Below are 72,089 nucleotides of genomic sequence, written 5' to 3'. Positions count from 1 at the left end.
ATATCCAGAATAGCCAATAAAACTATTTAAAAATCTAATAGCAATGGGAGATGTACTGTAATAAGCCACTATAATAAAATCATTATGGTATTGACATGAAAATAGACTTAAAATAATAAATCAATGGAATAAAACAGACAATTCATAAATAGATCCCAGTGTATATGTCACAAAGGGATACATTAATTTCATGAGTAATGAACTGATTCATTTTAAAAGCCTGATAATATAGTGCTCCATAAGGAGAAAGTGAGAGTGGATGGGCCCTTATGTACACTGTGTATAAAACCATCCCCAGAGGTATACAAAAATTATCTGTGTAAGTAAATAAAATGTTAGAAGAAAATGTAAGAGACTGTATATATACTCTAAGTATGGAAGAAAATTTATTAACCAAGTGAGAAAAACTGAAAACTGAAAGAAACAAAAAACTAGGAAAGGAATGAGGAAGAAAGAAAAAGACAGATTTGACAAAGCAGTTTTTTTTCATTAGGGTGAAAGTGTCGCAAACAAAATCAATAGATAATACAGATAAACAGCGCTTTGGGGGAAAAGAAGTCACAAGTTGAAAGATCGACAAAGAGTTATCATTTGAAATGTGTAAAAAGTTCCTCCAAAACAACGTGCGAAAGCATGGGAAAGGATATGAAAACAGGCAACTCGCAGAAAAGCAAATCTGAGTGACCAGCACACACACGAAAAGATTTCAGATTCATTAGTACTCAATGCAAAAAAAAAAAAAAAAAAAAAAAAACATTTAAAAAGCAGCAATGAGGTATCACATCCGGCAAAAATTCAAGTGCAATAAATGCCTGCTACTGACAAGAACTCAGGGGAAAGAGACTCAAACTACTGGGTGAAGTGTCAGCTTTACAGTCTCTCTGGAAAAGCATCTAGCAACATCTAATGAAATGTAATAGAATTACCTCCTTTGATGGGGCCATTCTATTGGTAATCTATCATATAAAAATAAAGGCACCTAAAAATATCTACAACTCTGCTTTTTTCACAGGACTGTTGATATGCAGTACTATCAATTTGGGGAATAGTTGAATATATTAAGATAATTTTACATCATGAAATAATTTGCATCACTTAAAACAATGAGTTAGAATGATACTATATACTTAAGAGAGTTCCTTGAAGTTTTAAGTGACAAAAAGAAAACACATAATAGTAGGAATAATATAATGCCATTTTAAGGGAATTCCCTGGTTGTCCATTGGTTAAGACTCTGAGCTTCTACTTCAGGGTGCCCAGGTTTGATCTCTGGTCAGGGAACTAAGATCCCACAAGCCACTAGGCCAGAAATAATAATGCCATTTTTAATAAGAACTAAAAAGGGCCTTCTATTTCTATACCTGTGTGTATAGGAGTGTATCTATATGTAGTTTGTTTATAATTATAATTATAGCACATGGAGTAAACACTTTCAGAAGGGTTAGGGAGGGTCTGCCTGATTTGGGGAAGAGCAAAGGAGAGAAGAAAGAAAAAGCAAAAAAGGAGAAAAAAGATATTATAGCTTCTCCTCCAAGATTATTGTATGATGCCATTTAAGCATTTATATTAAATTACATGTATTGGACTGCAAGGAGATCCAACCAGTCCATCCTAAAGGAAATCAGTCCTGAATGTTCATTGGAAGGACTGATGTTAAAGCTGAAACTCCAATACTTTGGCCACCTGATGCAAAGAGCTGACTCATTTGAAAAGCTTCTGCTGCTGAGAAAGATTGAGGGCAGGAGGAGAAGGGACGACAGAAGATGAGATGGTTGGATGGCATCACCAACTCAATGGACGTGAATTTGAGTAAACTCTGGGAGCTGGTGATGGACAGGGAGGCCTGGCATGCTGCAGTCCATGGGGTCGCAGAGTCGGACACAACTGAGCAAATTAACTGAACTGAACTGATACATATATGTGTATGCATGCATATAAAGAAAAATTTAATTAAAAAAATAAGAACTGAGAAAGGGAAGGAAGAAGTGAGGAGAAGATGGAAGGGGTTGGGGGAGGAAAGAGGGATCGATGAACCCCCTTTTCAGACTTGCATTACATCAACTCCTTCACTTACTAGTGACTTAAGACTCAACCTTGACAGCCTTCCACGATATTAGATATTTCAACAATTTCAGTCCAAAATGAGAAGGAATTTTTAGTTTTTGTAATTTTTCTTTTCTTTATCCTTCTCTTCCCACTTCATGCCTTTTTAAAAACAAGAACAACCCATTGCCAATGCTGAACATCACCTACATGGCTCAGATTCTTACCTGACTTCACGGAAATCTTTTAAACTGATATGCCTACAGAGTGGTTTTCTATGCTTTTTGTTGTCTGTGTGAAATCTCAGATAATCTACTGATGAGGAGCTTCTTCTAAAAGCAAAACACCCACCTCCAAGAAAAGCTTGCTTTTGCAAAACAACAACAAAGTCTTCCTCCACAACTTCTGAGTTATAAAAGACAAGAGACTGTGTTTTCGACACAAAAGAAACAATTTCTGAAACGCCTTAATAAATCTCAGTAATTGTTAGAACACCATCAAGTCAAGCAGAAAACAGAGAAGGATATCAATTTCTCAAAAGATCAAGGTCAATAAAATTGGTTCCAGCAACCACTCAACAATTTATAATGAGATCAAACTTGTCACCAAATGTCTTGGGAAAGTAATTACAATGGACATACTTTGAGGCTATGGGTTAGCATAAAGTGTCACCAAGGAATTAAGAATGATGACAGTATTAAGCATTTAGAGAACAATGGATGAGGAATACAAATACGAGGGAAAGAGGTTTTAACACAGACACTGAGTTCGCAAACTAAAATTAACTTGAATTCAAGTCAGTATCATTTAGATAATCTATGTCCATTAAACTTTTATATTCAACCCTCATCTAATCATTCATTAAAGTGGCCTCCCTCATCTTTTCTCTGTTTGGCAAGAGTAGAGGACTCGACTAATGCTCACCCCAGCTTCTTTCTTTGAGCCTCCATTCTAATAGAATCACACTTTGTATCATATCTCATTTAAGCACAATTAAGAGTTTATGAAACAGGTCTTCATTTCACCATTTTAAGGTGAGGAAACTGATGCTTGGAGAGATACAATGAATATTATCAAGGACAAAGAGCTAGTGGGTGTCACAGCAGGGCTTCACAGCCATGGCCAGTTTCAAACTGTGCTTTTTCTGCTCCACTGCCTGTATCTCTGGTTAAGTCAATGCAGTCCTGAAGACAGCCAAACGTGGAGAAGTCACCAGATCCACAGTCATCTGGCATGGAGTCACTGACTCCGTATTACGCATACTAGGCTATTGTGGTTGCTAACTCGACAGCTGTGGGGTGGATCAGAAGACCCAAGGGCTCACCCCCACCAGCTCATCTTCTTTAGAAGCTCACCTAGTGAGAGGACACTCGGTCCACCTCCCCAGTCAGTGTATGGCATGCCACCCTGTCCCCACCAGCCGCTTAGACTTCTAGGAGTCGTGGGCAAGTGACCTAAGGGAGTTAGTCATGACCCAACTCCCCATTATCTTTTCTTAGGACAAGATACACATTTTCTCCTCCTAAGCTCAGAAAATCTCATAGGAAGAAGAATATTAAATGCTGCTGCTGCTAAGTCACTTCAGTCATGTCCAACTCTGTGTGACCCCATAGACGGCAGCCCACCAGGCTCTCCCATCCCTGGGATTCTCCAGGCAAGAACACTGGAGTGGGTTGCCATTTCCTTCTCCAATGCATGAAAGTGAAAAGTGAAAGTAAAGTCGCTCAGTCGTGTCCGACTCTTAGTGACCCCATGGACTAGCCCACCAGGCTCCTCCATCCATGGAATTTTCCAGGCAAGAGTACTGGAGTAGGGTGCCATTGCCTTCTCCATTAAATGCTAATGGGCAATTAAGTTTACAGAATCTTACCCTAGAGAATATGGTGGATTGGAGCACTCAGATTCCATGAGCTAGAGGTCTCTAGGCCAGCTCTTTCACTCTGCAGCTGAGGAAGCTGGGCTCAAGAGGTGACAGCAAGCAGATTCTTGTGATGGAGCCCTGCTTGCCTTTTTGACCCTACCCTGTGCGCCTCGGCCATCCTCCATGCTTCTCATACAGCAGAGCAGCTAAGTACAATGGACAGATCGCATGTTTCGGTACCTCTGTTTCCTCATTTTAAAAACAGGTCCTTAAACACATTTTTTTTTTAAGTCTTTATTTTGTGTTGGGGTATAACCAATTAATAATGTTGCGATAGTTCCAGGTGGACAGCAAAGGGCCCCAGCCACACATATACGTATAATACCCATTCTCCCTCAAACTCCCCTCCCATCCAGGCTGTCACATAATGTGGAGTAGTTCCCTGTGCTACACAGTAGGTCCTTGTTGACTCTCATTTTGAATATAGCAGTTTGTACATCTCCATCACACTCCCTAACTATCCCTTCCCCTTGGCAAACAAAAGTTAAGTCTGTAAGTCTCTTTCCACTTAAACACATTCTTATTGATATTTAACAATATTAGGAGTTTTTTGGAGAAGGCAATGGCACCGCACTCCAGTACTCTTGCCTGGAAAATCCCATGGATGGAGGAGTCTGGTGGGCTGCAGTCCATGAGGTCGTGAAGAGTCGGACACGACTGAACGACTTCACTTTCACTTTTCACTTTCATGCATTGGAGAAGGAAATGGCAACCCACTCCGGTGTTCTTGCCTGGAGAATCCCAGGGACGGGGGAGCCTGGTGGGCTGCCGTCTATGGCGTCGCAGAGTCAGACACGACTGAAGCGACTTAGCATCAGTAGCAGTAGCAGCAGGAGTTTTTTAGCCAACTGCATAGGTTTAACAGGGCTTCCCTGGTGGCTCAGATGGTAAAGCGTCTGCCTGCACTGCAGGAGACCTACATTTGATCCCGGGTTGGGAAGATCCCCTGGAGAAGGAAATGGCAACGCACTCCAGTACTCTTGCCTGGAAAATTCCATGGATGGAGGAACCTGGTGGGCTACAGTCCATGGGGCTGCAAAGAGTCAGACATGACTGAATGACTTTACTTTCTTTCTATAGGCTTAATAAGAGGATTACTTCATTAGAATTGATCAATGAGGCTTACGTCCCATGTAAAATTCTTATCCTGGTCAGTGCTCCATAGTAAGTTCTCTGTAAATTATTAGTATTATTTCCTTATCTCACCTCTACATTTTTGTACACTCCACCCTGTCTGATTGAAATGCCCTTCCCCAGCTTATTCATTCTTCAGGACTCAAAAGTATCACCTCCTCTGCAAAGCCCTTCTTTTTATTCCAGAACAGTTCCTGACTTCCTTTTCCTCCTCTGGTTCTTTTTGTGCATGTATCAATTATAAAAATATTAAATATTAATAATACTTTGCCCCATATCTGTCTTCCCTCATCACCACTAGACACTGAGTTCCATGAAGGCAAATGGAAGGTGGTGTCTTATTCATAGTAGAAGCCCTCGCATTTAGTGCAACAGCAGGACAAAATTGATACTCTGTGTACAGATGCTGAAAAGGTGAGCTGCCTGCCTGAGCTTTTTTCTTTCTTTTTTTATTTTTGCCACGAGGCATGTGGGATCTTCGTTACTCAATCAGGGATTGAACCCTCACCCTCCATTGGGAGGCTCAAAGTCCTAACTTCTGGACCACCAGGGAAGTCCCTTGCCTGAGCTTTTAGAGTCAATTGGTCATAGAACCAGAAACCTGAGGTCCCCTGATCCTGCCTCTGGTGTTTCTCTCTCCATTCACACTGCTTCTCTGAATCCCTGGGGACATGGGCCACAAGGCACTCAAGAGCAGCCAGAGCTTCTCAGGAGACCTAGGTCAGTCTGGGTCCAATCAGGAGACCGAATCTACACAGTGACTTAAACAGGGTGCGTTTAACATTAAGAATTACTATACTGCAACTTAAGGGTAATTTTAACATGTAAGAAAACTTTATAAGAGTATGTCCTCAAGGAAAACCAAGCATAAGAGGAGATCCCCTCCCCAGGGCTGGGGTTCAGATCTCAGTAGAGAAGCGATCGTTTCAGACCACTACTTGGTAGATAAATTTGCCAGTCCACAGTAGCAGGGCAAAGAAGAAGCGATCTCTGTGACACAAGCAAGCTGTGGCTGATGAGCTGGCCCACAAGGTGCTGAGGGATGGGGACACTTGCATGTCTGGAGGGCCTAATGTTTATATTGCTAGAGCAGGAGATGAAGTTGGGATGGAGGGAGCAGGCAAGACGGATGGGGGAGGGAGTGGGGTGCCAGTGGGGGCACAGAGCCCACAGGGCAGTGTCTTGATCATCAGCTCAGGCCAGGGTTGCAAATCATCAAAGGACCATGGTTCTGGGGCAAAGTACCACTGAAGTGCTCACATCCACACCACTGACAGACGGTGCAGGCACCAGAACCAGCACAAATGCCCCTTCCTTCGGTGGCATCCTTCCAGTACCCTCTATGAGAAAGCTTAATATCATGCTCACTATAAAGGAAAAATGTTTAATGCTAGCCTGTCCATTATGACATAGTAGATATTGAAAGATGAATTAGGAGTTGACGAGGAATCAACTGACAACTGGCATAAAGCCTAAATGGAAATTTCAGACTGTAATAAATGTCTATGCTAATTTTTTCAAGTCTGTGAAACTGCCAATCAAAAGTGAACAACAGGGGCTTCTCTAGTGGTCCAGGGGTTAAGAATCAGCCTTGCAATGCAAGGGACACTGGTTCAGTCCCTGGTCTGGGAAGATCCCACAGGCCACAGAACAATAATCCCCTTGAGTCCCTTCCAGATTGTACCCACCCCAAAGTCAAATCCTAAGTCATAAATTTTTGTGATAGATTGAATGAGAAATGAAATATTTCCTGCCATATCCATAAACAAGAATGTCACGGTTGTCAGCAGTTGCTGCCACCACGGATGGTGAGCTGGTGAGCCTTGAAGGCACTTAGGAAGGAGAATACCAGCCATCAGACTGCAGTCACTCCCTAAGGTGAGCCCCAAGGGCGCTCAGGGTGTGGAAAAAACCACAGGATACTGGCCCAGAACAGCTGAAACGCCTATGAAAGGAATGATTTCAGTGAGCCCTGACTCTTACATTTTCCCATACATCAGTTCAGTTCAGTCGCTCAGTCGTGTCCGACTCTTTGTGACTCCATGAATCGCAGCACACCAGGCCTCCTTGTCCATCACCAACTCCCAGAGTTCACTCAGACTCATGTCCATCGAGTCAGTAATGCCATCCAGCCATCTCATCCTCTGTTGTCCCCTTCTCCTCCTGACCCCAATCCCTCCCAGCATCAGAGTCTTTTCCAATGAGTCAACTCTTCGAATGAGGTGGCCAAAGTACTGGAGTTTCAGCTTTAGCATCATTCCTTCCAAAGAAATCCCAGGGCTGAGCTCCTTCAGAATGGACTGGGTGGATCTCCTTGCAGTCCAAGGGACGCTCAAGAGTCTTCTCCAACACCACAGTTCAAAAGCATCAATTCTTCGGCACTCAGCCTTCTTTACAGTCCAACTCTCACATCCATACATGAGCACTGGAAAAACCATAGCCTTGACTAGATGGGCCTTTGTTGGCAAAGTAATGTCTCTGCTTTTCAATATGCTATCTAGGTTGGTCATAACCTTCCTTCCAAGGAGTAAGTGTCTTTTAATTTCATGGCTGCAGTCACCATCTACAGTGATTTTGGAGCCCAAAAAAATAAAGTCTGACATGTTTCCACTGTTTCCCCATCTATTTCCCATGAAGTGATGGGACCGGATGCCATGATCTTCGTTTTCTGAATGTTGAGCTTCTAGCCAACTTTTTCACTCTCCACTTTCACTTTCATCAAGAGACTTTTTAGTTCCTCTTCACTTTCTGCCATAAGGGTGGTGTCATCTGCATATCTGAGGTGATTGATATTTCTCCCGGCAATCTTGATTCCAGCTTGTGTTCCTTCCAGCCCAGCGTTTCTCATGATGTACTCTGCATATAAGTTAAATACACAGGGTGACAATACATCCTCGACGTACTCCTTTTCGTATTTGGAACCAGTCTGTTGTTCCATGTCCAGTTCTAACTGTTGCTTCCTGACCTGCATACAGATTTCTCAAGAGGCAGGTCAGGTGGTCTAGTATTCCCATCTTTTTCAGAATTTTCCACAGTTTCTTGTGATCCACACAGTCAAAGGCTTTGCCATAGTCAATCAAACAGAAATAGATATTTTTCTGGAACTCTCTTGCTTTTTCCATGATCCAGCAGATGTTGGCTATTTGATCTCTCGTTCCTCTGCCTTTTCTAAAACCAGCTTGAACATCAGGAAGTTCACGGTTCACGTATTGCTGAAGCCTGGCTTGGAGAATTTTGAGCATTACTTTACTAGCATGTGAGATGAGTGCAATTGTGCGGTAGTTTGAGCATTCTTTAGCATTGCCTTTCTTTGGGATTGGAATGAAAACTGACCTTTTCCAGTCCTGTGGCCACTGCTGAGTTTTCCAAATTTGCTGGCATATTGAGTGCAGCACTTTCACAGCATCATCTTTCAGGATTTGGAATAGCTCAGCTGGAATTCCATCACCTCCACTAGCTTTGTTCATAGTGATGCTTTCTAAGGCCCACTTGACTTCACATTCCAGGATGTCTGGCTCTAGGTCATTGATCCCACCATCGTGGTTATCTGGGTCATGAAGATCTTTTTTGTACAGTTCTTCTGTGTATTCTTGCCACCCCTTCTTGATATCTTCTGCTTCTGTTAGGTCCATACCATTTCTGTCCTTTATCAAGCCCATCTTTGCATGAAACATTCCCTTGGTATCTCTAATTTTCTTGAAGAGATCTCTAGTCTTTCCCATTCTGTTGTTTTCCTCTATTTCCTTGCATTGATCGCTGAGGAAGGCTTTCTTATCTCTCTTGCTATTCTTTGGAACTCTGCATTCAGATCCTTTTCTCCTTTTCTTTTTGCTTCTCTTTTTTTCACAGCTATTTGTAAGGCCTCCTCAGACAGCCATTTTGCTTTTTTGCATTTCTTTTCCATGGGGATGGTCTTGATCCCTGTCTCCTGTACAATGTCATGAACCTCATTCCATAGCTCATCAGGCACTCTATCTATCAGATCTAGGCCCTTAAATCTATTTCTCACTTCCACTGTATAATCATAAGGGATTTGATTTACGTTGTACCTGAATGGTCTAGTGGTTTTCCCTAGTTTCTTCAATTTAAGTCTGAATTTGGCAATAAGGAGTTCATGGTCTGAGCCAGAGTCAGCTCCTGGTCTTGTTTTTGCTGACTGTATAGAGCTTCTCCATCTTTGGCTGCAAAGAATATAATCAATCTGATTTCAGTGTTGACCATCTGGTGATGTCCATGTGTAGAGTCTTCTTTTGTGTTGTTGTAAGAGGGTGTTTGCTATGACCAGTGCATTTTCTTGGCAAAGCTCTATTAGTCTTTGCCCTGCTTCATTCCATATTCCAAGGCCAAATTTTCCTGTTACTCCAGGTGCTTCTTGACTTCCTACTTTTGCATTCCAGTCCCCTATAATGAAAAGGATATCTTTTGGGGGTGTTAGTTCTAAAAGGTCTTGTAGGTCTTTATAGAACCGTTCAACTTCAGCTTCTTCAGCGTTACTGGTTGGGGCATAGACTTGGATTACTGTGATATTGAATGGTTTGCCTTGGAAACGAACAGAGATCTTTCTGTCGTTTTTGAGATTGCATCCAAGTACTGCATTTCGGACTCTCTTGTTGACCATGATGGCTACTTCATTTCTTCTGAGGGATTCCTGCCTGCAGTAGTAGATGTAACGGTCATCTGAGTTAAATTCACCCATTCCAGTCCATTCCAGTTTGCTGATTCCTAGAATGTCGACATTCACTCTTGCCATCTCTTGTTTGACCACTTCCAATTTGCCTTGATTCATGGACCTGACATTTCAGGTTTCTATGCAATATTGCTCTTTACAGCATCGGACCTTGCTTCTATCACCAGTCACATCCACAGCTGGGTATTGTTTTTGCTTTGGCTCCATCCCTTCATTCTTTCTGGAGTTATTTCTCCATTGATCTCCAGTAGCATATTGGGCACCTGCTGACCTGGGGAGTTCCTCTTTCAGTATCCTATCATTTTGCCTTTTCATACTGTTCATTCCCATACATAGAAAAACATTAAAAATTCCATGACTTGGGATATCTGGTTTTCTTTAATTAACGATAATCTTTTGATGTTTAGACTACCTGACCTTTGTTACAAAACTTCTATATAAAACATAACTCTCAAGTTTTAGGTTGTGAATATTTTTTAAGTCAACAGTAATCAGGAGTGGAGGGCTTCCCAGGTGGCACAGTGGTAAAGAATCCGCCTGCCAGTGCCTGAGGCCCAAGAGATATGGGTTCAATACTTGGGTCAGGAAGATCCCCTAGAGTAGGGCAACCCACTCCAGTATTCTTGCCTGGGAAATCCCATGGACAGAGAAGCCTGGGGGGCTACATAGCCCATGGGGTTGCAAAAGAGTCAGACATAACTGAGTGACTGAGCATGCACACAATCAGGAGGGGAACAAGACTGAAATTACTTAGAGGTTTCCCATGGATATTTGGATGGATTGGACTTTCTCTCCATGTACTGTTATGTGGTCTCTCCAGCAGGGTGGCCAGATTTTTTATATGGCAACCAGGGCTTAAAGAAATGTGAAACTGGAAGCTTCCAGACCTTAATGCTTGGATCCACATGGGCAAGTGTCACTTGCATTGCCTTCTGCTGATTAAGCCAATGCAAGAGATGCAGGTTTGATCCCTGGGTCAGGAAGATCCCCTGGAGAAGGGAATGGCAACCCACTCCAGTATTCTTGCCTGGAGAATTCCATGGACAGAGGAGCCTGGCAGGTCCCAAGAGTCAGACACGACTTAGTGACTAAAGGACCACCACCAACTCCTAATGAGGGGCATGATGAAGGAACTGTGGTCATTTTTTTTCTCCCCAAATAGGCTCACTGAAGAGGAGCTTTAGTAAGTATCTCCTTCCAGGTATGTGACCTGGCATCTTGACTTGATTGGAAAAAGTTTCGGCCACGGTGCTCTGGGAAAATCTGACCTCTTTGTCAAGCTGCTGGATCTTGCTAGAACAATGCATTTCATTAAGAATAGATTTTGCTACTGCTATTTTATGCAGAGACATTTTCACCGACTCATTTCCTGGAATAACAATCTTAGCTATTAAGAAAAAAGAGACCTTAATTTGTTCTTGGTGTGGGGGATGGGAGGGTAAGTTTAAAACAGATTAAAAACAGAAGTTAAAACAACACATCTCTTGTTGCTGATAAAAAACAAAGTGTCAAAAGAAACAAAGCTCAAACCAAGCACACTTCCAGCTCCTTGCTGAAAGGAACTAAAGGAGCCAGCCGCACTGAATTTTTATCAGATCTATTTCTGACACATATTTCACTCACCTGCATGCATCCCTCATCACATTCATGCAGGACCAGTTTCCAGAAACATCTCTTAAGTAAGTGAACTCTGCCAGTAGCATTTACATCTTTATGGAAAAATTGAGTTGATCCGTGGTTCTTGCATTCCAAATGCTACCCAAGAAGCAGGAGACAGTATTTGATTATACCTCATTAAACAAAATGACATAAAAGCAGATGTTTGGGGAAGTCATCAGACGGGCAAAACTCATGGATTCATTCATTCATTCAAAAATTTTCATTGAGAAGGTGCTGCCATAGGACAAATGCAACTTACCATTTCAAAATAAAGTATCATAAAAAGCAGTAAGGGGAAGTGGCTTTAAAGAGAGGTCATGCATAAGAGGGGGTGACATTGTTAAAGTTGTGGGACTACCCACAATCTCTGAAGCATGCCAGTGCTGCAACATCAGCTTAAATTGCTCTTCTCTGCTCCATGCTGGCCAGACAAAACCCACACCATCAGCAGTAGAAACCACCAAGAAGCCAAATTTTCAGTCTGAATTTCTTATAACTGTGTTCTTCCTAATACAGTGCCTGGATTTCACCACTGGATTCGCCTTGGAGGAAGGCCACTAAAGAACCACTGGACTTATGGCAGCAAGCTTTGATATTAAGCCACACTCAAGACTCTTCATCCACATAGCTAGCTGGCAGCACAGCTTGAAGTGAATGAGACATAGCACAGGTAAAATTCGATACAGAAGTCTAAAGAATGACGCCATGCCAGCAGAAGATCCTGTATAAAAACCATTACTACATTTATTCCACAAAGCATCAAGGCTATGAGAATGGACAAAATAGTTTCCATTCTTTAAAAAAATACCTGTGACCTCTTATTGACCACAGATATCTGCCTGTCATTGGATGAGTCTTGGCAGAAATTCACTCTGCCCCTCACAACAGTCTTGCAAAATGGCATCAGGGTCCCCACTTTCATGGTGAAGAAACTCAGGCTAAAGGGGGCTACATATCTTGCCCAATATCACATGGCAGGTAAAGTCCAGGTCTTGATTTTACCCAGTCCTAAGATCAAAGCCCTTTCTGCTTCATAGTACAAAAGCTGCCTCAAGCAGAGAGGAGGATTTCAGTTCAGTGACCACAAAGAAACACCATCCAACTCAGACCCGGCGGTGCCTGAAAGGCTTCAGGAGACACTGAGGCTGTGATTCACTCTTGGAAGATCAATAGATTCATTTATTTAAATTATTTTGTCAATTATAACTAGAAGCTCTCAGTAGGCAGTTCAAAGCAAAGATAACACTCAGCCATTAAAAAAAAAAAAAAAGAACAAAATAATGCCATTTGCAGCAACATGGATGGACCTAGAGACTGTCATACTGAGTGAAGTAAGTCAAAGAAAGACAAATATCATATGATATCACTTATATGTGGAATCTAAAATATGACACAAGTGAACTTATTTACAAAACAGGAATAGAGTCATAAATGGAGAAAACAAACATGATTACCGAGGGGAAAGTGGGGGATAAATTGGGAGATTATGATTGACGTACACACATTACTATATTCTCTGGTGGCTCAGTGGTAAAGAATCTGACTGCAATGCGGGACACCCAGGTTCGATCCCTGGGTTGGGAATATCCCCTGGAGAAGGGCAAGGGCATGGCAGCCCACTCCAGTATTCTTGCCTGGGAAATCCCATGGACAAGAGGAGCCTGGTGGGCTATAGTCCATGGCGGTCGCAAAATGTCAAACACAATTGAAATGACTGAGCCCACATGCACGTATAGCACAGGGAACTCTACTCAGTACTCTGTAATGACCTTGGGAAAGGACTCTTAAGAAGAGTGGATATAAGTATAGCTGATTCACTTTGCTGTACATCTGAAACTAACACATTTTAAAAGCAATTCTACTCCAATAATAATAATAAAATAAAGACACAACAAAATTGCATTTTAGAAAAACAAAGAAAGATGTAAGACAAAAAGCAAAACCTCTCCTCTTTCCTCCCCCTCAGCCAGCAAGGTTAACATCATACTTTAGAAGTAGTCATTGTTATGAATGCCTTATGTATACTTCCAAAATCTTTAGCTATAAAACCCTTTTTAAAATGCTTAAATTATGTATTAAAATTATATGTGGATCTCTTATTCCAGTTGTGTAAATTTTAAAACTCCTGGTACAGATCATATATGCCATGAAGTTTTTGTTTTTTTTTTTTAATTTAAGAAAATATATCACCACCTTCTTGCATCAGCATCTACAGCTACCTAATGTTTCATTGTAAGGAATTCCACCATTTACTTTTTAGACCAACAGGCTTGTCTCCATTCTTTAATTTGCTATTACAAACAATACTGCAAGGAGTACGCCCACCCCCTCACACCTTTTTTTTGTGCACTTATGTACACAAAGAGAACTTCCTAGGAGAGGAATTCAGAGTGGTGTTGAAAAAATGAAGACAATGGCTGAAGTGAAGAGATTAGGCTTGGAGTGGGGAGAACTCTGAAGCTGAGGGTCCAGTTAGGGGGCACAGGGCCAGCAGGGACCACATCCATGGAGACCAGAAATAGATCACACACGTGGGTGTGACCTAAAGAAAGGCGTGAAACAAACTTTTTCCACCTCCCTCCCCAAACTGTCGCCCACCCACACACGGCAGCCACCACCCACACATGCACACAGCACATATCATCCAGGGCAACCTTCCCTCCTCATCATGAGGGTTTTTCACAAAATGCTGTGAATTTCAACACTTTCAGGTCTCATTTTCCACTGTATATAATTGAAGCAGGGTGGAGAGATAGTGCTCACATTAATACAGGCAATCACCGTAAGACTTGAGACCCCCAAATCAGTCTCCACAAAGCCAGACAGAAACACAAGTTGGGACAGTGACTTGTAGAACAGCTAATCCTGTTGACCCAGATTTAGCCTAATGGAGGAGCTTCATTTCTAAAATCACTGCCGTAAAATTATGACTTTTCTTATGCCAACTACCTTAATAGGTGTTTGGGGTAATGATAAAGGGATGGAAAGGGGACCAGATTTTAAGAAAAAAGAAAAACTCATTTTCTGTAATCCTCCACAGTGTATATATTCTCTTCTAATATAATAAAACTTGCCCTGCCTGTTGACAACTGAGAAAACTGAGAAAGTCTAAGTCGAAATATGATAAAGAAAACCCTCAGCCAGGGCAATGGAAAATGTAATCAAACCTCAATAGCTCCCTCTGCTGTCATTTTATGTAATTTAATTTTTTTGTTTTATTCAATTACAAATCACACGAAGCTGGGTAGTATAGAAGTCAGTTGATAAAATCCTTATTACTTCATCTAAAACTGGAAGCATCGCTCCTGTCTTATGTCTCCTGCACTGGCAGGTGGATTCCTTTTCCACTAGCGCCACTGGGAAGCCCACTCCTGTATCATGAATAAGGATGATCTGATGGTGGGGCAGTTTTCTATACAGTAGAGGCATTAGGGTAACTTAAAGAAGTGACTGGGCTTCCCTGGTGGCTCAGCGGTTAGGAACCCAGCTGTCAATGTAGGAGACACAGGTTGAATCCATAGGTCAGGAAGATCCCCTGGAGTAGGAAATGGCAACCCACTCCAGTATTCTTGCCTGGAAAATCCCCATAGAAAGGAGAGCCTGGTGGGCTATACTCCATGGAGTCAGACAGGACTTAGCTACTAAACAACAACAACAAAAGAAATGGCTACATTTCTGAAGTGAAAAGTGCTATATATGCTTCAGTAAACCTCGATCTCTAAAATTAGGCACTTTTTTTTTTTTTACTTTTTTTAAATTTTATTTTATTTTTAAACTTTACAATATTGTGTTAGTTTTGCCAAATATCGAAATGAATCCGCCACAGGTATACTTGTGTTCCCCATCCTGAATCCTCCTCCCTCCTCCCTCCACATACCCTCCCTCTGGGTCGTCCCAGTGCACCAGCCCCAAGCATCCAGTATCGTGCTACATTTCTGAAGTGAAAAGTGCTATATACGCTTCAGTAAACCTCGATCTCTAAAAATTAGGCACATTTTAAAAAAGACAACTCTTAATGATTCACTTGTCTAGGCCACACTGGTCCTGTGAGAGCTGAAAAGCCCATGGCTTTGAAAAGGATGTGGAAGACGTAAGGTTGGAATGCAGAGAAAGGAACAAACACCAGGCCAATTAGGAGAACAGGTTCTTCCACTTGAGGCGCCAGGACCGCAGGACAGAGGACGAGGGCGGAGCCGGGGCTGACACGCCCGGAGGCTGCCGGCAGGATGCCCCTCGGCGCGCATCCTCACCTGACGCTCCGAACAAGTCTGAGCGGGGATGTTTCTCACTTTACCAACAAGAAGACACTGAATTGTTTGGTCCGTCAACAACTAAGGAGAAAGCTTGGGCACAGATTTAGAAGCCTTTGGCTTTGAAGTGGGAGCTAGAAAATCTGGGCTTTGAAGTGCTCATTCTGTCACTCACGGGGGCCCTGGGAAAGTCGTAGCTTCGCAGCCTGTTTCTTCCACTAGAAATTGAAAGATGGGATTCAGTGATCTCACAGGTCTTTTCCAGTACTCGAAACCATTGCAGGCCCATCACACTCTATCCGCCCGCCCCTTTATCTGACCCAGAGATGGTTCAGTTTAAATGACAATCAAAGGCAATTTGCAGGAAAAAAAGAGGAAGGTAGGAAGGAAGAAAGGAAGGAAGGAGGTGGAAAGAGGGAGAAAGTGGAGTGAGGTAGGAGATAGATGGGCTCCAGGTTAGACGTTTAAAACTGGCCTCCTGTTTGTGTTTCATGGGCCATGAAGAAGTGGCCTTCAGATTAGATACTTAACACTGCTGGCATTTCTTGAGAGGAGAGATAGGTGGGCTCCAGTTAAGGCATTTACAAGCAGCCTCCTGTTTGCCCTCTGAAATGGAAGTAACAACAGAAACGGAAAATTGCCACTATTTGTCTCTTGTAAAATCCTTAAGGTAATAGTCATGGCAAGAACAAAGAAGGGCAAAACCCTGTTTGAGTAAAGGATTAAAGGATCTCCATTTCCCCGCCCCCCCCCCCCCCCCCCCCCCACTTTGGGGACGTGAGACACTACACATGCTCAGAAAGGCTCCTAGGGGTCAAAAGTCAGGGGATAATACCAGCCATAATGAGTCTTGCTCCTCCCAGAAGCCTTCACTTCAAGATTCATCTTGGCTGAGGGGTGTGTGGGTACCCAGGGGAGGGTCCCAGGATAGATCAGGTGTGGAAAAAGAAACCAGAAAATTGGTTAAAGGTAAACAAAGACCCGGAAGAACTGCCCTATATAAATGACTTAATTGCCTCTTTATTGAGCTCCTCCTCTCTAGGGGGACAGTCACACCTTTTCTCTGTGGGTGTTCACCTCTTCCTTGCTTCTGTCTTAACTAAACAAACCATTTCTCTCTGTGCTCTCTCACTTGTTGTGCTACATCTCTAATAATAAACTTTGAACCTGCATTTATAGTTTCTGCCCCCAAGATCTTTCAATGGGGGCAAAGATCCAGGGAAAAAGAGATTCTAGCCTCTAGCCCTGCTGATCTGGTGGCTAGGATTCCTGGTTTTCACTCAGGTTCAGTTCAGTTCAGTTCAGTCGCTCAGTCATGTCCGACTCTTTGTGACCCCATGAATTGCAGCACACCAGGCCTCCCTGTCCATCACCAACTCCCGGAGTTCACTCAAACTCATGTCCATTGAGTCGGTGATGCCATCCAGCCATCTCATCCTCTGTCATCCCCTCCTCCTCCTGCCCCCAGTCCCTCCCTCAGGTTACCCAGGTTCAATTCTAGGCAGGGAATTATGATCTTGCTTCATGCCACCGCTCACTGCTGCCTCATTGAGATCAGGAGGAAAGGAGGGAGGAAAAGTGGGAGGGAAGCTGGCAGATTTCAAAAGAGCAGCCAAATAGAATACCTGCACTGAAATGGAGATATTGGCAGGTGGTGAACCTGCCCCTTGGTGAGAAAATGAAAGTCACATGGCTTTTTTTCAAACAATAATGAGCAGCAGCAACTTTTTCCTGCTCCACTCACCACCAGTTTATAGACTGATGTCTGGATCTCAATCAGCAAAGGCCACCATCGAAACATCAATAGCAAAGGCTCCATTCATCCCAACCCTGGAGCGGCTGGGAGGTGCCGATGACTCATTCAACTGGGAGCTTCAGAGCACTTTACATTCCAGAGAAGTCCCTTCCCTCCTAATCTCACAGTTTACAAAGACAAGAACAAACACAAGAACTTCTGGAGAAGTTCTATGAAGAAAATAGAGGGTAAGAGAATGGAGTGGTAGGGTAACTGTTTCAACTATGGAGACTAGGGACATCCAGTCTCTCTCTCCCTTATATATATATTCTGGGTTTGATCCCTGGGTTGGGAAGATCCCCTGGAGAAGGGAGAGGCTACCCACTCCAGTATTCTGGCCTGGAGAATTCCATGGACTGTATATAGTCCATGGGGTTGCAATACAGTCCATGAAGTCACAAAGAGTTGGACACGACTGAGCAACTTTCACTTTCACTTTATATATATATATATGTATTTAATTCGAGGATAATTATTTTATAATATTGTGATGGTTTCTTGCCAAACCTCAACATGAATCTGCATTAGCTGTACCTATGTCCCCTCCCTGTTGAATCCCCCTCAGGACATCTTCTCTGAGGAAGTTATCCTAGCAGAGTCCCTAGAAAAAAGCAAATATCTGATCCAAGCCGATGACAGAAGACCCTGAAAGTGGGAGTGAATCTAAAGTATGTGGAATGAAAGAAAGTCAGGGTGGCTGGAGGATGGGGACAGGGCAGAGAGAAGGTGTGTGAGCTGAGGCTGGAGGGGAATCCGGGCTGGTTAACAATGGAAACAGGAGAGCGCGACTTGGACAGGAGAGAAGTGGAGTTGGGGAAAATGGAGAAGAGGAAGCCCGCTCACTCGGCACAGCCCGTGCTTTTGTTCCCACCACCTTTGCTTGGAGCTTTGTAAGCTAAATGGTGGTGTGGAAAGGAGAGCAGAGGAAAAAGGAACTGAGAGCGTGCTGAGTGGGGTTAGGAGAGGCAAGGAAGACCAAGGATGAAAGCAAACATCCCCCAGCAGATATCCCCCAAAACAAATCCCTGACAAATACGAACACAAGTCAAAACTAATTTGAGGGACTTCCCTGGTGGTCCAGTGGCTAAGACTCCATGCTCCCATGCAGGGGCACCAGGTTCGATCCCTCGTCAGGGAACTAGATACCACATGTCGCAACTAAAGATCTGAGTGTGGCAACTAAGACCCGGCACAGCCAAATAAATAAATATTTAAAAAAAAAACTAATTTGAACGTCAAATCACTCACGTTCTTATTTCTATAGGCAATAAAACAGCAGATAAGGTGAGGATACAAAGTTAAAGGAAAAAAGTTCAGGGGTAATTAAAATCTCTGAACAATAGGTTCCTTGTAATGAAGATGTTAACTGAGAAGCCTGTTGGACTTTATGTTGGCAGATCAAGAAGGACAAAGACTGGTGTGTCTCTCTAGAAAGGTGGGGGGTTGTGTACCCATGAATGGTGGAGTTATCCAACAGGAGCTGACAGATCTAAGGACAGCTATTTACCACGAACACCACACAGTCCATCAAGTGTCCCCAAAGCACTGGTTCCCAGGGGGCATCCACAGTGCCAAGTTTATACTCATAATCATACCAGGATTCTTCACTCTTATTTTCTACTGAGTGTACAGTTCAGTTTCCCAGAGAATTACATGACAAGGGATACTGCAATAGCTTGAACACAAGAACGATGAAAATCCAGCTGCTACTAAATGAAACATTAAGCCCTTCAGAATTCTTCCGTTTTAGTTTCCAGTATGGTAACTATTGATAAAATCCATAGGAACAAAAGCTTTTGGGGTTCCTCAGTCATTTCAGGGTAACAGAAAAGTTTGAGAACTGTGGCTCAAGCTGTTAATAAATTTGAGGGTATTATGATTATATAGTATTATACTATAAATGTGACATAAATGTTACAATAGGATAGTGATTGGTGATCATTTTATTATTAAATGGGGAGTTGCATTAAGACTAGATACTAGGACAGTAGATCCAAGACTCAAAACCATCCATGAACCACTTCCAAGGCAGTAATTTGTCTACCATTGGTCCTGTGCGACACTCCTGAATGATGTAAAAGCAGATCTACAGTGACAAAAGATGGGAGGCTTTCCTTAAAAGGAATGGATGTTTCTACACCAAATGGTACACAAGAACTGAAGGGGAAGAAGAGGCTGTGTCTATGAGAATGAAACTCGCATTAACGTCTTTTTCAACATTTGAACCTTTCTCAGAAAGCTGTTCAATATTTCTTCACACACACATACATATATATGCTATTGATATTCATCCCTTTGGTTTTTCATTTGACCTTTCAACTACTGCCTGGAAACCTGAAGAAATTTGAAAACTTCAGTTTTCCATTTCACATTTCAATTTAACACGTGACTTTTCAACCATCACCTGGAAAGCTGAAGAAATTTGGGGGTGGGGGGAAGAACCAAAACAAAGAATCAAGCCAAGGCCACATACAACTCCAAGATAGGTATCGAATATCTAACTTCTTTCTCAGGCCTTCCCGCCCCCCACCTTACTAAAGGAGTAACAGGGGAAAACCATCAATTTACATAAACTCTGAGAAAGGAAATATGTGCCTTTCCAAAAGAGGAATGGTTTGACTCAAGACTTGACATGGTTTCAGTTGGCTTTAAATTTAGATATGAGAAATTGTTAGTGGGTACATTTCTTCTCTCCAACATTACACACAGAAAACATTGCTCATAGTTTAGATATTTGGAACAAATATGTAAGTGCTGGCACATTATATTTTCCAAGGGGGATGAATACTTGTCTTTATTACATTTATTTGCAAAGATGTCCTACCAAGTTATCATTACATATGGACACAGGCAGTCATGTTATTTAATACAGAGGGAAAGAAGTTTTGGGACTTTGAAAAGGATAATTTAGGTCAAAACCTTTAAAATAAAGTGTAAAATAATGAAAGATATGTCATTTAAGGAGTGGATTTGTAAGTGATACAAACAAACCTTGCACATTGTAATTTAAAACAAATATGTAGAGAATTCCCTGATGGTCCAGTGGTTAGGACTCTGTACTTTCACTGCCGAGGGCCTGGATTCAGTTCCTGATCTCAGAACTAGGATCCCACAAGGATTTGATTTTAGGTCCAAGAGTTCTTCGAATAGGAATCATGTCTGTCTTCTATGAACCACACCTCACCTCTAAGGCACCATCTAAAATTTCCCACTGGAGTGAAAACTGAAAATACACTTGCAAACTACAAGCAACTTCTACATTTTAATGAGTTTCCTGCCACGTTTTTTTCCGTTTTCTGATCTACACCTAGACAACTCCCTTTTATCAAGTATTTCCAAAGCCGTCAATTTAGTTTTCAAAGCAACAGCTCTCTTTCAGTCACATTTTATCAGTTTACATATTTAAATCTCATAATAAAAGAAATAAGTACAACTGGAATAAACAAGCTTAGAAAAAACCACAAATGATATTGGTAAGCATATGTACAAGGGCAAACTAGAAAACAGCTCTGAGATGCAAGTATTAACTGTACTCTAACCAAGTCAGTTACTGCTGACAGCCTAAGCAGAATAAGCTTAATATACTGGAGACAATCGCTTTAATGTTAGCATGCAACAATATTATGATAAAGCTTTAATTTGTAAACTTTTTACCTCAAGATATAATCTTGAATATGTACCAGAGTAGCTAGAATTGCTATATGTCAAATACCTCTTCCTTCTAAAGCTGTACAATGTTACCAATGCCATACTGAGGTAATACATCCACATTAGTGTTTCCATTTTGAATTGTTACTAAATATTCATTGTGAAGCTCTTATAATTCACTAACATACTTAAGTGGCATGGATATCAAGGGGCATTTGTAACAGGCAAAGCATAATTTTTTTTTCTTTAAGTATTTATTTATTGCTTAGCAGGTAAATAATCCCCCTGCATCACAAGAGACACAGGAGATGCGAATTCAATCCCTGGGTCACTACGATCCTGGAGAAGGAAACGGCACCCACTCCAGTATTCTTGCTTGAAAAACTTCGTGGACAGAGGAGCCTTGTGGCTACAGTCCAATGGGTTGCACAGAGTTGGATATGACTGAGCGACTAAGCACACACATTTACTTAGCAGTGCCAGGTCTTAGTTACAGCAAAATTTCTTGATCTAATTTTCATCTTTGCCTTTATTTTCTTATATTGCTTATAGATATTCTTGTTATTCCCCCATTTGCTCTTTTAGTCTAATTTGCCTTCGGTTTTGCTGTCTGCTCTGCTCTAGCAGGATTAACTAACTGTATTGTTGCAGTTTACTTACTTTGAAAAATAATGGCTGACAGTCACTGAAAACCCAAAATTGCAAAAAACAAAGATAAATAATAATTTAACTAAACTTTAGACAGGCAGTGGCCTGTCCTCAGGATCTCAATCATATAACACTATGAACTGAAAATAATCAAACTTTCTACTGCATCTGAGCAATGAAGATTATCCTAAGAAATGTCCAGTGGTAATCAATAAATCCTAAATTTTCCATATGAAACAAAAGAGCAAGTTAACACTTAGTCTTGCCACAGACCCAGGGGTTGTGCTCACCGCTTTATTTAATCCTTCTGAAATAGGCTCCATTCTCACTCCTTTTGGGGCTTCCCTGGTAGCTCAGACAGTAAAGAATCTGCCTGCAATGCAGGAGACTTGGGTTCTATCCCTGGGTCAGGAAGATCTCCTGGAGAAGGAAATGGCTACCTACCCACTCCAGTATTCTTACCTAGAGAATTCCATGGACAGAGGAGCCTGGCGGGCTATAGTTCATGGGATCGCAAAGAGTCAGACACGGTTGAGTGACTAATACTCATCCCTTTATTTTTTTAACTGATGAGGAAATCTAGGCTCGGAGCCTAGGGCACCCAGATTCCAGTACAGGTTTATCAGTCTCCAAAGTCTATGCTCTTGGCGAGAATATTATGCAGCAGACTCAGAAATATTTCAAAACCATTCCATCAAAAAGGATGCCGAACTATTTAAATCACCTTCTTTAAAAGGAGTGCATCATTCTAACCACGTTGTTTAACTCTTACCTCTGGTTTTTCAATCCAGGCAAATTTGAATGACTATCTGTTCTTATACATAAGACCAAGATAATCAGCTACCATCTAACTTTTCCCTATTAATACACCTTCACTCCCTTTATTAAAACTTCTGCACTGTTATACACACAATTAGAATCCATTCAGGGAGGAGGTATGAATCTCTATTAGAATTCCTCTAAAATACAACTAACTGTTGAGAAATAAGGAAAGAAAAAGAGGGAGGGGAGGGTAGCTCTAAAGAGATAAAAGTGAAAAGGGGAGTAGCATTGACATATATACATGGTCATGTGTGAAATACATGGGGAAGCTGCTGTATAGCACACGGAGCTCAGCCGGGGGCTCTGTGATGACCTAGAGTGGGGTGGGAGGGTCAAGATGGATGGGATATAAGCACACTTAAGGCTGATTCACATTTTTGTATGGTAGAAACCAATATAACATTGTAAAGCAATTATCCTCCAATTAATAAAAGTAAAAAGGACACACGAGCCTGCCAGGATGAGCCTAGGTAGTAGTATGATTCCTGTATTCCTCTTTATAAACACAAGGATGAAAGAAGAATGTAACTGTCTACCCAAGTATGGACTGTGACTTCCTCCCAAAGCCCCATGTGGAAAGGAGGGAAAAGAGTGACTTGAGAAATCTGACACTACCACAGCCAAGCGGTCAAAGTCAAATCAACAGGTGCATGTCAGTGGTATGTATCCTTAACATGATGTGGTAGAAATGGCAGCTTTACCCATGTGTGGTCTTTCTCCCAAAAACTTGTAACCCCAGTCTAATCATAAGGAAGACATAAGTTCCAAAGAAAGAGTACTTTACAAAATATTTAACCAGTTCTTCTCAGTACTATCAAGGTCATCAAAACCCAGTGTGAGAAACCATCTTGGTCAAGAGGAATCCAAGGAGACATGACAACTGAAAAGTACTGTGGTATCTATCTTTGATGGGGCCCTGAACCAGAATAAGGACATTTGGTAAAAACACACAAAAATCAGAAAAAAAAAAAACAACACATCAATACCAATTAATTGATTACAACGTATGTACCAGACTAATGGCAGATGTTAACAAGAAAGGAAACTGGGTGCAAAGTAGATGGAAACTCTCTGTACCGTTTTCTCAGTTGTTCTGTGAGAAGTGAAAGTGAAGTCGCTCAGTCCTGACGACTCTTTGCGACCCCATGGACTGTAGCCCGGAGAAGGCAATGGCAACCCACTCCAGTACTCTTGCCTGGAGAATCCCATGGACAGAGGAGCCTGGTGGGCTGCAGTCCATGAGGTCGCTAAGATCACGGTTTGAACCACTAGACTTCAAGACTCACTGAAGGGAAGTAGTGGCTGTATTTTATCAGAGGCAATTAATCAAATATAATTTGAGGTTTTCAGTACCTGTATTTTGAAATAAACAAAAGATAACTATCATAAATTTTACTGGTTTCCAGACTTACTTTTGAATGAACACTCATTGCCGGAGTAAGTCAAGCTTAGAAAGTGATTGAAATCATAAAGTTGTAAAAATTCAGAACTGCAAAGAAGCTAAGATGCATTTTATGCCCACCTCCTGAACTTAAGAGCACTGACCACACAGTGATCTGCTGAGGGTCAGTCTTCCAGTTAGAAGGAATCGTGCGCGCTTCCTATTACAAGCCTCTAGAAACAGTATGAGAATTACTGAGCTATGTTTGTGATGCAGATATACTTATCGAGTATGTAAAATTATCATTTTAACAAAAAGAAATAGATATTTAAAATTTAATACGAAGGGAAAAGGAACCATTGTGTAAAACATAGTTTATCTTTAGATACAATGTTTTGTCTTTCATCTTACAAACCAGCTTCTATTTCAGTATTTTCTACATTAATAGGGTAAAATGTAGAGCAACTGCAACCTATCCATGAAATGGGTAAATTTCCTAAGGGGGGAAAAAAAAAGAGGGACTGTTTGACTTTCCAATTTCCAATTCTAAAATCTTCCTCTATACAATAATTCTACTCAGGTTACAAACATGTCAGAAGTAGCCAACGATGTTTCAAAATGACATTCCAGCAGCTAACCTCTGAGTGTGTTACATAAGGGGTATTCTTTGGAAGGGCCCAGGATAGCAGGAAGGGATGTGGAAGCCCCACCCCACAGTGCTACAAACTCTGAACTCACATGTTACTTGAACACTAAATTTTATAACAACTTTTATTTACAATTAGTTCCAATGTTGTACAAGTAACTCAAGTTATGGACTAGACACATTCTGAATTTACTGCAATGTTCATAAATAAATTGTATTTAAACTGTCCTATCTGTGGGTGATTTACAGGGGACTTCTGCTCCTCATTATGATGCACCAAGAGAGATGGGGAAAGATTACACGTCAAGATTAGGAAATGACCGAGTCCATGGATTCAGTCAACCTGATTGTGCAGTACACTCATATTTACTACTAAAAAAAGTCCATGTACAAGTGGACCCATGTAGTTCAAACCTGTGTTGTTCATGGGTCAACTAAGCAAGCAAACAACTTAGGTCACTTAGCTTCTAACTGCAAGATTGTTCCTAGACTAGAATTACTGAATCTAATGTCATGAAGATAAAGCCAAGCCAGTAAGAGTCCCAACCAGAAGCAAGTAGCCTCAAATATAAGCTGCTGAAGTGAGGCAAACCTTCTCTTTAGGAGATGAACAGTAAGAAGGGGGCTTCCAGTGATGCCACAGTGTGGACACCTGGGGTGCCTGTAAAACAATGTCCTGATCGCAGGCTAACTGTGTTGTATGCAGCACAAAACTAAACTCTGGTTTCCTCCGTCTGAACAAGTGCTTTACAGAGCCCAGCAACGATTACCAACACACCATTCAGAGTCACCACCACCCTACCTCCATAAGCTGTAACCAGCCCAAAGGATAATGTACACACTATTAAAAAGCATTCCCTGGTCCCAAGAATGGGAGGTTATGGTCATTAGACAGCTGGTGCCAAGACTTCCTCCCATTAAATAAGCCTCTTTCTCTTTTGCTCTAAGTTAAGTATTAATGGTATGTAATTCAATAAGCTCACTGGAGTGGATAAAGATTAGGATAAACTGTTAGCCTTCCTCCTCTCTGTAATTCCCCTACTTAATTTCAAATGGCCAACTAAATAGAGTGATATAATCTATTTGTACTTAAGAAATATGTCAATCAGGAAATTCCTAACTGAGTTGGCAAAAACGTTAACATTTTCTGGAAGGCAATGCATATTTATAAAGATAAAATGGAAAGAACACAGATAGGAGTGAACAATTTTTATTGAAACCCTCAAAGATTAAGAGGACCAAATGGTGAGTTTGGGTACCATAACAGAAAATCTCACCTAACTGTACCATCATTCACAGGAATGAACAAACCCAAACACGACAAAATTCAAATTCTCATGTAATTGCTACAAGTGAATGTAAATGAACTAATCATTTTATCATAACCTTTCTTTAATCATATGAAAAAGGGAATTTACATGGCATAACAAAAGATATGCAAAACTTAATGAAACACAATTCTCTTAAATTTCTCAAACTTATGTTTATAGGATGCAGAATGCACTTGAAATGATTAAATGACTTAAGCTGATTCTTTTTTTTTTTTTTTATTGCAAACTGTTTTAACATCAGCTTTAACCCCCATGCATGGTATTCAAAAAGAACACAGCTTCAGAATTAAAAAGATCACTTAAGTTAAAACAAGGACTGAACTCAGGAAAAGGCTGGGGTTTCTTCTGAAAGGAGTCTTCAAGTACCAATATGTATAGAGAAAGAATACTAATTTTGGTTACATTTTCCCCCTTACTGTTAAATATACAAACTATATAATACCTTTCAAAATAAAACACCCATATAAGATAAACTTTAATTAAGAAACATTCAAACCAGATCTTGGAAAAACATTAGGCAAGGAGTTTACTGGGCCAATAATGTCTCAATCTGTGATTGCTCAAAACATCGGGTCAGTCTCCTGTTGAACAGCCCAATTTCTCCCTCTTCTGGGTCCCAGGAGTTAAGAAACCTCCCATTCCTTGTGCTAATGGGACAACCTGCGATCCTTTCACTTAAGAGGAAAAATATTCTGCTGTACATTGACAGACCAAGAAGGGAGAGAAAGTAGGTACTCGGAAGAAAACTTAAATGAGGGGGAAAAAAAAATTCACCTATTGAAAAGTTTTGTTTTTGTTTTTCCCAAAGGAATGCTGCACCCATTTCACTTAATATTAGAAATCCAGGTTAAAGGCACTGGGAGGAACTCCTCACCACGAGTAGAATTACAGGTGACACTTCTGAGTCTGCTATTGCAATCAGCCTGCCTGCTGAGTGTTCTGTGACATTTCTTACACAGAAACCTACTGTAAATTAAACAAGTTTCGATCTGTGAATAATAACTAGTTTTATAAAAAATATTCAGAGTTGCTAATAAAGCACCAAGAAAAAGAGCAGCTCAGAGGACTCAGAGCCTTTCTACAGGTCACTCCTGCACAGTTTTCTCCCACAGGACCTTCAGAGTGACAAGAGTCCTCTGACCCGTCCCACCATATAACCCAAGGGACGTGGAACGCTGCTGCGGGGACTACACCCAAACACCAACTTTCATTATAAATAGTTAAGAGATATCTTACAAGATTTCATGGCTTACTCTGAAAAAGGTAAAATAGGTGCAATTTTCCTTTAAGAAAGTCTTGATTTTTGTAATACACTATTAATATTTTGATGTTCCCTTCAGTAAACACTGATAACTATGCTGGGACTACCAAAGCACTGTGAAGTCACTACAATTTATCTACAAATACTGTACTTTTTTCACCTGAATACAGTATTTGTACATTTTAAGAAAATATTGTACAAAAAAAATCATATAAATGAAATCCTCAAAGAAATATCTGTCACTAAATTTTTGAGTTGAAGTGACCAAAGACCATAGTAATGAAAACATTCTAAACATGATGTAAACATAAGTGGAGTAACGCAAAACACCAAGGTATTCAAATCTACTATATTGCTATTTCCATCCTTAATGCATCTTTCTACATAGCTTTCTCCTTTTGGAACCGTAATATAAGGGGCAGTACATTATTTCATAACCATATGCCATCAAATCAGGTAATACAGATGCTTGACACGTTTAATTATACAAAATCAATTTGTTTCAAGATACAAAATTAATGTTGATATGTCATTAATGAAAAAAATAAGATGTTAAAAAGATAACTATAAGAATACCCAGATATATGCTGTATTCCCATTTATATAGATCTGATCAATAAAACATCAACACATTCACTTAGATACTGATTTAATCCATGGATCAAGGCCATATTTTCAAATATTTTAAGGATGCCAGGACACCGCAAAAGCCGGAGAAAGGACTTGAGGAACAATATATGCTTGCTAAACAAGAACTATGTTTATTTAGCTAGTGAATACCTAGAGTAATAAATTTTTTACTTCATGATAGCAATCAGGCTCGCAAACACCCAGAAATAGGAATTAAGGGTTTTAAATGTAGTTATAAAGGTCATAAAAAGTCTGATTAGACTGAGGTACATTACTCAAAATTTTGAGATTCATTAAGTGGTAGCAAACAAAATAATTCCTCAGACAAATGCACATTTTTCAGTATACATATTATTGGGGGAAGGAGGGGAGAAGAATGTGCATTAACTGGTGAGACCCACCAAGCTGCATATCAATATTCTGTTACACCAAACAGTTTGAAGACAAGGGAAATGTTCTAATATAATCTCAGATTATGTTTCATTTGGCTAAAATAGAGCTTAAGGTTGCTTTGCCATATTAAAAGTTTACTACAATAATTTTCACATAAACATTTAGACTTGAACTCCAGGACTAAGTATGGCATGATTCTTTTGCTTTTAATCTGTCAAATAGCTAAAAATTGACAATTTAAAAACTACAACAAAGAAAAAGTTGAAGCAGTGTGACTCTTACATCATTGAACCACTTCTAATGGTTAACTGTTAGTATTTAACAAATTCAAAGAGTTAATGAATCCTTGCATTCATTCAGTCTTCTGTGCCTTAGCTAGGATGCATAATTACAAAAGACAGCAGATACTGGTAAAAGCTTCAGGACAGAAAGTGCTTGACGGAGTTACAGTTCTCAAGTGTGTTTGGTGAGAGTATAAGGGCAGACGCGCTGATGAAAACCATTACAAGAAGAGTCAATTCTGTGTTGTTAGAGTTCAAAGATGTCACCTTAAGCAGAAAAAAGCTTTAATAACGTTGTCTTTGACTTATTAGGCATTTCCAGAGTCTACATCATTAGTGTTGTGATTCTAACAGGACATCTTCATAGGGTTATTGTTTGTTTCTATTTCTCTCCTGAAAGAAAAACACAAAGACCTTTAAGGAAACATCATCATTGTTTAGCGATTTAAATTAGATGCACATAGAAAGAAAACCACGTCCATAAGAAGTTCTTCAAATACTAATTCAAGTAGTTAGGCAAAAACGATTCACTATTACCTACACACACCTCAGTGGGAGTACCACAAGCCATTTTAAAATAAACAATTCCAAACACCAAGACCCAGTTCAAGAGATTATAGGTCCCTTCCACAGCCCTGTTTTCCCACAGAATTTTGTTTACGTGAGGCTACTACAATAAATGTATTTCTAGTCCCTTCCATGAGTTCTTGATGGTTAAGTATCAAATAGACTGTTAAGTTCTGTGAAGCAATCTGAAAACTACTGGCTGAGGTAGGGTCAGGAGGAAAGGACAAGAGGAGCATTAGAGTTGCATTCAATTAAGCTTTCAGTATTAATTTATCCATGTCATACTCTCACATTCAGCATAATTCTTCATATGAATAAATATTAATACTTATTACTAATAATTCCTTTTAAGAAAGCAGGTATCCCTTGAACAAAAGTTAAACTGAGTGATGTTTTCATGATGGTTTTTAATCAAATATCCACCCGCAATACTTATTTTTTGAGCCTGCAATTCTAACAAGTTCACTCCAGTCCAAGGACCACAGTTTGAAAGCCACTTGTGTCTAATACATCCTAAGACTCTATTTTTGGTTTCACTACTCCTTTTTCATGAGTAATACAGATTCCATAATAAATATGTGCATACTTTGAAAATGGTAAAATTGATGTCCCATCCTCTGTGACATCAGAAAATTATTTAAAAATTTAAAGACAAACCTAAAGTTCTTTGTTACTGAAGCCCTTCCTTCTTCGTTTGTGTGTATTTCTACAACTTGAATGACAGTATTTAACACAGAAAGTTTAACAAATAAATGTCCTACTATACAAATAACCACAAATAAACTATTTATGCACCCATAAGTATCAGTGGGATATTCTGAAATCAAAGAATAAAACAAAAATGAAAACAGACACAAAGCGAGCTAATTTCCAAAAGGATAAACAAAAACAAAAATCCAACAGCATAAAGGAAAAAGACCCCCCAAAATTGGAAAAAAGTAATAATAATTTGGAACCAGGAAGTTACAGTCTAATTTTACAAGGTACCTAAAGCTTTAAAAAAAAAAAAAAAAAAAATCAGCCTAAACATAAAGGAAGTTTATTTCTCAGCTGAAGGAAACAGATTTGTATGAGAAATGGTGAAGCCTGCTATAATTAGCTGGATTATAAAACACAGGAGGTAACGAATGGCTCACCGTTCATTCTTCCCCATGAAATGATTAATGAGAAAGCACAAATATAAAGCACCAGAAATATACATTTAAATAAAGCCATCAAAACATGTAGGTTCAACAGAACCACAAAAGAGCTCAAATTTGTATTAAAAAATGATTTACAAGAAATTAACCTTAAACATAAGGAGATAGAAAAGTTAAAAATAGTGAAAAACAAGCCAGATGAAGACTGAATCAATCAACTGTATATACTTGATTGATATATACAGTTATAGTGGATTCTAAAGGCAAAAACCATTGTTAGAGATAAACAATCACATATTGAATGAAAAACATTTTATAATTTCAGCAGTATTAAGCTAAAAATACAACTTTATATATATTAAAAGTTGTCAGAATTACAAAGAAAATCTGACAGGTTCTTAATTGTACTAGGAGAATTAAACACATTTCTCTCAGTAATTGATAAAGAAGACAAATTGGTGAAAATAAAAGACTGAATATACAGAAAACAGAAAACTGAGCCAAATAATTACAGCAGGGTACACAATGAACAATTACAAAAAGGAACTACATGTTAGACCAGAAAACGAACCTAAATACCAAGGAATAGGTATCATACAGATCACATTTTCTGACACCAATTTTAACAGCAAACAGGTAACAACAACGAAATCTTTCCACGCTGGAAATTCTAAAACACTTTTAAAAGTCTCCCAAAAAACCATAACAAAAATTCCAAAGTTTTTACACCAGTACAATATACTAAATCTAAGCCCTCAAATAGCACTTAGAAATTTACAAGTGTTGATTTGAAAATATGTATATTTTTCAGCCGAAAAATGAGCTCATCATCTACTCAGTATGTTAGGAAAGGAGCAGCAATTAAGTCCCCCAAAGTAGAATATAAGACCCAGGAGAACAATTTAACAGAAAACAAAAAACAAAGACAGCACAAGAAAACAAAAACAAACACTGATGTTGGGGGGAGGAGGTAAAAGAAGCTAACAATAGAAAAATCTCTAGAAAAGACTCATTTTAAAAAAAGAAAGCATAAATTATATGAAGACTGATATAGCTAAAAAAAATTTTAAATACTATTAGATCCAACCAGTCCAATCTAAAGGAGATCAGCCCTGGGATTTCTTTGGAAGGAATGATGCTAAAGCTGAAACTCCAGTACTTTGGTCACCTCATGCGAAGAGTTGACTCACTGGAAAAGACTCTGATGCTGGGAGGGATTGGGGGCAAGAGGAGAAGGGGATGACAGAGGATGAGACAGCTGGATGGCATCACTGACTCGATGGACTTTGAGTATGAGTGAACTCCGGGAGTTGGTGATGGACAGGGAGGCCTAGCATGCTGCGATTCATGGGGTCGCAAAGAGTCGGACATGACTGAGCGACTGATCTGATCTGATTAACACCAATATGAGGCTTCCCTGGTGGCTCTGACAGTAAAGTATATGCATGTGATGTGGGAGACTCCGGCTCAATTCCTGGGTGGGGAAGATCCCCTGGAGAAGGGCATGGCTACCCACTCCAGTATTCTTGCCTGGAGAAGCTCATGGACAGAGGACCCTGGAAGGCTACAGTCCATAGGGTCCCAAATGCCAATGTGCCAAAAATGTTTGAGACAATACCAACAACTTGCTAAAAATATTATTTATTAAATACAACGTGCCAAAACAAACTCAACAGTAAAAAGAAGACTTGAAGAGACTTATAAAAACTAAAGAACTTTAACCGACAATTAAAAATCTATCCCAAACTAAAAACTACCAGAGTCACGGTTTCATAAAGGCATTTGATTAATTATCCCAGAATTAGAGATAAGGAAAAGAAAGAATATTTCTTGATGTATTTTGAGGTAATACTTTGATACTAACTTCAGAAAAGCATGAGAAAACTGAATCCAGTCTCACTTGTCCCAAAAGGATCTCTTACGGGCTGTTCTGATGATAACAGAGTGTGGAGAGGAGCACAGGTAGGTGCAGGAAGGCAGTAAGGACAGTACAACAATCCTCCAACATGGTAATGATAATAATGAAGGGTGCAGGGCTAGTGAGCAGCACTTGGATTCAGGATATATTCTGAAAACAGAGCCAACAAGACTGACCAACAAACTGGTTAGATATGGAGTGTGAAAGAGAAATAACAAATTATTCTGGAAGGACAATGGCCCTCTACAAAGGGGGAGCAGGTCTGGGGCAGACAAAGAAATAGAAGCCATATTGCATTTAAGATGCTTATGAAACAACTAAGTGATGATGCTACATAGGCAATTAGATACATGAGTCTAGAGAAAGAAGGAAAGGTCCAGCGTGAGTATACAAATTTGCAAGTCCTCAGCATGGTATAAAGTCCTTCAACAAAATTCAATTCCTCCTGAAGTCTACAAGGTCATCAACACCTCTGTTTTAGGAAAAAACCCTCAAGTACCCCACATTTATATGACAAGATCTAGAACAGTGCTTGATACTGTCAGTATTAAATAAACATTTGACTATGAGAAATCTCTGGATATGCTATTACTCATAGACCAGTAAAAGCATGAGACTAAGAAAAAACAAGCTATCTATCAGTGATATAACCTTTAGTGTTGTTTTAAAACCAAGTACATATGACACAGCTGAGGTCATAATTACATGTCCCAGGGTGTTGTACGAAGTAACACAGGGAGACAGGAAACCTGAATTACACAAAGGAGCCAAGGCCCAGCAGACCTGGAAAAGGACGAGGCCTCTAGCGCTGGTTCAGCAGACAGCACTTCAGACATCTTTAGGATACAAACTTTCCAAAAGTGATTCATAGAACTCAATTTTTACTTTTAATAACAAATGACAATTCAAAAAAAAAAAACAGTCTGCAGAAAAATCTCTCCTTCCTCTCTTCTCCATGAATAGAGGGCTAGGTATCAACCAAGCAGATGCAGATATCTGACGGCTCTTCCCCACCCAGATTTCAGCAAAGGCACGGGAGATCTCAAGACCAACACCTAGAATTCGGCCTGTGGAGATGAACTCTGGGAGGACGTTTACTCGCCAGCCCATGTCTTTTTGACACAGCTTAACAGATGAGCTAAGAACTCCCATACCCTTAAGGGTAGGAGACAGTTTAAAACAAAAATTTTCTTCAGTGTCCTCAGAGGGGTCATCACCTAAACATTACAGGTAAATGACTTACTTCCTTTTAACACTATATAAATAATAAACTTTAAGAAAAAAGCATAAAAATCAAAAAGAAATAAAATGGTCTCTACTGGCAGATGATATGACTGTTAGGCAGGAAATCCTACAGATGTTCTATTAGAACTACTAGAACTGATATGTGAATTTAGCACAGTCACACAATATAGGACATCTCTATAAGCTTGTAGCAAACAACTGGGAAGACTGAAAATACAAATTATAACAGCAGAAAAAAATATAAAATACTTAGCAAAAAAATTCCATAAGAGTCATGAAGTTTTCAACAGTGAAAACTACAAAATTTTACAATTATATTTGTCTCTCCCCAAACTCTTAGTTCTACAAAGCAAGGGCTATTTACCTTAAGTGGCTTACTGGTAAACCTTTATCTGTTGAATGAATAAGGGAACAGTTAAGAAGAGAACACATAGGGTCTAAATATATGGTGATAAAAGATGACTAGCACAAGATTCACGCTAGGGTTCTGGTGGGGGGAGGGGTGCAGGGGGAACTTATCTGGGACCCAGTAACAAGTTCTTAAAAACAAGCAGAGGAATCAACATGCAACCCTATTTTGGAGGGAGGTTTTGGACTATGATAAAATGAAAATAATGAACTTATTATATTCCAGACTGTCATTCGTAAGTGAATCTGTTCACGTGTAGCTTTTTTACATCCTAGGTCTTTTACTTTATGTGCTGCAGGGAGGTGGTTCCAGTACCCCCGTGGATATCAAAATCCAAGGTCGCTCAAGGCCCTCACAGTAGCTGGCCCTCTGTATCCATGGGTTCCATATCGACAGGTTCTTATCTGTGGACATGGAGGGTTGACTGTAATCATGCATTTGCTGCTGAAGAAAAAGAAACAGTTGAAATACCATTCAATTTAAGGATGATTGTTTACACCGTAATAGATATGAGTTATTTACGAAGCTAACAATAGAGTATTACTACAATAAAAATGGAATCATCTTGACTATTCAGAAGACCACCCAATGTCTTAACATAGAATTACTCACTTAAATATGTAATGTAAGTTTATTCTATCAAGTGTGATACATCCTAGGCCAAAACCTATCTTCCAGAGAAATCTTTTACAGTGAGGATCAGACCACTCAAGATTTTATCATAGAATTACTCACTTAAATATGTAAGTTTACTCTATCAAGTATGATACATCCTGGGCCAAAAACTATCTTCCAGAGAAATCTTTTACAGTGAGGATCAAATGAAAAGCAGGATTTTATACAATGAGTTTGCTTCTGTTCACCATAATTAACTCACTAACAGACAACTTCAACCATACAACAGTTAACAATTATAATCTGACAATGAGAAAGCATTAAACTAAAAGTTCCACTTGAGAAAAAGAAGTCTAGAACTGCCAGGAAAGTGTTTACTGTTGACAAAGATATACCTACTGCTCAAGTAATTTCCTCTGTATCAACACAAACTTGATTACTCTGAGACAGACCTAACATCATCTCATCTCAGAATCAAAATTGCTCCAACTGTGAAAAAACTTCTATCAGGGACTAAAACTTACTCTTTGGAAATACTCAACAATATAAAATAGCATAAATGACTAAATTATACAGACTGTTCTGGAAATTGAAACTATTTAATAGGGATTTTATTACAATTATGTCTTGCTTGTTTCCGTTTAAGCTGCAGGGCTTCATCTCTTTCTAAGGAAAGAGTATCATATTTTAGAAGTGCACCCCAAAGTTACAGGTACTCAAAAACACTAATCATTCTTATATGGAATTAAAAATCTATTAAACTAAAAATCTCACCTCTGTCTGTTTACTGATCAATAAGGACTTATAAGAATGAAAGAATACAGTAGAAGTTAAATGATGCAGTCATCATAACAAAGTAAAATTTCAGTAAAACGTTACCTAAATAGTTAAGATGGCTATGTAGACTCGAATTTATACTGGGTAAATATACTCCAGATATTAGCAGTTTTTTATTTTGCAGTAACACACTCAATTGCAAGTTAAAGAAAGTAAAACTCCCCTACCCTCCTCAAGTCCTTTCTATTTTAACTTCCTCAGACAGGCTACCACTGTAACTTCATCTGGCATACTAATATATACATTTCTTGATTTGCCAGTTCAGACACTATTGATTCCCACTGTATGGTGGTGGTGGTCTAGTCGCTAAGTCGTGTCGACTCTTGTGACCCCATGGACTGTAGCCTGCCAGGCTCCTCTGTCCATGGGATTCTCTTGGCAAGAACAGTGGAGTGGGTTGCCATTTCCTTCTCCAGGGGATTTTCCTGACCCAGGGATTGAATCCAGGTCTCCTGCACTGCAGGCAGATTCTTTACTGGCTGGGCTATGAAGGAAGCCCTCCCATTGTATATGATGAGCAATTTATCACAGTGAATGCTATATTCTCTTCTTCTCTACAACAGAGCTCACTATTTTAGTTCCAGTGACCGTCCTTGACTTTGCCTACTATAGGCCAAGCATTAGGTGCTAAGGATTCAGCAAAGAATCCTAGAATCATAGAGCAACTCCAACCATGAGTGCTCAGGGCATCCCAACCAAGGGCTCCTGTCTCTGTCAGGCTTCAAAGACCACAATGCCATTTAACAGACAGAGCAGGCAGATGGTTACAGCCCTGAGATTCACTCTGTACAATGAGGACTGTCTGACTCAAAACACATAGAGTCTCTACAGAGGATATTCGTTCTAACGTAACCAGCTAGCAGCTGTCATCCTTCTTGAATTCCTTTTTCATTCTGCTGAAATACCTCTTCAAGTTTTTCTAGGATATGTAGCTAAGCTCTTGTACACCTGAAAATTTTATTTTGCACTCGTCCCTCACTGATATAATTTAACACTCATCTTCAAGAGCCTGATTCTATGCCCCATTCCCCTACACAACAAAATCAGACTGTGTATGTGTCCAGAGTTGTAGATGAGAGAATTTTGATAGCAGTCTGACTCTCCTTCCTTTGTGGCTTATAGGTAGTAGGCATATAATCTGTCTTTTGCTCAGAAAGCTTGTCTCTTTACCTTTTTTCCTTTTAAAATTTTAAATAATCCTGCTGGTTCTTCAGTGAGCCCATTTATTCTGAAAACATACATCTCTTGGCTCTGGAAAGTTCTCTTTAATCATTCTGCCCTCTGACTGTTTTTTCCTTTAGAGGCAGTGGATCTCCTTTCCACCATGTCTTCCACTCCTTGTATTTTTCATCATTGTTGCTCCACATTTGGAAATTTCTTTGATTTAAAATTTCAGAACTAAAACATTAACACTGTATTAATCCACTTGCTTAAAAAGATTTTTTTAAAAAAATTTGATAGTGTTTTTCATTTCCAAGAACATTTTCTGGTTTTCTTCTTTTTACAACAAATCAAGTTTTGTTTTATAAATTACTTTCTGGTCTCCGAATTACCTATTTCATTTAGAGGATCCGTCTTGCCTGTTTTTTTTTGTTGTTTTTTATTTTTCCTTGTCAAGCTTGATTTTAATCAAATATAACAAAATTGTGTGTTCAAATCTAAAAATAAAGAACTATACAAATACTACCATGACACTGGCTTTAATTTTTCCTTTAGCTCTAAGCTTCACAACTACCCTTTCACTATAAATGAGAAAATCTGCCTTTCCCAGTTTTATATAACCAGAACTTTCCAAGTTTTATATAACCCAACAGGCTATGTGTGATCATCTCCTCCATAGGGTGCTGTGCTGGCAAAGAAAGGTGGGGAATTCCTCCACTGCCAAAATAACCAGAAGGGGAAGAAAAAAATTAGTCAATTAAAAAAAAAACCTCTAGCAATGACAAGATGAAATTAGCTCTTTACACTTCTTGTCTGTTACTCCAAGTCGGCTCAACAACTTAAAGAAAAACATAAACATAGTAAGAAAAGAAAGGAAATTACAGTAACCACAAAACTAAATGTAAAATTTTAAATTACAAAAGTTCTATTAGAAAGTACGGGAAAACCTGCCGTGAGACCCATGATCACAAGACCCCAGCTGCGGGCTAAAGATAAACTAAGGAGGGTTGGCTGTAAAGGGTGAGCACTGGTTTCTCTCTAAAGCCAGTCACTTTCTTTCTTCTCATAATAAATCTTTCTCTGCCTGAAAAAAAAAAAAGAAAGAAAGTACAGGAAAGAAGTTTCTCAAACTTGGAGAAGACAAAGATTTGAAGTCATGTTAGCATAGATGTTCTAAAATAGTTCTTATTATTCAAAATTGCTTGGGTTGTTCCAATCTTTATAGATCCTATACTACAAAAAAAAAAAAAAGAGCTAAAAAACCCCAAAACACTTAAAAGGACACTGTGGGCCAACTGAAAGAATATCATGGTTACTAAGAGAACAACCTTATTCTTAGAAAATATACACGATACATTTTTGGGGTAAAGAGCCATGATGTATGAAACGTACTCTCAAAAAACCCGTATCAGGCAAGCATTGCTCCTGCTGATGACATTTAGGTTGTTTTCTGCTATTTACTACTGTCAACTACACTCTAAGAACATTCTTGTATGTATCTGGGGTATGTGGGAAGTTTTTCTTAGGTGCATATCCTGGAGGAGAACTGCTGAATTGTAAGGTACTGAAATATTCAGCTTTGTTAAGAAAATGCAAAACTACCTGCCCCAAACTACCAGCTTTATCAATTTAATGCGCCCATCTGCAAACACGTAAGACATTTTGTTGGTATACACTCCTTCCAATACTTGCTATCATCAAATTTCTTAATTTTGCCAAGTGAGTAGATATAAAATATTTTCTCGTTATAGTCTTGAATTAACTCTTAATTCATTTCCTGAATTAAGACTGAATACCTTTTTATACTTACTAGTCATACTTGTTTCCTTTCTCTTAAAAGGACTATCCTTATCTTTTGCCCATTTCTGTATGGGACTATTTTTTTCTTAAACTAATTCACAGGAGTTCTTTATATATAACTGTCTTTGGTCAGTTATGTTAAATTCCTACCAGTTCCTAGCATGTTTTTTTACTTCCTTTAAAGTATTACTTAAGTACTTAACTTTCTTTTGATGAAGAGATTTTAATCCAGGCAAATTTTTCTCTTACAAATAGTAAGTCTTTTCTGTTACAAGTAATTACATTTCATGTGTCAGTTAAGAAACCCTACTTTACCCAAGGTCACCTGGGGAAGTGTGACTTCCAGGGTATCAGAAGCTTTGAGGAATTTCAGCTGCATACAAGACAGAAGGTGTCATATTAAAAGTGAATACTAGGATAATGACTTGCCGCTCCTTTTATTTAAAAAAGAAAAGAGGCATAACCAGTAAAGGAAATCCTAGCAAACACCACTGATTTGTCCTTTCTTATGGAGCCAAAAAGGACTAGAACAGACAAGGAACACATCCTTCATCACTAGGATGCCCAGAGTATTTGAAAGCAATTTTTGCTGAAAAGCTAGAGTGCAAACAAGCATGTCTAAGAGGAAATACACAAATGAGTAACAGTACCAGGGAAAAAATGGCAAGGATACATGATGTCCCAAATGCCAAACAGTTAATCAGCGGGGGAAATGATTTCCTGACGTGGTGGTTTCAAAGTCTAAGGAGAGTCAAGTTTTAGCTACTAGCATGTCCGTGGCACTGGCTCTCCCTCTTACCCTTCACTGATGATTCACTTAACTTGTCACATCAACATACTGGGTTGGCCAAAATCTTTTTTCAGGTTTTTCCATTGCATCTTCTGGAAAAACCCAAACAAATGTTTTGGCCAACTCAATACATCATGGCTCTCTCATCTTCACATCTGCCATGGAAAGACAATATGCAACTAACATCAGCACTAAAGCACCACACAGAAACCAACCTAATTTCAGGGCAAACACCTGATCCAGATGATCTCTGTCTGGTTTAAAGAAAAAGCCAGGAGTCTTAAAATATTTTTCACACACACACACACACACACACACACAAAGACACTAACCAAACTGCAATGAATTCAGATAGACATAGGGGAAAGATAAAAGACGAAGAGGGCAGAAAAAGATAATCTGGGGGATACTATAACCTGGTTGCGGTAGTTATACAAATCTACAAATGTGTTACAATTCACAGAACTGTACACCCCAAAAAAGCGACTTTCACTGTAAGACTTTTTTTAATTTTGTTAAGGATTTATACAATACAAACATTTATAGAAGCTTTATATTTTCCAAATCTGAAAGCAACCAGAAGTCCTTCAAAAGAATGATTGGTTAATAAATTGTGGTAAATCCATACAATGGAATGGTAGTAATTAAAAGGAACATAAGAACTGACTGGCAAAACATAAATTCCAAAGATACAGTGCTGAGTAAAAGACTCCAGTGTTAAAGTTCACATATTATAATTTCATTTATGTGAAATTATGGAAAATGCCTTACGGAGACAGAGAAAAGATCAGAAAATTACGTACTAGAAGCGGTAAGGGAGCACTTGACTAGAAAGAGGCAGCAAAAGGTATTTTTCAACTTTACTGTACTTTAATTTTTAAAAAGGGAAAGGTAAAGAAGCTATGGAAAAGGAAGGAGTTTCTAAAAATGGTAATTACAGGAAGCAGAAATAAGCTTTCAACAGTCATCTTTGTGCTTGATAAAATCAAGATGGACTCTGAAACAAGGGATTCAGATAAGAAAACAACAGGTATAAAAGGAGACACGGATGTGATAATGTAAACAAACTACTGCTGTCTGTGAGGAACAGGAAGCCTTACAAATTAGAGAGTCAACAGTCAAATCCATGACATGGAAGTTCAATTCTGAGAAATTCTCCAAATGCAAAGAACAATAATAAAGATAGGAACCAATGGCACTGAAGGACCAAGATTCAGTATTATTTTTTGACATTACTAGGGAGAATAAAAAAAACTTGGCCTATAAATGAAGGAATAAGGAAAATTATGAGACCCACATTGCACACATTCCACACACATGTTCACACTGCAAGAATAAATTTTGTGCACACATAGAGAAACAGCTATTTCCAAAGAAAGAAAATTTAGGCTGGTCTCAGACTTCTCCATAATATAAAACTATAAATAATATACTATAAATATAAAACTATAAAACAAAGCCTGAATGAAAAGACTGTGACCCAAGATTTCTATATCCAGATAAAACTGTTGTTCACATATCATGGCCAAAGAAAGGCATTTTTTGGATCTAGAAGTGCTTAATAATTACCAAATTACGCTTCCTTAAAAAAAAAAAAAAAAAAAATTGATGATGGTAATAAGTTAGATTCACAATTAAAATGTCAAAGGTGGGTTTAGACATGTTATAAAAAGACTGGCAGTAAGCCATGAAACAATTTAAATGCAAAAATTTTAAGTTTAAAAATATACAGTTTAAATCTCTGTTGTATATACGATTATAAAACATAAATAATTCGTGAGACAATTTTATAACAAAAAAATAAAACTAGGATAAATTTTCAAATTGGGTAGAGAAGATATGTGAGAATATGTACAAGGGTGACCTATCCTTAGTGGTGGGAGAAAGAAAAGCGCAATCACTCCTTCTGATTCACTCTCTGTAAAGGTGCTTACAGTGGGGCCACTGACTCAACTGCTGAGCTCAAAAAAGCTACTCTTGATCCTCTTTTTCCCTCACTTCCCACATTTAACCTGGAGAAAACTCAAGGATATTCAGCAATTCATTGGTAAGGCTGAGTGGTGCTTTTCACAGTTGTATTGTGCTGAATTGATTCAAAATTCAGCACAGTGATCACTAGCACCAGAATCTCACCAGGCCGAGATGCTTGCACACCAGGCCTCTGATCAAATGGATCCGATTTTCCTAGAGTGGGATATTCAAGAAGCTGCAGTATCAGGAAGCACCTTAACTGATATTTGTATGGCGTAAGTTTTGGAAACTACTGCCTTAGGATCATTATTTCCAACATTATTGAGTAGTGAGGACTGTACTTGAAAGAGTTCCCTCTTCTGTACAGACTAAGAAGCCACAAGATACTTAGGTTCACACAGAAACAAACCACTGATGTTTTACATACAGAACAAGTTGAAGTTCCTGCTTTATCTTCATTTCTACATAGAAGCTTTCCATCGTAACCAACTTAATTTACTGGAGAAGCTTCTAATGAGCTCTGCTTTACTAGAAATTTATATGTATTATGAATGGAAAAATCTGCCAGTTGCCTACTCCATCTATTCTCTTCTCCTCCTAAAAACAGAACTCTGCAATTTATTTTTGTAGATTGGAACAGAAAACATTCCTCAGCCTGTCCCGCTCTGTGATCAAACCCTGGCCAACCTGAGGCAAGTGTAAACAGTATTTAACTTCAGGGTCAGTCTCCCTTAAAGTCTCACAGAGGGTAAATAACAGAAGCAGAAATCGAATTCTGCAGTTTACATCTAAGTCCACTTCCTCTCAGTTCTAAGCTGTCTTGCTAAAGTCAGATCCTCACTATTCAATATATTCTGTACAAATGCTGTAAGTGCACAAATTATAAATATGCCTCAGAAATATTAAGGGAAAATATCTATTTATCATAAAACACAAAAGCAGTAACATTCAAACATTTAAAAGCTGTTTGTCTCAAACTCCAAATACATATTCCCATAAAATTAAAGTTAAAAGATCAGTGACTAGAATCCTTAGCCAGTTCTTAATAATGAATGCAGAACTCAGAGCGCTAATGAACAAGACTCAAAGACCTTTATCATCTGAGAAGTATGAAGAATAGGCAGGAGGCAAATTCAGAGTAAGGGTTGCCCTTGGGAAGGCATCCCAGGCCTTCAGGGATGTTTACAGAGTTCTGTTCCATAAGCCAAGTGGTCAGTTTCCTTCAGGGTAATGTTCTTAAACTCAGAATATAACACCACAAGGCTTTAAAGACTATCCATCCATACACACCACCCCAATGAAAAGACCCTACACACAAAAATTACTGTACTCTTACCCTACGCATGGCTTCCTCCTCTTCTTGACGCTTTTCATAATGTGCAAAGTCATCAAAGATTGAGGTGGTATGCTTGAAAGTAGCAATTATTTTAAGCACTTGCTTAGCTTTTTCTAGGGGTACCTCTTGAGTGTCCCTTGAATTGGTAACTGGTTTGTTGTCATTATTTTCTAAGCGAATATGCCGTAATTGGTTATTGGGGACATCTTTGACAAAGATCCATTTAACTTCAAATTTGCCCTTCCACTTATCCTGAGACCAGACACCGGCATACGCATTATAGTCCACAACAGACTTCATCTCAGCCACTCCACAGAAGTGTCCACTGCCATTCACACTGAAGAGCAAATAGAGTGGGCCTTTCCCATTCAGGGAACGGTAAGCCGCATCCAAACGCTTATTCCCATGCTCAGTACTACACCAAATAGAGTACTTAATGGAACGGTGTATGTCGTCCTCAGAATAGCTCTTAATTATAAACACACGTCCGTTCTTCAGGTTCCAGTCAAAGTCTTTGGGATTGTAGTTGTTTATGGCCTTTAGCTTTTCCAGCACGGGATGCACTTCCACACTCGACGGTGAAGCGCTGACAGGAACAACACCTAGACCAAAGTTTTCACTGCTCGCTCCATTGTTCTGGTTGAAGCCGGCCCCTCTGTTCCGGGGCGCCACCCAGCGGTTCTGCAGCTGTGGCTGCGGGGGCTGTACTTGGTGAGGCTGGGCCTGTGGCTGAGGTCCTTGTGGCTGCTGCGCTTGCGGCGGCTGAGGCTGCGGTTGAGGCAGTTGGCTCTGCACCAGGGGTGGTGGCTGAATTAATGGCTGAGGCTGCTGGATTATAGTCTGAGGAGGCAGAACTGGTTGGGTTGGTGGAGCCTTTACCACTGACCCCTTTTCATCCCAAGTTCCAATATTCATGTTGTGTTTTATAGGAGGTGGCGGCACAGCGGAACCCCCGATTCCCACATTGCCCTTGGGTTTAAGTTTCGGTTGAGGTTTGGCGGGCTTTCTGGCAATGGCAGCCCAGGAGGTGGGTTTCGGCGCCGCACTGCTAACCGGGGGCACACTATTGGTTGCGATGCTGGTCATACCACTGCTGCTTAATGCTGTTCCTACAGTTTTCGTCACTGCAGCCGTCAGGTCACCACCAATTTTCAGTCCAGTCATGCCTTGCTCGATACTGCTAATGCCAGGCACCTTGCTCAAAGTATCACTGCCAAATCCAGCCTGTCCGTCAGTAATAGCTCTCCCAAGAGAACTAGGTGGATAGCCGTAACTGCTACTATAAGCAGAACTTTGTGTTGATTGTCCCTGAGATCCACTTGTCCCCCATGTCGAGAAATCAGCATTACCAGGAAAAAAGTTAAATCCATGTTGACCAAGAAATGGAGGGGTATTTCCTAATGCCCCAGGCTGACTAAACACACCGTCTGGTATATAATGATGCTCTCCATTACTCATCTGTCCATAGGTTGTCAGATATGGCATAGGCTGGTCTCCAGCTGTGGACCATGCTGCTTCCCCAAGAGAATATGGAAATCCAATGGATGGAGCATAGTAACTAGGCATGTATGGATCTGACATTGGTGGATAGCTGTTATTCTGGAAAACAAAAGATCACAGTCAGAAGTGATGTAAGATGTGAGGGGAGGGGTACACCCCTAAAATCAAATTGTTTTAAATGAATGGGAAACAGATGTACCTGCTTCAGATAAAAAAAAATTAAAATTTTAAATCTAATTTTATCAACAGAAAAATTTACTGATGACTACTTTAATATATTTATAATAAAATTACAGGGATTTTTTGGGGGATGGGAGGTTAGGATGGGGATTATTTTTATATAAGACCCAGATCCTCTGGGCACAATTTAAAAACACTCTAATTTCTACAAAAACTTGATTTATAAACTTGCAGAAACACTGATTGTTAGCTTTATTTTAAGCCACTGATGTATGAAAAAATTTATGGGTAAGAATTAAATGAACACAGATGATGCCAAATAATAGACAAATTACAGTATATCTATGATGGAATCCAGTCCAGCAATTTTGCATTTTTATAAAAAACAGAGAAATGTTCACACTGAAAAGAAAAAAAAAAAAAAGACAATATTATATAAATCCATATTTAGTTTTGCCTTGCTCATTTTGAAAAACAAAATGAAATTCTAATGGTTTCTTTTTTTTTTTTTTTTAAATTCTAATGGTTTCTTAATGGTTGGTAACAGGTACCACTTTTCTTATTCTCTATGTCCTAAATTTTACATAATATGGTGGTGGTCCAGTGGCTAAGACTCCACACTCCCAACACAGGGGGCACAGGTTCAATCCCTGATCAGGGAACTAAGATCCCACATGCCATGCAATGCAGCCAAAAAAAAAAAAATTATAAATAACTTAAAAAAAAATTTTACACAATAAATTTACCAGCTTCCTGATCAGAATTTTAACTTAGAAATCGGTAAGTTCCTACCATTTTTTCCAGAATTACTGTAATTAAATTGGCCTTTATTTTTAATAAAATGAACTCATCGTTCATTTAGTGATGTCAAAATTCAAAGCTTATTAAAGAAAAAAACTCAAATTTGTTAACTAGCCAATGTATAAAATCAGTCTATGGATTTCTTTTGAAGGTAGGTTTCTTGTGTCCCAAATATGTCTAATACAGTCAGCCCTCCAGTCCACAGGTTTTGCATCCATGGATTTAACCAACCATGGCACAAAAACACTCAGGAAAAAAAAATTTTCACTAAGTTTCAAAAAGCAAAACCTGAATTTGGCACATGGGCAACATGTTTACATGGCATTTACATTTTATTTGGTATTATCAGTAATGTGGAGGTGATGTGAAGTATATACGAGGTTGTACACAGGTTATACAGTACAGATGCCATTAGGGGCTTGAGCATCTGTGAATTTTGATATCAGTAGGGTCCTGAAACAAATTCCCCCAAGGGACAATCTGTAATAGATTTTCACTCTATATTCAGGGTGTGACTTTTAAAGCCTTGAATAGAGCTTTAAATTTTGTAAAATTCATCAAGATGAAAAAATTTAGCTAATCTCCAGTCGAGACAATTTGTATTCCTTTTCCAAGGGTCAATACCATTTTGAAGTTTAACTATTCACTTTACATTCTAAGTTTCCTGGAGCAAACTGGAGAAGGTAATGGAGCAAAGTACATTTGGCGGAAGTTGTGGGGGGGCAGGGTGTGTGGGAAGGGGGATTATTCCTGTCACTGCTTTCCCACTCAAGAAAGAATAGCAACATGAATGTGTGACAATCATACCATAGATACTACCTGGAATTCATTTTATTTTTTAAAAGGCGTATTACTAAAAGTTAAAATGCTTTACTATTACTATTAAGGTATCCGTGATATATACCTCACGACTGTTAAAACTGTACACTATCTATAAGAAAGTTAATTTAATATTGTCTTTTGAAATAATTCTGATATAATTAAATGAAAATAACAAAAGAATCAAATAAAGGTTGCATTTAAATAAGACACAGATTTACCAAGTATTTCCAGTTAAACATGAACTTAAAAACAAAAAACAACTGTCATTTAGCAATATTAAAAAAAAAAAAGACTTTAAATACATTTGACATTAATTCCACTGTATTCAAAACTGGAAATATATGTGTCAACTATTTATTAATTTAGTTTTTAGATAATTATTAACCATATCCAAAAATATATTCAAAAAATTCTCACAATATTAGCATGAAGGAAATGAAGCCTGAGGAATGCTGAAAATCACCAACAGTGGTTTGATAAAAAAATAAAATTCTTGAAGAATAATGAACAAACTTCATTAGCCATGGATACACTCACATCTGTGTTTATAATTCAATCAGTAAATTACTTGTTAAAGTATTCATATGAAGTCACTTGAGAAAGCCTAAGTTTAGCCAATATAAATAATCAAGATTTTCTTAATTTTTAAATTTTTTCAAGTTATTAAAATAATTCCCTTTATTACTTTATTATTTATTCTAACCAAACACTTTACTAAATGTCTACATTGTAAAAAAATACTGACATAAGAGTCATTCTAAAGGAAAACCTACAGTTAAGAAGACACATCGCACAGGGAAGTGGAATATATTCCACACAAGGGAATAAGAGAGCTAAATGCATATGCAGGTAATCACTTTCAAAGTTCTAATTTAGAGTATTAGCCTGAAATCTGGACTCAGTGCATCCTTACCTGCATGTGGAAGTGTAAAAACAAAGTGAAAAGCTTTGAAGCTCATTCTTCATGATAAAAGTGTTTGCAAAACCATACTCATAAATTATGTTGAATATTCTTTCTTTACCCTCACAACTGCTGAATTCTGCACAACAGTTACATATCAAATTTCTAATTTGTCTATACACATCACACGATTCAGCGAACTAAAAGCCAGTGACCAAATATTTTAAGCTTCACAAGCCAAATACAGCCCCTGGTTGCAGTCACATATTCATCTTTTTATAACTATTTAAAAAGCTTCTAGCTCAAGGGTTTCCTCAAGGAAAACAGGTTTTGGTCCCTGGATTAGTTTGTCAACCTGGTTTTAATAGATAATCTATTTATACTGATTCCTATTTAAAAAACAAAACAAAAAAACCTGTATCATTAGATTCAGTGGGTAACAAATTTTTGCCATTTCTTTCACTTCTGGGGCTGGACCAGGTCCAAACCCTTTTCGTGTGGAGATTTTTGTTAAATATAATTACTTTTGAATCATGAGTTTTACTTCACCCCTAAATTAGTGATTGTGTCAAAATACTAAGTTTAAATTACTTTAAAACGTGCTCCATTAATCACAAGTATCTTGTTAGACAGCTCAGGCTAGTCAGCAGAGATGCACGGCTGGCCATACCTAACTCCAGAGCTATCCACAGTGAGCATAATGGATAAATGGCCCGCTCTCTCCAGTTGACCAAACAATGCTAACTAATTCCTAATTCTTTCCGTAGTTATAGCTGAAAGAGAAGCTTTTTTCTTAGCTCTGTGAAAGAAAAACCTAAACAGTATCCTGCTGGGCTAGGGTTTCAGTTTGGGTGCTAGTGAAAACAAAGTTCTGGGAAACTATTCAAAGTTTAAAAGTAAGATATAGTAAACACAATTTGTATTAGCAGAGCTTTGTTATAATTGGAAATATTTTTAAATGTTTTGCCAAATATAAGGTAAATTCTTAATTGCTAAGTGGGATATCAATTAGGAAAGTACCTTGGGTAAAGAAGGGGAACAAAATTTCTACCTACTGATGATGGAAAACAATATAACTCAAAACTATCTTTCACCTTTTACTTCAAATCTGGTACAATGAGGTATAATCAATTTAACAGTTTATGTCCAAATAATCACTTTAAAATAGTTTATTCATAGTGAAGTTTTACTTTGTTGTTTAAAGATATATGACTTCTAAACAAAGTGATGTGAAATGTTTGGTATTTCTCTTACTCAAGAACTAATTGGAAATAGGAAGGTAACAATATGTACACACAAAAACTGATATAAAATTCAATGGATATAATGAAACATACTGTAAAGTAACAGATCCACAAACCCTTTACCTAGAGCATAAATTCAGAAATACAATCTGGAGAGAGACCATTTAATTATATAAGGTAGATGTGATGCCAGGAGGTATCTAATCTAAATTCTAATCCCAACCCATCAGTTGTGTAAAACCAGTATCAAGCTATTTAAATGCTTGAGTTTTCTCAAATACTGAAAAAAATAAAGATAAGGTACCTAGGACACACTAACTATTCAATCAACAATAGTTGTGTTCATTAATACAATTTAACTTGCCTTTTGAAAATATAAGCTTAAAATGTAAATTCATCACCAAATGCATATAATTTCACTCAAACTGACTAAGAGTATAAAGTCACAGTATGACACAGTAGTTGTAATCAAGGACACAGGTTCAATTCTCTACTCTTCCAGCTTCTATGTCAGTTGTCAGTGATCATCAGATCATTTAATTTCTCTAACCTTGTTCCTTCACTGGTAAACGGGATAATACTTGCTGCTCTAATCAATTACAAAATTTAAAAAATCTACCTGTTAATTGCAAAGTGCTAAAGTATAGGAGTTAATCTTATTTTAATTTGAAAACAAATATAGAAAAGATTAAAAATTCTTCCTTAGAATTTCCATCACTTATAATTATCATTTCTTAGCCTTTTTCTATTATCTAAAAGTTTGAACAACAGTAAGAAAAAATTCATGATTACTGTTCTGACCTGAGGGCACTTCAGTACAACTCAATTGTAACTGAGTCTTTCAGCCATACTAATACCAATTTTTACTTCATAAATATCCAAACTTCAAGGGAGAATACTATACAATGTCTTAGAAGGTCAATACAAAAATGGTTAAAGTGTTATTCACCATTAACAGTATGTCTGCAGAGAAAAACGGAAACTTATCCATTAAGAACGAGGTGCTTCAAACTCCAGAACTAACTTACTGGATTAACAACAAAATGTTGATTTTAGTATACTTTTAATGTGTATGTGAATTTTATTATTTTAAAAATATTATTATACTTCTTAAAAAGTGTAATACATGCATATGTAATCACATAGATGTTGTAAGAAAATGTAGCATCATATATTATACTCAATTAATCTGAATTATTTCACCAACCATAGTTCTCCATTCCTTAATTCTAGCAGTTAACCTAATCTACTTATTCAATAAATACTTAATGAATGCCTGCTACATGCCAGATACAGTGCCAATCACTGGAGACAGAAAGAAAAGACAGTCTTTGGCCTAGAGCATTTCACACATTTAGGAGGGAAGACAATCTAGGAAGGATAGTTACAGAAATATGAACAAAGCAAAACAAAACACTTGAGCATAAACAAGAGGGAGCAAGTAACTGGGAAAAATCAGAAGACTTCACTAAGTGATGGACATATGAGACTGTGTGTGTAAATCATACATATAGATAAAAAGTGTGAGATCATGAAAGAAAATATTCAGAAAACCAGTCCTATTCCCTAAATAATGTAGATGGATAAGTTGGCCAAAGATGAGTCAGGGAGAGAATGGAGTCACTTTAATGGCACTCAACACTATGAATATACCCACTGTGGTGAAACTTGGGTAAGTCTTTAAACAGGACTATGGCAACAGACTACGACTTAAAGAAGACCACTGAGTGGCAATATGGAATCCCCAGTCAGGAAATCATTCCAACAGGCAGAGATAATGAAAACTTTACCCAAGGGCAGTAACAACAGGGAAAGAAAAAGATATTTTATGTTCTTAGTTCTCTATACCTCTTCTCTGATCAACACAGCTAGGAATTTATTTCCATATATATATATGTGTGTGTGTGTATATATATATATATATAAACATATATATATACACACACACACACACACAAGCAGACAAATTCAAAACTTTGGTGTTTATCAATTTATTCTTAAAATTTATACGCATAAATCACATGGCATCTTTTAACAGTAATTAAACCTGAATTTTCAATCAACTTCCTTGTTAGACTATTTTGAGGAACTATAGAGAACTAATTTCAAGTCTTGAAGGACATTTATTTTTTAAATTACTATGAAAATTATTTCCTAAGATATTGAGCACTAGGAAAATAGAAGAAATATACTGCCACAGAAGTAAAAGACCAACAATCTATTTTTAAAGCATCTCTGAGTTTGAACTGATTTGGCTCTAAGTATATAAAACAAACAGTAAAAACCTTTCCAGACTAAAGAATATAATTTTTATTATTTATAATAGCAAAATCAGATGAAAGGATTTCATTTTAAAGACATACTGTGTTTTTTGTTGAAAATTTAATTAAACAATTATTTCGGCTAGGTCAGTGCAAGAAGCTGTAAATACTTGCATAACTTTAAATCTCCAAATAATTACTTCAAATATTTCACCAATACAAGTTTTCACTAATCTACTTTAAAAGGTCAATTTGTATTTTCTATTGCAGCTAAGTAACCACAACAAACTTAAATTTTGTAAGGCTTATCTTTAAGATTTCAGATAATTTTCAATTTTGCTCTCCAATAAAGCCAGTTTTCAATATTCTATATTGTTCATGCTCATGCTCAGTTGCTAAGTCGTGTCCGACTCTTTACGACCCCAGGGACTGTAGCCCCCAGGCTCCTCTGACTATATTTCCCAGGCAAGAATACTGGGGTGACTTGTCATTTCCTTTTCCAGGGGACATTCACAACCCAGGGATCAAACCCGTGTCTCCTGCGTTGGTGGCTGGATTCTTTTACCTGGTGAGCCACCGGGGAAGTCTTAGTACCATTTACCCTGATTAGATCATTATTTTTAATTATTACAGAAAGGTAACTGGTCAAAACCTATTCATTAGTACTGGCAAGGAGGTGGTGGTAAAATATAGTCTCATTGGTATCAAACTTTTAAGACATCTCTTTAAACAGCACATTACATTGATTCATCATTGATTTAAGTGATTTAATTAATAGAAAGCATAAGACCTTTCATTTAAACATCACATTAAAACAAACCTTTTATAGATGTTTTTGCCCCAACATAAGGAAACTTTTATGATACAATTTAAAAACTGGATTCACTAATGTAAATGCCCTTACAGTCTTAAAAAAAAACAATGACTTTCCAATGCTTTATGTGAAATTGTATGCAGAATTCCAACATATAAAACACGTAAAATGCAAAGCACAGCTCTGGTTGCTACACAGGTGGGATCCAGGTTACCCTCCCCAGGTCTCCCCTAGGCAGACCTGAAGCATCTCTGTGGAATGCCAAAAAACCAATCTTCTAAGTCCCTGTGACAAATAAATTATGAAATATCTGTTACCAAATAAAACAAGAAGATTCTTAAACAGGCAGCAATTCTCAAACATTTATAATCCATTAAAATATCTTGAAAATAAAGTTTGAACAAATATTTTGGAAAATACTCATACTGAACCCTTGCCTTAGACATTCTATTTTACATGATAACACACTAAGTATAAAATCAAGTAGCAAAAAACAATTCAATTATTTAAACCAAATAAATTTCCCAAACTTATCTAACAATGGAGACCTTGTTAGCAGAGTATCTACTATAACTCATTATATCAGAATTTCTCAAAAAATTGGAAACACTGCCATAAGGGATGTTAACTGAGATTACTGTCTGGGTCCAAACAGAACAGAGTACAGTTTATTTCGTTTAAAACCTTCACTACACCCCCACAACAAATGATCTTCCCCTACTTTCCAGTGATACATTCTTTCACACCTATAGGTGGAAAGCAGAATTGTTACTGAGACCACAAAGTTAGATTACATATGCATGAAATGATTTTTTTTTTCATTTTTAGAAGTAGCCAAACTTCTTAAAAAAACGTAAATTTTATCACTCATTTTTAGTTTTTCTCATTTATTTCTTCCCTCCCAACATACTTGAGGGATGTAGATCAACTGATAGAAGGGAGTGTTAGAGAGAAATAAACATAGATTAGGTTGAGCATAACCATAGTTCTCCAAAGTCCTAAAAATAATCATATATTCCACAAATTGGGAACTACTTTTTGTCGAAATTTTCTCTGCAACTGCAAAGTTCTATAACAATATTTGGTTCCTTGTTCTTTTATTAAGTTTAAAAACAATCTAGGTTAATATTTCAAGGTACATTTTTTCATGCATCTTTTTATAAGGAAAATTAACAAAAAGTAGTTTCGTTCCAAAATGTTGTCTCTAAAATAACTGGTTAATAATGAAAGCTTATTTGTTAAATTTATTTCCAGTAGTGGTATTTTTATTAACAGAGGTGCAGAAATGGAATACAGAGACTAAGGAATATCATTTGGTTTGGTCAATGTCTAAGTCTAAATTATTCCTGTATATAAATTCACAAGATTATTTGTGAAAAATTCATACAAAGAACTTGATTTGATGAAATTCTCTATGCTTACAATATACAAGGCAAGTGTGTTTATCATATCTTTAATTCTATTCCTTATTATCAGGTTAAATAAAAATTTTAAATATACTAACCAAAAATTTCAGGTACAAACTGTTCTCTCCCCAAAATTTCTAGCTAATTAATCTCTGTCATTTGCTTTGGCTATGAAGACATGGCAGCAGCATTGAAAGATTAAATTCAACAGTCAATCTAACCACAATATATACAAAAGCTCATCTTTAAATCTTTACATTTCATAATTGAGTTTTAGCCATCTACAATTTCCAAAGAACTGCCCTGTGTCATAAACCCGCAACTGTTATTCACTATTATGTAGGCACACTAGATTAATACATGATATGGTTCGTCTCATTCAATTAAAACATCTATTTTTAAAAATCAATTAATATTGTTTCATGTCCTAAACACGGGACTGTCAGACTTACCTGATTTGTCTGGCTACTTAAGTATGGCTCAAAATCATCATCATTTACAGCATCTTTTTGATGAATCGAACCGTTTTGTACTGAAACTAAAAAATACATTTGTATTAGATGTATTGTAATTATCTTTATGAAACTCACAGAATAACCTAATATTTTCAGTATTTTTCAAGTCAGCTTGGAAAAAATTATCCTGAGTTCTTTGTTCTTTTCATTAGAAAACCCCCTTAAGGATGAACTTAATTTTGGATATAAATATTTATATGGCACTGAAAACTTACAAATCTTGTGTATATATGAACCCAAGATCACATAAACACAAACTATATATATATACTTCCCACTACTAAAAACATAACATAAACATCTCAATTTCAACACTGTAGTAAGCAAACAGTTAAATTTAAATGTTGGAAGGGTTTGCTAATACTGTATTTGAATCTAAAATAACCACTTCAGGCAGTGTTGTTGACAAGATAGACTTCTGAATGTGCTCTACCTTTGTTAAATCACTGTAACTATTCAGTCTAATAAAGATAAATAAAAAACCTTGTTTGGTAACCAAAGTTAAAATAAGTATCTTATGTATCTCCAGTTACAGTGACTAAAAATTCACTTGAAGTAGTATTACAATAAAATATTATCATAAAAAACCTAAATAAAAAGGGCCTTAATCCTAAACAATAAACAATGAAGACTTTTACAAGAAAGTTCAAATAAAACTAAGATGCTGAAGATAACCATAATATTCTTGCAACATATGAAAACACCAGTTAGAGGCTGATTTATAATGCCATGTTTGTTCAGAGATCACTTCCATCAATGCTTTGTATAAAGCTGCTGTTCTGGACACTATGTTGGTACTTTTAAGCACAGATTCAAGGTGGTAAAAAGGCCCTTGGTGTGAGTTCCAAATCCAACCTTGAGAGGCTGGGAGATCTCAAGTTCATAATTTAGCCTCTCTAACTCTACTTCCTGTTCAAGGAGGTTATTAATAGTACCTACTTCATCTCATCTGAGTATTCAATGACAGTATGTAATAATCTTGGATATTATTATTGTATAAAATATTACAAGATCCAAATAGGACTAAAAATTACTTTGGGACCACATTAACAAGTTTGCGACTAATCTCTTAGGAACAAAAAAAAAAGCCCTTCAATACCTGAAGATTTATTGCTGAAAATAGTGTATTTTTAAGTATAACCATTAAATATAAAATATTATAAATTAAGGTTAGGAGCAATGGATTTAAGTTGTGTGTTCTTGTATAATAGCATCTCTATTTTCCTTAATTTATTCCAACAAGTTTAGGGACCTAAACGAAATACACAAGTTGACAGAGACATGGGAACAAAGCTAGATAAAATCCCTTGTTTTTTGCCATCCTGGGTACCAAAGATCACTCAAAAACTACTACTCTCTGAAGCCTTCAAAGTAGACCTCTCATGAATTCTCCACTGCCCCTCAAAGCCTCTAAGAGAAACCTGAAGGTCACCACAATCCTGGCTCCACTGAGATGGTTTAACTGTATTTGATAAGGACTGTATCAATACTAGAGCTGAGCTGAATGTGCTCCCCAGGAGTTACATAAGTAACAACTATTAAAAACAAAATTAAAACGGAGGGTACCTTAAGTTATTTCTGGTGGACTAATCATTTCAGCCCAAAAGATTCTAATATACCTGTTCTTTACCAATCCTTTATCAAAAAGCTAGTTATGCCTGATCCATTAATCTCCTGAAAAACATTTCTTCACCACACTCCTGGACTGATACTTATGTGTCACTGGTATGTATTCGCCAGTATCTGAAACAGCTACCTTGTATGAAATTACAACCATTTATCATTTATACTCATTATAGAGTCTCAGAAATGTATTCTACACTGCTAAAAGTTTTTTTTAAAGTACCTACTTATAATTAATCTAAATATATATTATACTGCTATTCTTACTCATTTCCTGTTCATTCTCTTCTACAAGGCTGAGACCAAGAAAATATTCTCATACACTAAATACAGCACTAAATAAACACAGTCCAGTCTTTTATAAATGATGCATTAAAATGTCTTAAGAAGTCCTAAAAGATTATTAAAGGACTATGTCAATCTAAGGATAAAAATATTTTGTTTCAAGTATTTCACTCATACTGACAAGCAATTTGCATCAAATTAGAATCCGAGTAAGAAGCTAGTCCTTGAGTCTCAGAAGCATACCTTTCTTAAGGAAATTCAATTGTCTTAAAGACTCTAGGTTTTGAACATCCCTTAATGATAGTCTAATGTCTTGGAGACCCAAAGCCATTAAAAAGTAATGAAATCCCAGCCAATTCTATAGTCTGTACAAGTTCTTCAGGGAAAAAAGAACAGATGACTTACATGATTCTTCGCCTGTTTCCTCTGCTCTATGAAGCAGAGTCAAACCAAGATAGAACATGGGCCTTAGAAGTCAGGTGATTCTTTGCTCTGGTCCTGACTACATCAAGTTAGGAAAGTCAACAGATCTGTGCATCATGTTTCCCCACCTATAAAAACAGGGACAATACCATATACCCTCTATCTCCTTATAGGGATCTTTTGAGGATTAATAAAATGAAGCCTATAACAACAGTAAAGTGCTTTGCAATCATTTCCAGAGGGGGTAGGGTGGGGAGAATATACAAAAGGTATTGCCAAAATACAAGGCATTTTTCACTGCTTTCCTGAAACACTAAAAAACAGTCAAATTTAGCCTAATTTTCTAAAATTGTGGTACCAAACAATGAACATTTCCCTCTGCTCAGAGGGGTAGGGGAGGAAAGGAGGGAAAAGATAAATTCCTTTCCAAATATGTGCCTATTTTTAAACTTAAGGGAAAGGAGGAAACAGGCAGCAAGGCCTGAGGCTACAAGGAGCCTGGGATCTGACACTTTTTATCTGTGGTGCCTGCAAGGAAAGGAAACATTTTAATACACTTTTTAAAAAATATATACACTTTTATTCCAGCAAGCAAAAATTCAGCTTGTTAATAAATAAAATGATATTGTCAGCCTTAAATTATGAGCCAACAGGTACACAATTATCCTTAAATTTCTACTATCCTGCAGTACTACCCTGGCCAAGAATAACAGAGTTCTAATACTTAACATAGTGACAGCCTATCAGTTAGAAAGAATTCCAAAAAAAAAAAAGAATTCCAAGTTATAAACAAGTAAACTTAACAGTGTTATTTATGCTTCAAAAGTATTTTTGCCTTACAAAGAGATTGATACAGAATTCTTTGCAAATTTTCGCTCCTTCAGTGCATTTAAAGACATACAGAAAAATACTTGGTAGAAAATCAAGACATTAAAGCCAGGTATTAGGCTGATGCTGTCAACTGAAGACTATTAAGAAAGGAAATTCACAGTCCCTGAAATCATACTAAATCAACTAAAAAGGAGTATGCTTTTCAAAACTTTGATAGTTCCTCAGAGATATGCATTTTTCATAAGTTTGTTAAGTTTTGAATTTAACTTTCATATTCATCCTTAGAATACTGGGGCTTAGTTCAAGGAAAGTCTTTCTGCTTTATAAAAAGAAACAGAATAAATATAAAACGATTTTACTAGCATGAAAAGCAAGTCAACTAAGGCAGAGCAGTTTTTTTCAAACACACAGTTACTCATCAGTTTGCTGGAGGTGCTGCCTTCTTGTAATTCTCCTCACAGAGGCATAAAAATACAAGTAATGTATATGTGTATCTGTGTACTTGGAGTATCCACCAATTTACAGCATCTTATGTGTTAGTCGCTCAGTTGTGTCCGACTCTTTTGCGACTTTATGGACTGTAGCCCACCAGGCTCCTCTGTCCACGGAATTCTCCAGGCCAAGAATACTGGAGTGGGGAGCCACTCCCTTCTCTGGGGGATCTTCCTGACCAGGGAATGAACCCGTGTCTCCTGCACTGCAAGCAGATTCTTTACTGTCTGAACCACCAGGGAAGCCCCAGAAGCATCTTAAGTCATTACAAATACTTTTAGGCCAGTCGATATTTTTCCCCCTGCCATGTCTTAGGCAATAGCTTTCCTGCACCTTAACAACAGATGAGGTGAGGCAGCAAATATAACGGCTACTAAAGTGGTGGGTTATTTTAACTACAACAACCCTCAAAACATACAACAGGATTCAAGGCCAGAATTATTACGTTTATTTTACAGAGAGAGGGGAAATTCTGACCAAGAAGTGTAATGTGCTCAAGATCACTTGGCAAGTCAGTGGCTATAGGTAGTATTAGAACACAGGTCTCCCAGGGATCCTAGTCTACTGTATCCATGGGTAAAACTGTAAACTGTAGAAACAAAGAAAATTTCTTCGAATAAACATTTATACAAATGAATACTTTGTATGTGTGACTAAATGTATCCAACTGAGGTGATACTGATGGATGAAAATAATTTTAATAACCTAAAATATTTGTAGTCAATACACAATTTTGTTTATAGAAAATTTATAGCTCTAATATCAAAGATGTCATAAGGACACACCTAAGTTAAATGACTATGTCACAAATCATACTTATAGTAATGCTTTACAATGCTGGAGATACTCTATTTTGTTTTGTCAGACAAGTACTTCATAGAACTTGCACACTTACCTTAAAGCAGGTAACACAAAACACTTAGCATTTCAAATAGCCTTGCAAAGTGCCACCTCCCCACAGATCTAGGATAAAATAATTTATGCTAGGCAATAATGACCACAGATTTCACATATGTCTAAGTCTATATACTTTCTAATGGGCAGACCAGCATGAAAGAAATTAATGGATCATTCTCTTTAAATTTAGAAACCAATTTTTTAAAACTCACATAAATCAGTATCAAATTGTGAGCTTTATGCTTACAACACAGAAAATAATTCTAAAATTAAAATCAGTCTAAAAATTAAAATTGCTGTATATATCTTTAATCAAAGTGAAGCAATGGATTACCTAATACAGTGCCATTGCTAGCATGCAAAAATTGTCAAGAAATTGTACAACTCAAAGAAAATTAACTAAATTGTGTATACAGAACCCAATCCTTTTAAATTTATTGAAATAGCTAATAAAAACCCTAAGAATATAAAGGACACTAATAAAAACACTGAATTTACATCTAAAAGGCTCTGCAGATTTTACTTTATAGGTAATACTTTGCAATAGAAATAAAAAACAGGACGCTTAATTCTGTTTAGTCTAATTTCAAGCCGTATTATAAAATGTTAACAAATATATAGTTCACTGCAATGTTATTTAACTGGCACGGTCCCAAGAAAGCAGTTATTGTTCTACACTTATAAATGTCACATGACTAATGTCATGTTTCAGTCAGCTGACTGTATTGTTCCATATTAATAAATAAAAAATACACTCATTTTTAAAAATGCTCGAATTTCAATGTTACTTTTTTCCCTTCTAACTAAAGAGTAAACCACATAATCCTGGCAGGAACCTCACAAATTATTTACTTCTCTGTCATTTCTAAAATACCATACTGAGTTAAACCTTTCAGGGCTACATAGCAAGATGACATGCCTGCTCAGTTTTGATCTCTAACAGGCTATTGCCTCAGTGTAACTGACTTCAACAGAACCAGTGATTAACAATACAATTTTCACTAATGTAACAGAATAATTATGTGGGTTCCATGTTTCGATGTAAACCAGACATGTCGAGGAAAATGCCCACCTATCTACATGCATTTGTTGGATCTGCAGAACTTACATAAAACAAATTATAAAATTAAACAAATGTCACTACAATTCATAACCAATACTTCCTTAAGTGAAGTACAACTAATAAAACTGTTACTTGTATCCTTTTGATTCCCATAAAAGTGGCTTCAAAGCAAGGAACTACCAAACTTTCAGACAGCATTCCGCTGCCTCAGCTGTGATGAACTGTTTTTCTAATTCTGCATTTCAAAAAAAAAAAAAAAAAATCAAAAACACAAAGGTCTTCACGTAGTTTAAAAGTATCATCAAACTAACAATGAAAAGATAAAAAATATCCGAACTCACCTTTATTTCCTTGCCCTTTAGGTCTCTGTGTAGCAAGATGAAAGGTGTAGTAATAAGAAGGAAAAAACAGGGGGGGAAGAGAGGAAAAGTGTGTTAACCCGAGACGTTACCAGAGACAAGTTATTTTAAACAATCCGCGTAGGAGTGAAACCCACCACATCCTCCATCGCCACCCATCTCCCCACAATCCCGGTCCTGAAACCTCCCACCCGCCACTCGGAAGCCGTCTCCCCGGGCTCGCTCGCTCTCAGCCCCGCGTCTGCCGCCTTCGGGACGCGGCCGAAGGCCCCGGAGCGCAGTCCTGCCCGCACCTTCCGCGGCCCCGCGGCCGCCCGCCCGGGCCGCAGGCTCCGGGGCCACAGCGCACGCCCCAGCCCGGGCTGCGAGACCGCAGCAACTTGCGCCCCGGGCACCGTTACGGGCCGGGCAGCGGCGGCGATAGGGAGGAGCCGAAGCCCCAAGCGAGGGTGGAGCTCCGCGGCTCGGGCCTTCGCCAAGCCTGCGGCCTCTGCTCCCTCACCTGATCCACGCTAGTGGCTGACATTCTTCACCGCAACCCGAGAGCTGCTGCTGCTGCTGCTGCTACCGCCGCCGCCGCCGCCGCCTGGGCCTCTCCCTGTGCACTCACAGCAGTTGGCTGCCGCCCTCGACCGAGAGGCTCTTCCTGCCGCCGCCGCTCGCTGAGAAGCCAGAAAGACGGCCTCGCGCTCGGGAGTTGGTGGAAGGGGCTCGTCTCTTCCGCTTGCACGCTCCTCTTCCCCTCTAGCTCTTCGCTTCTCGGGTCCACAATGGCGGACAGACTCCCTGGTCTCACTTCCGCTCCGAGCCTCCCTGACCTTCCGCTCTCCACTCTGACGTCCGCGCTCACCTCGCTCTTCCTCCCCCACCCTCCCGCCGCCGACCTTGGCTCCGCCCCCGCCTTGCTACGTCATCGGAGACGGGCCCGCCCGGTCGGCCCCTTGGCGCAGGCGCCGCGGTGGGAGCGCGCGAGAGGGACTGCGAGCGCCAACTTCCAGCGGCGCGTCTGTGCCTTCCTTCTGTCCGGCTCTGAGGCCGCTGGGCGCGCGTCGGGGGTCGGCATCCGGGAGTGGGTCGGGAGTCAGACTCCGGCGCATTCTGAACAGGAAGTTAGCCTGGGAGGCTGGCGGAGTTGCCCGGGCTTCTAGAGCTGGGCCGGCGCGAAGTGAGGGTTGGCAGGTAGGAACGCCGCAGCCGAGCCGAGGCCACCCCCAAAGCCGAGGTCGGCGGAGGGCAGTCAGCCGCCCCCGGGACCGAGTTGCTGGCCCGGCCGGGAGCCAGCATATGCAGCGCTAGTGGCTGTGTTAGAGTTCTGGGCGCCGACACTTAACAGCACATAGCGGGTGCCCCGGCGAATATTCGTTCTTGCCAAACCCCAGGAGCATGGCAGGAATAACATATTCTGCCGTTCCCTCCGAGTTCAGACCGTGCCCTCCCCTGCCGAAGATTTTGATGAATGAATTAAGTTCCTTTGGGAAAGGTAAGCATAGTTGCAGAACGCTTTTTCAATCCTAAAAGGACAGATGTTTCAAGGTTCAAGAGAAACCGAGAAAGTTACTCTTTTGCAAAACCAAAGGAACTGATTTGCAACATTTTGAATGTTTGGTTAAAATTACGTCTTTGCATTAAAGGCAAAAACTCCTTGCCTCACCCGTGTGAATGTTGACTGTATATAAAGGAATAACTTAAATGGCCAAATCCTTACCTCAAAACCGTCGGATAAGAGATTAACTTTGTGTTTAACAATGCAACAATATTTTAGAAGCACTGAATGAAGTGAAGTGAAGTCGCTCAGTCGTGTCCAACCAGGCTCCTCTGTCCATGGGATTTTCCAGGCAAGAATACTGGAGTGGGCTGCCATTTCCTTCTCCAGGGGATCTTCCCAACCCAGGGATCGAACCCAAGTCTCCTGCGTTGCAGACAGACGCTTTACCGTCTGAGCCACTACAGCTAAAAAACTGGCCCATTAAAAAGGGGCCATTAAATACAGTAGAAAATAAAAAATCAATTCATATCTCAGGCCATGACTGATCACATATATACATTCTCACAGCTAAACAAAGTGTGTTATTATTATGATAAGAAAAACAGTTATAAAGCGGAGAGAGGAAACATTTTGGGGTGATGAGTATATTCATTATCTTGAATTTGGTGATGGTTTCGTGGGTGTTTATACACGTCAAAACTTACGCAATCATATACTTGAAATATGTGCGTTTTATTTTATGTCAATTATATCTGCATTAAGATGTTAAAAAAAAGAAAAAAAAGATTTCATGTATACTTGTTTAGTATATTCTTCATGTATACTTGTTTAGGCCACCTTCTAGCCCCAAAAGATTCTAAACCATACTCTCCCACTTGAGTGACTTGGGAGCAAAGCAGGGTGACCAGCTCAACAAAGCATTGCAAATACTCTTTTGTCCCCTCCCTTCCCCACCACAGCCTCTGACGCCTGGCGTGAACTTACAGAAGCACTGAATGATAGAGGTGAATCCTATCTTGAGAGTCCAGTGTTTCATACAAATCGCCAAGAGGCGTTTTTAGGTCAGCTCAGCTTCCCTTGGGAAGGTATGTTTTTGACACATTCTGATTGACCATGTGCTCAGTTTAAAGATCAGAAAGAGGATGGATAGTGAGAGACAAATTGTAATGAACCTTGTATGTGTAGTAATTGCCCAGATTCACTTCGTACCCAGCAGCATTTAAACTATTTGAATTTTTCCCAGTATTTAAGACAATTTCTAAGGCTTTTTGTTATCTTTAAGTAACATAGTATAAAGGAACCAAGCACGGAAAATTCAATTTGAGGGTTGATTAATGCATTTTAAGGGACGATATCCTTAAATATCCTTAAGGTGAAAGCAATCTCTGAGGAGAACACTGAACCCCCTCCCCGCCGCACCCCCCCAATTAAAACCTGCTTTGAAACAGAAAGGTCAACAACTTTGTTTCCTTCTCATGTGTGCGCCTGCTCAATCACTAAGTCGTGTCCGACCATCTAGGAACCCACTGACAGTAGCCCACTAGGCTCCTCTGTCCGTGGAATTTTCCAGGCAAAGAAATTTATAGTGGCAAGAAAAAGCAGAAAACAAGTGGCCCTAAGGTTTCCCTAAAGCGGTGTATTCCAGAGTGTTTCCCTAGGCTAATAGCATCTCTGGGAAACTTAAATGAAAATTCTTGGTACCCACCATATATACTAGGTCAGAAACTCTAGGGTGGGGAACTTCTTTATTTTGAAATAACTGTAGATTAACAGAAGTGTTGCAAAGAATTTCTATGTATCCTTTACCCAGCTTCCCCTAATAGACACCTATTACTTAACCAGTTACTACATTTATCTAAACCAGGAAATTGACATTGTTATAGTTCTGTTAGCTACAGACCACCTGGATTTCCCATTTTTTTCACTAATATTCTTTTTCTTCGTTATCTCCCCCCAGTTTGTGAGTTTCTTGGTCTAGTCTCATGGCCTTGACACTTTTTTGAAGAGTATAGGGCAGATGTTTTTAGAATGAATCTCAAATTGAGTTCTGATGTTTTCTCACAATAGGTGGGGGTTGGTGGCTTAGCGATAAAGAATCCACCTGCTAATGCAGGAGACATGGGTTTGATCCCTGGGCCTGAAGAGTCCCTGGAGAAGGAAATGGCAACCCACTCCAGTATTCTTGCCTGGAAAAACTCATGGACAGAGGAGCCTGGCTGGCTACAGTCCATGGGGTCACAAAAGAGTTGGACACGACTTAGTGACCTAACAACAAGGTTGGGGTTATGGATTTAGGGAAACGATACTACAAGTGCAGTGCCTTCCTTATGTCATTATATCAGGGCTTGTGATATCAGTATGACTTGTCACTGATCATGTTAATCCTGGTTATTTGGGCTAAAGCTGTGTCTTCCAGGTTTTCCATGGCAAAATTAGTATTTTCCACTTTCCATACTCTAGTCTTGTGAGGTGAGTCGTTACATCCAGTCCATACTCAAGGAGAAGGGAATTAAAGCTCCCCTCCTGGAGTATTTGGAATTCCTGTGCAGGGAAGATCTGACCTTTCTCCCGTATTTCTATCACTAGGGACTCATGGATATTTGTCCAGTGCTTTCATAATTAATTTAGTTGCTCAAATTGTTCCAGTCTTTGGCCCCTGGGAGATCAGATTGATTTCTGTGTGCTTTTGCCTTACCTCTGTCCTCTTTTTTTTTTTTTTCCCCCAAGCACTTCACTTTGGAGCGTAAGTATTTCATTCATTCATTGTAATGTTTACTACAAGGAAATTTACTGTGACAAGGAAATGGCAAAAGAAAACATCAACTAGCCCTAAAGTCTCCCTAAAGCATATCAAAGTATGATCCTGGGATAAAAGCATCAGTGGTACCTGGGAGTTTGTTACAAATGCCAGTTCTCCAGGGTGCCACCCCATAGTTAGAAAATCAGACACTGGAGATGGGTCCCAGCAAATTGTATTTTATCAAGCTCAGGTGATTGTGAGGCACACTAAGTTTTAGAACCACTGCACTTAAGTTTCCTCAAAGATCCAGGTCAAAAACCTACCCAAAGAACCCATAAATTCTGTTAGCAGCCTTAGTGAGAGTTTCTGAAGCACTTCTAGTTGCTTTAAAAATAAAGCAGACAAGACATGGACAGCTGTTTCACCAAAGAGGGTATACAGATGGCAATTAAGCATTTGAAAAGATGTTCAGTGTCTTTTACCATTAAAAAAAATGCAAATTAAAATCACAGTGAGAGATAACTGCACATCTATCAGAATGACTAAAAAAGGCCACCAAATGCTTGCAAAGTTGTAGTGGAGAACTGCATCACCCTTACATCACTGGTGGGGCTGTAACTAGTACAATCCTTATGGAAAACAGTTTAACAGTTTCTTATAAAGCTAAGCGTGTGATCGTCAATGATAGTTACATTCTTGAGCACCTACCCCAAAGAAATGAAAACTTGTGGTTGACTAAATAATGGCTTTGCTATATTTTGACTAAATCTAGTCCCCAGAATTTGTGAATATGATACCTTACTTGGCAAAAGGGTCTTTGTAGTTGTGATTAAGTTAGCGATGTTAAGATGAAAAGATTATTTTGGTTGATTCAAGTGGGTCCAATAAAATCAGAAGGGCCCTTGTAAGAGAGAGGTGACAGTCCATGGGATCACAAAAGAGTTGGATATGAGTTAGCAACAAAACAAGGAGCACCAGAGTTAGAAGATCTTGTGATGTTGGAAGCAGCACTTGGAATGTAGCTATGAGCATAGAAATGCTGGCCAGCTCCAGAAAGAGAAGGCCAAGATCAGATGCACCCCTGGAGCTTCCAGAAGGAACTCAAAATTCTGATCTCCATAACTGCAAAATAATACATTTGAGGGATTTTTAGATTAAGCTTGAAGAAATTGGGGCTTCCCAGGTGGCTCAGTGGCAAAGAATCCACCTGCCAATGCAGGAGACACGGTTTCAATCCCTGGGTCTAGGTGATCCCATGGAGGAGGAAATGGCAACCCACTCCAGTATTCTTGCCTGGGAAATCCCACGGACAGGGGAGCCTGGTGGGCTACAGTTCATGGGTCGCGAAGAGTTGGACACGACTGAACACAATTTGTTACAGCCACAATAGAAAATAATGCATTTCTGTGTTCATGCAAACATCTATACACATATTTTTATAGCAGCTTCATTTATAATAGCCAAAAACTAGAAAAAACCTAAGTATCTTTCAGTGGATGAATGGGAAAACATTCTGTGCTACATCCATACCTGGAATACTAGTCAGTAATAAAAGGGAGAGAAAAAAAAAGCTGATATAGAAAACAACTTGAATCTTGGGATGGGTGAAAAAAGCCAGTCTTGAAAGCTTATATACTGTGTGATTCCATATATATATGTTGTTCAGTCGCTCAGTCATGTCCAACTCTTTGTGACCCCATGGACTGCAGCACACCAAGCCTCCCAGTCCTTCACTATCTCCTGGAGTTTGCTCAAACTCATGTCCATTGAGTCGATGATGCTATATATATATTTAATAGTCTTGAAATGACAAATTATAGAAATACAGATTAGTGGTTCCCTGAGGGTTAAGGCAGAGAAGGCAATGGCACCCCACTTCAGTACTCTTGCCTGGAAAATCCCATGGATGGAGGAGCCTAGTAGGCTGCAGTCCATAGGGTCACGAAGAGTCGGACACGACTGAGCGACTTCCCTTTCACTTTTCACTTTCATGCATTGGAGAAGGAAATGGCAACCCACTCCAGTACTCTTGCCTGGAGAATCCCAGGGACGGGGGAGCCTGGTGGGCTGCTGCCGTCTATGCGGTCGCACAGAGTCAGGACACAACTGAAGCGACTTAGCAGCAGCAGCAGCAGCAGAGGGTTAAGGAAGATTTGACGACCAAAGGGAAGTGGGTACAGTTGTGAAAAATCAACAGGAGGGATAGTCCTGGTGATGGAAAGTTCTGTCTTGACTGAGAGATGTCATTCTCCTAGTTGTGACATTGCTCTATAGTTCTGCAAGACGTTCCCAGTGGAGGGACCTGAGTAGAGAGCGTACTGTGTCTTCTGGATTATCTCTTACAGTGTGTGTGAAGGTACACTTATAACAAGATAAAAAGTGTGATTTTAAATAAGGAATCACACTTTTCAAAATGATAAAGCAAACATGGAAAAAATGGCATACCTCTTATTAAATGAGATAATGTGTAAAGAGTACTGTTTATTTTTGAAGACTAAAGATATGGCAAACTGGCTTACTATTCAATGAAAAGAGAGGATCTATTCAATATGGTTCCCATCTTTCAATTTACTCTGTGTAAGAAGACAGAAGAAATCAATCAAAATGTGCACTCAGTATCAATTTACATGGTTATTTCCTTCTTTGTAATTTTCTGCTTTCTAGATTTTCTACTCTTATAATTTTAAAACATTAACAAGAATTTACTTATAAAATAGTTGTTAAGGATGAGCTGAGTCTGCTTAGAGAGGATTTTTCCCACTCTTGATATGTGATCACTTTCAATGTTTAATCAAATTTCTCATCTCCCATCATTGATATCTAATCACCCTAGCCTGCCATTCAGTAAGAAAGCTCTTGAAATAAGTTTGGAAAAACTTCTCCCTATGCTTGATGTCTTCTCTTAGTAATTTTCCATGCACAACCCCCACCCCTCTCTCGCACACATAACCTGTTGTCTGTAAAGCCCAAGTTGTCCTTAATGAGAGCTGAACTCATCTCTCCTATTTCAATAGTTTTGACACTTTACCACAAAGTTTTCTTTAACAAGTTTTTTCTTTAACAAAGTTTCTTAAACAAAGTTTTCCTTACCATTAAAAAAAAATAGTTAAGGATGAAATGTTACATGTCTTGAGATTTGTATTTAATCCAGCTAGAGAGAAAGAAAGAGGAAACTGACTGGATCAGCTGTTATTGAGCCTGGGTCATAGGTCTGTTTATTATGGTCTCTCTTACACAGTTGAAATTTTCCATGATGAAAATTTAAAAGAAAAATTACCTTATTTTTGCTGTTGTTGCAGTCAGTTCTCATCAGTCTCGATGCGAGACCTGTTGCTCAGTCATGTCCAACTCTTTGTGACCCCATGGACTGTAGCCCACCAGGCTCCTCTGTTCATGGGATTTCCCAGGCAAGAATACTGGAGTGGGTTGCCATGTCCTATTCCAGGGCATCTTCCTGACCCAGGGATCGAACCCGCATCTCCTGAGGCTCCTGTACTGGCAGCCAGATTCTTTACCACTGAGCCATCTAAGGAAGCCCCATCATTCTAGATAGTTGGGTTCTATAAAATCTCTGGGAGACCGAATCAGCAAATACTGAGCCATCTCTCTGGGGGAATCACAGGGTTAAGTTCCTGGCAAGCCTCTCATCCCAGCATGTTTTTCAATCAGAACATAACCTTGTTTTGTTTATGTTTTTGCTTTAAGGACACTTTATTTCATATATATTCTTGATTCATTAACGTTGAACTCTGGGCCAAGAGCAATGGAACTCATGCCCGAACAGAGCTTACCTAAAGCATGTGTTTTCTCCATAGGGCACGTCACAGCCTTCTTGCACTTGTGGACACCAGATAGCATTTCAGCACTACATGTGGGGGGCATTTTAAACAGAGAAATCAGCAACAGAACACATAAAAATGTGATAATTGGCATTTGATATAGACTATGAAAATGATGTAGATATATAGTATGAGTTGGAGAAGGAAATGGTAACCCACTCTGGTATTCTTGCCTGGAGAATTCCATGGCCAGAGGAGCCTGGCAGGCTACAAACCATGGGTCTCAAAAACTTAGACGTGACTGGGTGACTAACACACACATACAGTATGAGAGCTGAAACAAGGCAGTGTGTGGCCATCAGTTCAGTTCAGTTCATTCGCTCAGTTGTGTCCGACTCTTTGCAACCCCATGAATCGCAGCACGCCAGGCCTCCCTGTCCATCACCAACTCCCGGAGTTCACCCAGACTCACATCCATCGAGTCAGTGATGCCATCCAGCCATCTCATCCTCTGTCATCCCCTTCTCCTCCTGCCCCCAATCCCTCCCGGCATCAGAGTCTTTTCCAACGAGTCAGCTCTTCGCATGAGGTGGCCAAAGTACTGGAGTTTTCAGCTTTAGCATCATTCCTTCCAAAGAAATCCGAGGGCTGATCTCCTTAAGAATGGACTGGGTGGATCTCGTTGCAGTCCAAGGGACTCTCAAGAGTCTTCTCCAACACCACAGTTCAAAAGCATCAATTCTTGGCGCTCAGCTTTCTTCACAGTCCAACTCTCACATCCATACATGACCACAGGAAAAACCATAGCCTTGACTAGATGAACCTTTGTTGGCAAAGTAATGTCTCTGCTTTTGAATATGCTATCTAGGTTGGTCATAACTTTCCTTCCAAGGAGTAAGCGTCTTTTAATTTCATGGCTGCAGTCACCATCTGCAGTGATTTTTGAGCCCCCCAAAATAAAGTTTGACACTGTTTCCACTGTTTCCCCATCTATTTCCCAAGAAGTGATGGAACCGGACGCCATGATCTTTGTTTTCTGAATGTTGAGCTTTAAGCCAACTTTTTCACTCTCCACTTTCACTTTCATCAAGAGGCTTTTGAGTTCCTCTTCCCTTTCTGCCATAAGGGTGGTGTCATCTGCATATCTGAGGTTATTGATATTTCTCCCAGCAATCTTGATTCCAGCTTGTGTTTCTTCCAGTCCAGCGTTTCTCAAGAGGTACTCTGCATATAAGTTAAATAAGCAGGGTGACAATATACAGCCTTGACATACTCCTTTTCCTATTTGGAACCAGTCTGTTGTTCCATGTCCAGTTCTAACCGTTGCTTCCTGACCTGCATACAGATTTCTCAAGAGGCAGGTCGGGTGGTTTGGTATTCCCATCTCTTTCAAAATTTTCCACAGTTGATTGTGATCCACACAGTCAAAGGCTTTGGCATAGTCAATAAAGCAGAAATAGATGTTTTCTGGAACTCTCTTGCTTTTTCCATGATCCAGCAGATGTTGGCAATTTGATCTCTGGTTCCTCTGCCTTTTCTAAAACCAGCTTGAACATCAGGAAGTTCACAGTTCATGTATTGCTGAAGCCTGGCTTGGAGAATTTTGAGCATTACTTTACTAGCATGTGAGATGAGTGCAATTGTGCAGTAGTTTGAGCATTCTTTGGCATTGCCTTTCTTTGGGATTGGAATGAAAACTGACCTTCTCCAGTCCTGTGGCCACTGCTGAATTTTCCAAATTTGCTGGCACATTGAGTGCAGCACTTTCACAGCATCATCTTTCAGGATTTGAAATAGCTCAACTGGAATTCCATCACCTCCACTAGCTTTGTTCATAGTGATGCTTTCTATGGCCCACTTGACTTCACATTCCAGGATGTCTGGCTCTAGGTCAGTGATCATGCCATCGTGATTATCTGGGTCGTGAAGCTCTTTTTTGTACAGTTCTTCTGTGTATTCTTGCCATCTCTTCTTAATATCTTCTGCTTTTGTTAGGTCCATACCATTTCTGTCCTTTATCGAGCCCATCTTTGCATGAAATGTTCCCTTGGTATCTCTAATTTTCTTGAAGAGATCTCTAGTCTTTCCCATTCTGTTGCTTTCCTCTATTTCTTTGCATTGATCACTGAAGAAGGCTTTCTTATCTCTTCTTGCTATTCTTTGGAACTCTGCATTCAGATGTTTATATCTTTCCTTTTCTCCTTTGTTTTTCGCTTCTCTTCTTTTCACAGCTATTTGTAAGGTCTCCCCAGACAGCCATTTTGCTTTTTTGTATTTCTTTTCTAGGGGAATGGTCTTGATCCCTGTCTCCTGTACAATGTCACGGACCTCATTCCGTAGTTCATCAGGCACTCTATCAGATCTAGTCCCTTAAATCTATTTCTCACTTCCACTGTATAATCATAAGGGATTTGATTTAGGTCATACCTGAATGGTCTAGTGGTTTTCCCTACTTTCTTCAATTTGAGTCTGAATTTGGCAATAAGGAGTTCATGGTCTGAGCCAGAGTCAGTTCCTGGTCTTGTTTTTGCTGACTGTATAGAGCTTCTCCATCTTTGGCTGCAAAGAATATAATCAATCTGATTTCGGCGTTGACCATCTGGTGATGTCCATGTGTAGAATCTTCTCTTGTGTTATTGGAAGAGGGTGTTTGTTATGACCAGTGCATTTTCTTGGCAAAACCATATCAGACCTCAATTAAGACTTGCACCTCCTTCAGCAACTCAGATTTTTCCCCTAGTCTGCCCTTGTATATCTCTACCATCACTAAAGTGTTTGAATATTGATTTGAGGGTTATAAATAAATTTTAAGAAGTATATTTGCAAATATAGAATTTATGAATAACAAAGTGATAGCATAGTGATTAACACAATGTAACTTATAAGTGTTCCTTTCTCTTTTTGTAGGTACAGACTGAGATGCTGAATTACTCAATAAAATTTTATATGAGTCCTGTGGTTCTCATATAAATGAGTTATGTTAGTGAAATATATCAGACAGTAATGTGCAGGTGGGGCTTCTCTGGCAACTCAGTGGTAAAAAATCTGCCTGCAATTTAGGAGATGCGGGTTTGATCCCTGGGTCAGGAAATGGCACCTCACTCCAGTATTCTTGCCTGGAGAACCCGGTGAACAGAGGAGTCTGGTGGGCTACAGTCCCTGGGGTCACAAAAATCTGACATGATGTAACAACTAAACCACCACCACCACAACCAATGTGCAAATGAAACAAGTGTCATTTGTAGTTGGTTATAAGTGGTGGTGGGGTTATAGAAAGTTGAACATAACTTCCTAGCCTGTGAGGAAATTAGATTTAACTTAATTGTTTTAAAATTTTGGGGTAGTTCCCTAGTGGTCTAGTGGTTAGAATTCCATTGCTGTGGACCAGGTTCAATCTCTCGAAAAGAATGAAATACTCTCTTAGACCAATACTATTCATGAGTCCAAAATTGTATGAGAGGCAACAAAAAATAGAACACATGGATTTTTCAGTCATATGTATCTGGCTTCAAATTCTTGCCAACCCACCTAATACCTGTGTGAACTAAGGTTAAAACATGCTCAGTTTCCTCATTTTAAAAGTGGAATCATCACACCCATGTCATAGAGTTGCTGAGAAACATTTTTCCAGCCCTGGGGCCAAGCAGGAACTCTTGTTGTTGTTTCATTGATAAATCATTTCTGACTCTTTGCAACTCCATGGACCACCTCTGTCCGTGGGATTTCCCAGGCAAGAATACTGGAGTGGGTAACCATTTCTTTCTTCAGGGGATCTTCTCGACCCAGAGATTGAACCCGTGACCCTTGCATTGCAGGTGGATTCTTTACCACCGAGTTAGCAGGGAAGAAGGGACTCTGTCAAAAGGTAATTCTCTCTGAGATGCAGAGGGATGTTGTATCCAACAGCCTGCTAATTGCACTTTACCTCAGTCTCAGATAAACAATATGCAAATAGGACTTCCTTGGTGGTGCAGCAGATAAGAATCCACCTGCCAGTGCAGGGATGTGGGTTTAATCCCTGATCTGGAAGATCCCACATGCCTTGGAGCAACTAAGCCTGTGCACCACAACTATTGATTCTATGCTCTAGAGCCCGGGAGCTGAAACTACTGAGAGCCCCTGTGCTGAAACTAACTGAAGCCCATGCATCCCAAAACACAAGCTCTGCAACAGGAGAAGCCACCAGAGTGAGAAGCCTGTGCACCACAACTAGAGAGTAGCCCACAATCTCTGAAACTAGAGAAAGCCTGCGCACAGCCATGAAGACCCAGTACAACCATAAATAGAGTGTCCATGTCAAAAATAATTTTTTTAAGTACAAAAAACAATATGCAAATCATCCTGAATTCCCCTTTAGTGATTTATCACAAATATTCCATTCAGGAGTCAAGGTTTTACTTGTGAACATGAAGCAGAACACTGATTCCACAGTATTTGTCAGCATTCATCCAACCCTTTCTCCTCTCTCCCAACATTTCCGTTTGTCTTCTTCGTCCTTTCTCCGTATTAAGCAGCACTTTTGTTCTTCTGTTTGTGCACAGGGATGGGATGTAGCTACGATGTGGTGTCTGGTGCACAGGGAGATGATTAAAGGATTTTCTTCCTGGCCTTTTAGGTTTAAAAGCACAGGTGCACACGTGCTCAGTCACTTCAGTGGTGTCCGACTTTGTGTGACCCTGTGGACCAAAGCCCACAGGCTCCTCTGTCCATGGGATTCTCCTGGCAGGCATACTGGAGTGGGTTGCCATGCAATGAAATGACAGAACCTGGTGATAGTTTGGGGTATAAGGGACTTTATAGAGAGAAGAGTTAAAGGTTGTTTAGGGGATTCTAGCTTTGGAGATTAGGAGAAAGATGGTATTATGGATAGACTTAGGAACATATTAAAAGGATGCTGGTTTGTAACAGGAAAATGTTGAGCACAGTTGCAAAGGTTAAATTTGAAATAATATTGGTACCTCTAGTTATGTTTTTTTTCTCCTCTTTTATTAAAAAAGGTCATAGATTAGGGGGGAAATAGATGAATATCCCTAATGGATAATGAGAATGTACAAATAAAAAGAAAAATACATTTCCAATAGAAAAATGATCAACTCAATGGCCAGTGATTCACCAAAGAAGACACCTAAATGACCAATCAATGTGAAAAAGTTTCAACCACACAAACCATTTAAGAATTGTGAAATGTAATGAATAATTTAATATAGATGATCAGGATAGACTTTAGCCATAATTATGTTGCTTCTTTGGAGAAATGGTTCTTTTCCCATACAAAATTAGACCTGAATGTGCTTAGAATGTACTTTGAAGCTGTGAGTCTGTGCTCTGGCTCATGGAAGTGAGAACCTG

General features: G+C 39.0%; 1 protein-coding gene across 20 annotated transcripts; it reads right to left on the bottom strand.

Annotated features, from left to right (window-relative positions):
- Positions 1-25,828: 25,828 nt before the first annotated feature.
- Positions 25,829-59,630, bottom strand: YTHDF3 (YTH N6-methyladenosine RNA binding protein F3). Of its 20 annotated transcripts, none has more exons than XM_055546093.1 (11): positions 59,238-59,348; positions 58,718-58,742; positions 58,509-58,611; positions 57,312-57,379; positions 55,076-55,221; positions 52,700-52,785; positions 51,082-51,126; positions 42,319-43,917; positions 34,093-34,252; positions 33,764-33,791; positions 25,829-28,923 (listed from the first exon to the last, which is right to left on the bottom strand). In XM_055546093.1, exons 5-9 carry the CDS (start codon positions 55,131-55,133, stop codon positions 34,094-34,096), a joined length of 1,947 nt encoding a protein of 648 aa, XP_055402068.1. In that variant the 5' UTR covers positions 55,134-55,221; positions 57,312-57,379; positions 58,509-58,611; positions 58,718-58,742; positions 59,238-59,348; the 3' UTR covers positions 25,829-28,923; positions 33,764-33,791; position 34,093. The 20 variants fall into 20 exon arrangements, 19 of the variants coding, with proteins under 19 accessions (XP_055402068.1, XP_055402070.1, XP_055402067.1 ...); XM_055546095.1 differs by having other exon boundaries at positions 58,557-58,611; XM_055546092.1 differs by lacking the exon at positions 58,509-58,611 and having other exon boundaries at positions 59,238-59,352.
- Between the last annotated feature and the right edge of the window lie 12,459 nt (positions 59,631-72,089).

Source organism: Bubalus kerabau, chromosome 14 (genome assembly GCF_029407905.1).
Source record: "Bubalus kerabau isolate K-KA32 ecotype Philippines breed swamp buffalo chromosome 14, PCC_UOA_SB_1v2, whole genome shotgun sequence".
In the NCBI taxonomy this organism is placed as follows: domain Eukaryota; kingdom Metazoa; phylum Chordata; class Mammalia; order Artiodactyla; family Bovidae; genus Bubalus; species Bubalus kerabau.
This window is presented reverse-complemented; position numbering and strand designations above follow the sequence as displayed.

Excerpts from the sequence above, each read along its gene's own strand:
- YTHDF3 (XM_055546096.1), bottom strand. The coding sequence starts at position 55,133 with ATGTTCTATCTTGGTTTGACTCTGCTTCATAGAGCAGAGGAAACAGGC. Across the intron at positions 51,127-52,699 it reads TAAGTAGCCAGACAAATCAG|GGACTTAGAAGATTGGTTTT; the intron begins GTAAGTCTGACA and ends TATTTGTCACAG. Across the intron at positions 43,918-51,081 it reads ATTCCACAGAGATGCTTCAG|AATAACAGCTATCCACCAAT; the intron begins GTCTGCCTAGGG and ends TTTGTTTTCCAG.